General features: G+C 43.8%; 5 protein-coding genes and 1 long non-coding RNA gene across 6 annotated transcripts in view; 5 read left to right on the plus strand and 1 right to left on the minus strand.

The window, feature by feature from the left end:
• The window catches only part of LOC146578166 (uncharacterized), a 3,920-nt gene extending 1,684 nt beyond the window's left edge, over positions 1 to 2,236 (plus strand). Inside the window, exons 4-5 of the mRNA XM_085267760.1 lie at positions 1 to 35; positions 2,117 to 2,236. The exon at positions 1 to 35 is cut by the window's left edge and continues 198 nt beyond it. Of these exons, the coding sequence (XP_085123886.1) occupies positions 1 to 35; positions 2,117 to 2,236 (155 nt within the window). The remainder of the gene's footprint in view (positions 36 to 2,116) is intronic.
• A 5,896-nt stretch (positions 2,237 to 8,132) lies between these two features.
• On the plus strand, positions 8,133 to 9,927 carry LOC146578167 (E3 ubiquitin-protein ligase TRIM21-like). The gene has a single exon (XM_085268534.1). The coding sequence runs from the start codon at positions 8,172 to 8,174 to the stop codon at positions 9,873 to 9,875; it is 1,704 nt and encodes a 567-aa protein (XP_085124660.1). The 5' UTR covers positions 8,133 to 8,171; the 3' UTR covers positions 9,876 to 9,927.
• Positions 9,928 to 42,478: 32,551 nt separating this feature from the next.
• On the plus strand, positions 42,479 to 44,234 carry LOC146578168 (E3 ubiquitin-protein ligase TRIM21-like). The gene has a single exon (XM_085268552.1). It carries the CDS (start codon positions 42,518 to 42,520, stop codon positions 44,198 to 44,200), a length of 1,683 nt encoding a protein of 560 aa, XP_085124678.1. The 5' UTR covers positions 42,479 to 42,517; the 3' UTR covers positions 44,201 to 44,234.
• Positions 44,235 to 47,767: 3,533 nt separating this feature from the next.
• On the minus strand, positions 47,768 to 48,630 carry LOC146578169 (uncharacterized). The gene is made up of 3 exons (XR_014891465.1): positions 48,572 to 48,630; positions 48,336 to 48,498; positions 47,768 to 48,133 (listed from the first exon to the last, which is right to left on the minus strand). It is a non-coding gene; the product is annotated as an uncharacterized LOC146578169 (long non-coding RNA).
• A 2,459-nt stretch (positions 48,631 to 51,089) lies between these two features.
• Positions 51,090 to 53,707, plus strand: LOC146578170 (uncharacterized). Its single transcript, XM_085267761.1, has 5 exons — positions 51,090 to 51,156; positions 52,687 to 52,728; positions 52,808 to 53,077; positions 53,158 to 53,397; positions 53,487 to 53,707. The coding sequence occupies exons 1-5, from the start codon at positions 51,126 to 51,128 to the stop codon at positions 53,705 to 53,707; spliced, it is 804 nt and encodes a 267-aa protein (XP_085123887.1). The 5' UTR covers positions 51,090 to 51,125.
• Positions 53,544 to 60,427, plus strand: LOC146578171 (uncharacterized). The gene is made up of 4 exons (XM_085267762.1): positions 53,544 to 53,672; positions 54,462 to 55,881; positions 60,042 to 60,099; positions 60,334 to 60,427. The coding sequence occupies exons 2-4, from the start codon at positions 54,477 to 54,479 to the stop codon at positions 60,425 to 60,427; spliced, it is 1,557 nt and encodes a 518-aa protein (XP_085123888.1). The 5' UTR covers positions 53,544 to 53,672; positions 54,462 to 54,476.
• The last annotated feature ends 521 nt before the right edge of the window (positions 60,428 to 60,948 follow it).

Here is a 60,948-nt window from a genome sequence, read left to right on the forward strand (position 1 = left end):
ATGAGTTTGGATCATCTCCTCAGAGCGTTCTGAGGGTCAGAGGTCAGAACACTGACATCACTTCCTGTTTAAAGCCAATCTGCTGAGCTGATGATAAACTGACTGAACCAGCTTCCTCATCTCTCCCTTTTTTTTTTTTTTCTTTTTTTACCAAGTGGATCATCATGGCCTTGCCATATTGGTCCATTTGGTTGACCTTTATTATAATTATGAATTTATTTTATTATCAGTTGCAAACGGGACAGACATGGCTGTGGGATAGGACAGGGGGAAAGAATGAAAGAAAGAGAGGGAGAGAAAGAAAGAAATCCAAAGGGGAGAAGAGACGGTGAGAAGGGGGGGAAGAGAGAAAAAAAAACAAACAAACAACAAAAAAAACTCCTGGGTCACCTGTATGGAGAAAAAAAAACAGAGGAGACAGCAAACAACAAAGAGCAACATAATAATAGAAAAAAAAAAGCACCATCACAATAAACTAGCTAGTCATAGATATCAATAGTTACTAAATAATAGACGATATTGTTCAGCACGCAAGATAGACAGCGCACAGTGTGCTTTGAGGCAGCAGCCAAGAAAGCTGTAGTCCGCGTCTGTGAATACCCATGTGTACACCTGTGTGCATACCTGTGTGGATCAGCATGCTTGCATTCCAAAGGTTTCTCCATGTAATGATCTGCTAGGGAGTGTGCGGAGCCACAGCCCTGTCCTTTATGGTATCAAGCAGGTATGGAGGAGATCAAAACTCCAGACATCCAGAGGCCCCCAGAACACAAGAGACCAAGGAAGACCCACAGAGGGGCAGCTGCGCCACTGTCCCAGTAAGAGCTAAGGAGAGTCCCAGATGAGGGCTCATTCAGCAGCCGCGGAGCAGAAGCCAGGGGGAGTTGCAGTGACGCGCCTGTGAGCTCCGCCGGCAGCCAGCTGTGCCTGAGTGACCGAGCCCCAGGCCGAGAGGCCGGGGGCACCCCACCTCCGAAATGGCCCGAGCGAGCCCCAATAAGCGGCCGCCAAGGAGTGAGCCGGTGTGTACCCGGACGCCCACCCCCAGATACAAAGAACCACCAATGCACCGACACCTGAGGGAGTCCGCCACCGGCAGGGGAAGTGGTGGTGGGTGGAGATAGGCCTCCAAACCTTGGAAGGCCCGAGATGTCCCCAGAGAGGTGGCGTCTGATACCCAACCTGACATATAGACACAAACATACAGGCACACACAGACACAAACATCCATTCCCACCCTCATGCTCTCATGTGCACTTCACACTCAACCGACGTGGAGACAGACATAAAGAGACGCTGTATACACGATCACACTCCCCAAGCGTACTCTACGAACCGGGTCTAGGTACCCTTGCCCCTGGAGGGGGGAACTGCACCCAGACCCAGGTGGTGTTACCCTTTTCCCTGCGGTGGGGAGAGGCAGACCGCCCCGACTCCGCAGCAGCAGGGAGGCCCCACACCCCAGACCGCAGCCGGACGGCCAACTCCTCCTCGCCCCCCCGCTCCAGCAGGCCGCAGAGAACGGGGGTGAGAGAAGACTCCAAACCTCCCTCCACCCGCTCATTGTAATGTTGATGCATGTGTGTTCTAAGGTGCATTTAAAACCCAGGAGGGCATGGAGCTACCTGCCAAAGAGCAGCAGGTAAGCGCATAGTCCCTCCTGTTAGCCCTCAATGTCTACATGTATTTAAAATTGAGAGGTGGGCAACGATGCCAGGGGTGAGGTTGTACACCCTGATGGTACTTTGGACTCCGTGTAGCGTGCCCACCCCCAAGATCCTATATGTATGTGTAATGAGGGTGTGAGTAATGTGAATGTCTAAGTTGTGGGATAAAATTGAGGCAGAGGCAGCCAGAAGGGGACAGGGGGGGGGGGGGGGGGGGGGGTAGCCTCCTCTGCACCCTGGTGACATACCCCTACTCCAAGGCCCTGCATGTGTGGGTGGTTGTGGTGGAGCGGGAGGAGGGAGGCAGCTGGAGATGGGGAGGGAAGGAAGGGAGGGGCAGGTGACCCCTCCCTGGGGCCAGCTCCCCCGCTGACCCCCCAAATTATACATTTATTGCTTCCTCATCTCTCCTGCAGGTTCTGTGACACCAATCTCTGTTGCAACAACAGAAAGAGCAACAACAACAACAACCACCATCACCACTCATATCTCCCATCCTCCTCCTCCTTCCTCCTCCTTCCTCCTCCTCCTCGCGTTCAGCAGGAGGCGTGGATGATGAGCGGCGATAAACTTGCGAGAAGCAAGTTATGCTCAACTCCACCGGTGGAATCTGACAGCGTGGAAAAGTGTGAAAACATCCACGATCACCAACGGATTTCGAAGGGCTGGACTGCTGCATGATGGAGAGGAGGACACCGCCACGGCCCTTCAGAGGGTGTTCGACTCTGACACTGACAACGAGGATTTCTTTGGTTTTGAAAGTGACAACGAAGGAAAGAAGCGGAGAGTGGATGACGAAGCCATCCTGAGCCTGTTTGTATCCGACACTGGGGAAGAGGACTTTGGTGGTTTTAGTGCGCAGGAAGAAGAGAAAGATGGTGAATGACTGACTTTTCTTCTTGTTAAAGCCGTGTCACTGCACCTGAGCCTAAAAGGTAGTTGTTATATTTCCACTGTAGTGTCAATACACTATTAGAGCTTATGCCGAGTCAGACTGCACACACAATAGTTTGTTTACAAGTTGACTTCTTCTTTATTGGGATAACACAGAAGTAACACACACACATAACTGGGCGTGGTTCCCCCTACTGGCGATGGCTTGCATAGCACACAATAATTCTTGGTTCATACATAACAGTAGTCCGAAGCTATTTTTCTGGTGTGCTGTAGGTTATTGTTATGTACTACATTTGTTACCCATTTATGAAGCACAGTACATGTTTCGTACTTGTAATTACCGCTACTTGTACGTATACCTAAAAAGTTATGCAAATATGTACCCATAACTTGTTTTTCAAAATATTAATAAAAGGGGTGTGTCTCCAAACAGCCATCTCTTTCCTGACAATTCCCTTTGTGCATATTCTCTTACATATGATAAGTCAACATTGAAACACCTGCGGCTTTTAGTCACGTGCGGTAATGTATGTACAAAACAGGATTTTCCCCTGATTTTAGCTTGTGCGGCTAATATTCAGGTGCGCTTTGTAGTCCAGGAAATACGGTAATTTTCTTGAATTCTTAAACATTTTCACATGATATTAGTCGGCGGCTCCTTTACTAAACAGCTCCAACTGTTTGATTTGTTTGAATTTTACAGGACAGCTTTTTCCCGTGTTACTCATTCATTATGGAGCTACTGTAGTTAACATGTAATGCTTCTCTAAAACCCTGTGACACAATCCTCTTTAACATTAGTGCGCATTAACCCCACATCTTCCCTGTTTTATTGCTGATGTTGGCCTGACAGTATTGGGGTAACAATGTCTCCTCTGTTTAGGAGAGGGCAGCAGGGTCACATCCTCACTGACATCACCTGTATTTGCACTACAGTCATTCCCTTCACTGACCTTTGCTCTCCTTCTCTTTTCCATCAGGTTGTGTAAAACTGAAACAGGCATTAAATGTTTACTACAAATGATGCTTTACACAGAAATGCATTGTTAGCTGTTTTTACACACCAGCCTGTGTGAACCTTTAGTCTGAGCATGGGGTCAAAGGTCAGGACAGAAATGCAGCACTGTAACACATATACATATGTAGAACATCAGACATTTGACTGATTTGTGTTGTGACAGCTAGTTTTTTCTTTATACAAATAAATCATCATCACACACAGAAGAAATGTACAGACCGTACATTTATTAGCTAATATCAGTGGATACAAGAAAAATGGTACAAAGACAAAGATTAGCAGCCTTAGCGTTTCTGTTCTGAATCTCTAATCTCTCACAGACATTCATCAAACCCTGTCCTCTATCAGCTTTCAACATAAGAAAAGTATTAGGCCTCATTGAAAAACAGTCTGTTTGCAGATGAAGTACGTTAAAAACTATACTTAAAAACATTTCATACACAAATCTGTCATTTATCCAGATTTTCTTGACTGAGTTTACAATTTACTAGAACTGCCAAAAACACATGAATACAAACAAATGATGAAGGATCCACTTCAAGGAAAGTGGAAAAGCCTCTGTTAGCTGCTGTTTGCAGCTAGCAGAGGCTAACAGAGGCTAATACCAACGCTAACCAACAGTTTAGCATATCGTCGACAGCTCACCTCAGCATGGCTGTCCTCGGTCAGCAGTGAGCTTTATTAACTTGCACACAGTTTTACACCCTGTTTGAGAGTAAATAAAAGTGGACATTTCTCAGCTCCAGCATTGACAGCTGAGGTAAACGGTGGACCGACAGCTTATCCACAAAATGGGAAAAACTCCGGTCCAGAATCCGGTCCAGTCCTCGTGGCAGTAAAAACTGTAATCATACATACATGCTTTTGTCACACCTGACCATTTCGTACAATATAATTGAAGTTTTGGATTTAAAAATTTAGCAGAGGTGAACGGCAACATTCCTGATGAGGCTGGTCAACACTGTTCAACTAGAAGCTTAATATAAAATGACCTGATATAAGTGTTTTGTAAGCATGTATTGCAATCCTTCTATGTTCTAGTTTTCCCTCAGCATGTATCATCTGGACACTCTCACCAGTGAAGCTTAAGACCCTTATTGAACCTGAACATCAACTCAAAATAAGCACAGATATGCAATATGTATAAAATAGTTATAACTGCATCTGGAATACAAGGTTAATATAATAACTGTATGCATAAACATCTTAAGATAAGATAAGATAAGATAACCTTTATTAGTCCCACACGTGGGAAATTTGTTAAGGCCATCTTAAAGCCATCTGTTACATTGTTAAAGCAATGATCAATTTGAATAACCTAGTAATTCAAATAGCCTCGTCTAGCCAGCTGCTCAGAATAACTTAAGACTCTGCTTTCACTTCTGCAAACTCTCTGCAAGCCTGCAGTTTCCTGTCAGCCTGTGACTTTAATCTTTCTGAAAGACACACACTGTTAAACCTCTGAATGCAATATCAATGCTGCAGATTATATTCTTAATGCAATGGTAATGATAATAATTATTTAACAATAGCAGTAAAATAATTTCCCTGCTCCACAAAACACACGTGTTAGAAATGTTCTTCAATCAGCTCTTTTTACTCTCATTTCACAGCCAGTACTTTTTACTTTTACTTGAGTAAAGAAGTTGAAACAGTACTTGGAGTATTTTTAACAGTAGTACTTCTACTTCAGTACACACTGTGTGTACTTTTACCACCTGTGTCTGAGACCTCCTTCAGGGTCCACCTGAAGCTCTCAGTCTGCTGTGGAAAAAGGAAATCCAGGTGAGTTTCTCCTGATCACCTGAGGCCGTCATTACTGTGTGAACCCACACACCACTCCTCACTCCTCCCACCCGCTGCACACAGTCACTGAGTACAGACCGGCTGATTCCTGTAAAGGGAGAGGCAGGGAGAGGCGGAGCAACAGCTGAAAAACAAGAAGCTCAACGTCATTTTGCAGAAGTGACAGTGTGAGAGAGCAGCAGCAGAGCTGCAGTCGAGTCCTGTTTGTCTCTAAAAGAAGATTCACTGGAGTCCATCAGGTTCCTCTCAGCAACAGTGGTGAGTGCAGCTGATCACACTTCCTGCTTCTACACAAATCTTCACTCTGTTCACTTCATCAGGGTCTAGAGCGCCACCTCATTTCTCCATGGTGCCACTTAGGCTACGTCCACACTCGCCCGGATAGATTTGAAAACAGCGCTCCGCGTCCACACTAGTGTTTTCAGTCGTTTTCACAGAGTTGTGCGTCCACATTAAGACGGCTGAAAACGCTTACGTTCCAGTCCTGCGCATGCGTGAAACGCAAGATGATTCGACCGGTCTCATTTCTGTCTGCCGCTTATTCACTTTCCGGCTGTTTGAAACGTCGCGGCAAAAGGTGGAGGAAAAGCACCGAGTTTTAAAATGGACTAACAATGAGGTGGAGTTGTTGCTGCGAGTAACACAAAAGTACAAAGTTGCAAAAGCGAGAGAGAAATAAAGAATTTGAAGAAAAGCTCTGTGGAGCATGTGCAGACTGATATTCATCTTTAATAGGACTGTCAAAACTGCTGCTGTATGATGCTCTCCACTATCTTTGTTTAATTGGTCACATGCCTGCATCACATGACTAACATGCATCATCGTTTTAGAAAGTCTCTGTTTTCACTGTTCACTGTGACACAAACGCACCGTCTCCAAATTATTTACTTTCCGGCTGTTTGAATCGTCGCAGCAGAGGTGAGCAGCGTGATAGGAGTGGATGTAGCTGTGGGTAATGAGAAAAGATGAAAAGAACGATTGATAACTTTTTCGTTAAGGCCGGTGCTCTGACACGGAGCCATCAACCTCTCAGTGTCTAACACTGGTCTGCAGACGGCATCAGATAATGAGCCACATTAGATGGACTCTGAGCCCACTGACAGTAAAAGGGTGAAGTGTAGACATTTGGAAGAGAGCGGCCTGACCAGTTTCTCTGACTATGATACTGTAAAGCTGACAACATGATGCATTTACTGTGGTGAGTGTGCAAAGACCATGGCAGGTGTTGTGCCAAGGTAGGGATCCCCAACAGGATCTGTTTCCCTGCGTCAGGAACATCGGCTGGGCAGGGAAAGCGGACCCAACGCACTCCGCCTCCATCACGACCAACTAGACGTGGAAGGAGTGATGTTTTAGTGACAACATGAAAGATGAGTGTGACCGTTCAGTTTGTGGGTTACAACAGAAAATGATACATTTATTGTTCTCGTGTGTTATCGGACGGGATCATTTTAACAAACCGAGGACATTTTCCTGATAATTATCTGTATCCTCCTGTAACTTTACTGTTTAAAGAGCTAAAACCTCCAACATTTCAGGATCAATAAGTCCTTATAAGACGTGTTTGTGAGCTAAAAATCAAGAATGTGGGATACTGTTTGTCTGTGTCAGCCAAACAACTTCACATCTTTGTAACGACTGTTAAAAAGATGTTCATCCTGTTGATCCTGTTCATCTGGACGCTGCACTGTACAGCAGACACGACGTTGTTCAGTTTGTGTTTCAGATGAACCAGTTTGTGTCTGAGTGTGTTGCTGGGTCTCCACCAGTTACTCTGACAACTGAAGGTTCAAGATTTTTATTTTGACATTTGCACACAGGACCAACAGTCCATGCACAGTGGAATACTTGTGCAGAGCTTTCCAAGTCAAACCACACTTTAACAATATAAAGACAGAAAAAGCAGGAGGATAGAAATGAAGTCCGGAGTAGGGTAGTCGTACTATTTTCTATATACAAAGAAAAAGAAGAAAATGTACAGAGTGTGTAGTTCTCTACCTCTTATCGCACTCACAGTGTTGCAAATTTGTTCCACAGATCTGTTTCACAAGTCTGTTGTGAGTGTATTGCCCGATGGTCAGTGAACCGATGATACATTCAAAATGAGGTTAAGTAGTGCTGTGTTATTTTAAGTGTTCAGTGTGTTTTTGTTTGCCGTCAGTCTGACAGTTGTGGGGAAGAAGCTGTTGAAGAATCGTGTTCTGTGTGTGATGCTGCTGTCCGCTCTGTTGTGTCTGAGATTGTATGTGCAGCTTTGTATGTGCAGGTCCATGGATGCAAGTGTTGTTCCCATAATCCTCTCTGCAGACTTTATGACTCTTTGCAGAGCCTTCCTCTCTGTCTGTGTAGTGTTTCCATACCAGACAGTGATGCCTGCGGTGAGGATGCTGTCTATCAGTCCTCTGCAGGCCTGGGTGAGAGGGTGGTGGTTCATGCCAGCTTTCCTGAGCAGCCTAATGAAATAAAGCCTTTGCTGGGCTTTTTTCACAGTTGCTGTAGTGTTGAGAGTCCAACTCAGGTCTGATGTAACCTGCAGTCCCAGGAATCTGTGGCTGTTTGCCCTCTCCACCTCCATCCCTTTGACGATAAGAGGTTGCAGGGGAGGGAGTTCTTCCAAAAGTGCAGTATTCATTCCTTGGTCCGTGTTGAGGATGAGGTGAAGAAGCTTCTGTGATGAAAAGAAACTTAAAGAAGTCCAGACGCTTTTCTCTCCAAGCTCCTCAGACTACTGACGCTTGTTTCTCTCTTTGTAAAAATGAAATTTAAAGTGAATTTTGAATCAAATGTTTCTCTTCTTTCTCCCTCAGAGTGCAGACATGTCTGCTGCCAGCAATCTGCGATCTGAAGATCAGTTTCTGTGCTCCATCTGTCTGGATGTGTTCACTGATCCAGTCTCTACACCATGTGGACACAACTTCTGCAAAACCTGCATCAGTCAGCACTGGGACATGAATCAGAGCTGTCAGTGTCCCATGTGTAAAGAGACTTTCTACACTCGACCTCAGCTGAGGGTCAACACCTTCATCTCTGAGATGGTTGCTCAGTTCAGACGTGAAGCTCAGCAGAAAGCCAGCAGCAGCAGCTCAGAGCAACAAGCTGCCAAACCAGGAGAAGTTCCCTGTGACGTCTGCACTGGAACCAGACTGAAGGCCCTGAAGTCCTGCCTGGTGTGTCAGACCTCCTACTGTCAGACTCACCTGGAGCCTCATCTGACACTGAAAGGCCTGAAAAGACATCAGCTGGTTGATGCTGTGGAGAACCTGGAAGGCAGGATGTGCACGAAGCACGATAAACTCCTGGAGCTGTTCTGTAAGACCGACCAGACATGTGTCTGCATGCTCTGCTCTGTTTTAGACCACAAGAACCACGAGTTTGTTCCTCTGAGAGAAGAATATGAAGGAAAGAAGGCAGAGCTGGAGAAGACAGAGGCTGAGATTCAGCAGATGATCCAGAAGAGACGACTGAAGATTCAGGAGATCACAGAGTCGGTGAAGATGAGTAAAGATGCTGCAGACAGACAGAAAGCAGAAGGTGTTCAGGTCCTCACGGCTCTGATGGAGTCTGTTGAGAGACGCCTGAAGGAGCTCATGAAGGAGATCGAAGACAAACAGGAAGCTACAGAGAAACAGGCTGAAGGTCTCATCAAAGATCTGGAACAGGAAATCTCTGAGCTGATGGAGAGAAGCTCTGAGGTGGAGCAGCTCTCACGCTCTGAAGACCACCTCCACCTCCTCCAAAGCTTCTCCTCCCTGAAAGCTGCTCCACCCAGCAAGGACTGGACAGAGGTCAGAGTTCATCCACCATCATATGAGGGGACTGTGGGGAGAGCTGTGGCTCAGCTGGAGGAGACAATCAGGAAACTCATGAAGAAGAAGCTGTTTGAGGCTGAGCTGCAGAGGGTGCAGCAGCATGAGGTGGATGTGACTCTGGATCCTGATACAGCTCATCCTGACCTCATCCTGTCTGATGATGGAAAACAAGTTTATCATAGTGATGTGAGGAAGAAACTTCCAGACAACCCAGAGAGATTTTCTTACTATGTTGATGTTTTAGGAGAGCAGAGTTTCTCTTCAGGCAGATTTTACTTTGAGGTTCAGGTTAAAGGAAAGACTGAGTGGGATTTAGGAGTGGCCACAGAGTCGATCAACAGGAAGGGAAACATCACACTGAGACCTCAGGATGGTTTCTGGACTGTAGTGCTGAGAAATGGAAATGAGTACGAAGCTAATGCTGGTCCTCCAGTCCCCCTCTGTCTCCATCCTGGTCCTGAGAAGGTGGGGGTGTTTGTGGATTATGAGGAGGGTCTGGTCTCCTTTTATGATGTAGGTGCTGCAGCTCTGATCTACTCCTTTACTGGCTGCTCCTTCACTCACAGACTCCACCCATACTTCAGTCCCTGTATGAATGATGGAGGTAAAAACTCTGCACCTCTGATCATCTGTCCTGTCAATCAAACTGATCAACGACTGATTTTATTGGATGAATGATTGATTTTTCTTGAAGGGAACAAATGAACATATTGAGTGTAAATCCTCTACAGTCTCCATGTTTCTATAGAATCTGATCATCAGGACTCTGATTCACACTTTGATTCTCATGGAGTTTGATTTGAACAGAAGAAAAGTTGAATCAGGAAATGTTCCCACTGATGGAGACTCGAGCTGAAGAGCAAATATCAGAGAACAAATGTCCAAAAGCTTCATTTCCAATAAAGTTTGTTCAATGCTTTGAGTGAATCCAGACTCATGTGTGGCTGTTATACGGAGCATCAGAGTCCAGCTGAGTTATGTTGGATACAAACTGCTTATTTTGGCTCTGTGAGGAGTTTTGTTCACTGAAAACTGATGAGACGGATAATATTCAAAGAACTCTGTAGAGATTCATGCATCCATGTTCTCCACCTGCAGGTGTGGAGGAGAAAGGTGGAGCACAGACTGCTGCATCCTTCCAGTCACATCATTTTGATGATTATATTTGCATGTTGTGATGATTTGGGTTAAAGACAAACAGAGTTGAACGGCTGCAGTCACAGCATGAAGACGATGCTGAAGCTGAGCTGTCAGTGAACATGTTTCACTGTGATTTGATTTGAAGAATAGAAAGTGTGTGTGGCTGCTGACAGCTGCAGTCTCTGCTAGTCTGCATAACACACACACAACTTTCCCCCTGAGGCAACGATGCAGCAACAACACAACAGCTGCAGACACACACACACACTGTTAAAGAACACTTTACTGTTTAAGGCAGAATTCCTCAGTAACAATGATTTGAGTCTACTGTGTCTACTGTGGTTTCCAACATACAATCTACTGAAACATGTTTTTCTTTCTGCCGTACAAACTATTTGATCACAACATCTTTGCTTTTTTCCTCCAATCGTTTATTCTGATTATTTTATTTAGTTTAACTAAGAAAAGCTTAAAATTTAACTCTTAACCTGATTTAAACGTTTAATTTCTCATTAACTCAGACTTTTAATTTATTTCCTTGTTTAATGTATTATTTCTTTATCCTTGTTTAAGTTTTGCCGATCCTTTCTGTGTAACCTGTTTAATCTGACCTTTGACCCTTTAATTTTAACTTAACAGTACTCTTGTTTTGACCTTTGACCTCTTTATTCCTTATAACCAAAAAAAACACCTTTTATCTGATATTTTCACCTTATTGATTGATTATATATATCTATTATATTTTCTCACCTTACCTTTCATTTCATTTATTTGTTCATTTTCAGGCACAACAAATACCTATATTGAACATAAAATACACAAAACAAAAAACAAAAATTGCCTGAAAAAGGAGTGGGACAAAGAAAACTTATTAAATCCCACCCCTATACTCACTCATCAACAAAAAAAACAATAAACTTCCCGCAGCTACGCCCATCATTGCATACAGACCCATCAACAGCCCCGGGCACATACAAGCTTCTAAACGGCAGCTCGCAAACAACAATTAGAGCCTTCATAACTGAATACAGAATATATAAATTATAAATTGCATTACCACAGGTAACAGGCAGTAATAACTACAAGTAACAAACACACATACATATACATACATATATATCTACACACACAAGTACATATATGTACATACATATTTTGGAATTTTTTTGCATTGTTTCAATTGTAAACTCAGACTGTTCCAGATTTTCACACCACATACAGACACACAAAAGCCTTTACGGGTTGTTCGAGTTCTGGGTAATTTGAATTCTCCAAAGCCTCTCACATTATAAACCTTTTCTCGAATTTCAAATCTAGTTTGTAAATTTGCCGGTAAAAGTTTAGTAAAAGCCTTATACAAAATTATGGATGTATTGTAATTAACCAGATCCTGGAATTTAAGTAACTTTGCCTGAAGAAAGAATTTGTGAGTATGATCTAGATAACCAGCCTTGTGAATAATACGCAGTGCTCGTTTCTGTACTGTGACTAATGGATTAGTTGTATTTTTATATGTATTTCCCCACACTTCCACACAATATGTAAGATATGGAAGAACCAGGGTACAGTACAGAGTACGAAGTGCATCTTTATCAAGGAATTGTTTCACTTTGTTCAAAACTGCGAGGCTTCTAGAAATTTTGGTTTTTATGTGTCTGACGTGGGGTTTCCATGAAATTTTGTTATCAATCACGACTCCCAAAAATTTGTTTTCACTCACATTATCAATTGGTACACCTTCAATGATAATTGGTAATCCTATATTATATTTTAAATTACCAAAAAACATTGCTTTAGTTTTATTTATATTTAATGATAATTTATTTATGTCCATCCATTTTTTTTATTAATTTTAGCTCCCTGTTTACGGTCATTACAAGATCAGTATAATCATCGCTACTGAAAAATATGTTGGTGTCATCTGCGAACAGTATGAGTTTAAGTACTTGAGAAACATCAAAAATATCATTTATGTATACATTGAAAAGTTTTGGTCCCAACACTGACCCTTGGGGAACACCACATGTAATACCAAGTTTCTCTGAATGGTAATGCCCTATGCTAACATATTGTTCCCGACCCGTTAGGTAACTTTTTAACCAGTTACCAGCTTTCCCTCGAATACCATATCTTTCCAATTTATCCAGTAAAATTGAGTGATTGATTGTGTTGAAGGCCTTTTTGAGATCAACAAAAATACCAACTGCATATTTATTTTTATCCAGTGTATTAGTAATTTCTTCTACTGCCTCAATTATCGCCATTGAAGTGGTTCTTTGCGTTCTGAAACCATACTGACCAACATTTATTATTTGATGTTTTTCAAGGAATTTTTCTAATCTTGAATTAAAAAGTTTTTCTAGAATTTTTGAGAATTGAGGCAGTAGAGAAATAGGCCTATAATTGGTAAAACTGTGTTTGTCATTACTTTTATATAGTGGTATTACTTTCGCAATTTTCCTTTTTTTTGGAAAACAACCGGACTGAAATGATAAATTACAGATATATGTTAAGGGACTAGCAATATTCAGAATAACCTGTTTAACTACAGACATATTTATGTCATGATAATCCATTGAAGACTTACTTTTACATTTTAATGTGATATTTATTACTTCTTGCTCATTTGTAGCTGAGAGGAACAGTGAAAAGGGATTTGATTTTATATTACTGATATTTTCATTTTTATGACACGGGATGTCCGCTGCTAGTTCAGGGCCAACATTTATGAAGAATTTATTGAACCCATCGACAATATTACTCATGTTGTGATTTTCACCATTTGCATCAGTAAAATATTCAGGATATGATGTTCCAGAAGATCCTTGTTTAATTACGTTGTTTAACACATCCCAAGTTCCTTTTATATTGTTTTTATTTTCATATAATCTTCTTCTATAATAAAGTTGTTTGCTCGTTCTTATAATATCAGTCAATTTATTTCTATATGCTTTATATCTTTGTTCCACTTCTTTTGTTTTTACTTTGATAAACTGTTTATACAGATTGTTTTTCTTTTTGCAAGCATTAATAATTCCTTTTGTGAGCCAAGGACTTTTTATCTTTTTTTTCTTTGTCATGTGTTCGTTTACAGGACAATGTTTATTGTACCACATAGTAAAAATATCTAGAAAATTATCATAAGCCTTGTCCACATCTGACTCTTCATACACCGAACTCCAATCTTGTTGTGCTAAATCGAAATTGAAGGCATGAATTGCTTCTTCATTTATTGTTCGCTTTGCTATCATGATCTTGGTATCTATTTTTTTTAAATCACAGTCACACAAAGTAAAAACTGGTAAGTGGTCAGTTATATCACAGACAAGCAGACCACTATTAATTTGGAAATCCATGACATTAGTAAAAATGTTGTCAATAATAGTGGCGCTATGTGAAGTTATTCTGCTTGGCTTCGTTATTGTTGGATATAGTGATAAGCTGTACATTGTGTCAGTAAAGTCATCAATGGCTTTTAACCTTGTTGGATTTAGCAAATCAATGTTAAAATCACCACAGATAAATAGTAATTTTTGGTTCACCGAAGCAAACGTTTTTTCTATCAATTCATTAAAAGTGTCAATACTTGAACTGGGTGTCCGATATATACAACTTATTATAACATTTCTCTTTTTTTCATTCATAATCTCAATAGTCAAACATTCCAAAATTCCATCAATAGCCATAGACATAGTTGTTACAACATTATATTTTATAGAGTTATGAACATATATAGCAACCCCGCCGCCCGCCTTATTTAATCTATTCATGTATTTTAAATCATATCCATTCAAACAAAAATCTATTCCTTTATCGACATTGAACCAAGTTTCAGTGATGGCTATAACACTAAAGGGGCGAGAAAATTGTTGCAAACAGTCCTTAATGAAATCAAAATTAGAGTACATACTTCTGCTGTTAAAGTGAATTAATGAGAGCTTCCCGTCTAGGTTAATTTCTTTTTCATATTGTTCCTGAGTGAAATAATTACAATTTTTAACAAAAGAAGAGAGAAAGTTACTTTCAGAATCTATTTCTGGATCTATTATATTATGCTCCTTATATTCACAATCTAGATCAATTACTTTCTGTTGAAGAACTAATTTCAACGTGTCCATGTCATTTCCTGGTGTAATTGATACATTGGTGTCAGTTATACTTGTCCAGATCCTCCATGTTCCTCACTATCAGTACTTTTGCCTCTTCTGGTGTCCCGTTTAGCTTAATGAAAATCTTACAGTTTGTTACCCATGTATGTTGTATTTTACCGTTCTTCTTCAGTTGCCTTGCCTTCTTCACGATGTCTGCGTTTTTTCGTGTCAGATGCTCATTAATGAAAACGTCCGTGCCTTTCAGTTTGCGTCCTTGTTTCAGCAGTGCGACCTTGTTCTTCCGATTGACAAATCTCATAACGACGGCCGGCAGTCTGTCACTCCTCCTGGGCAGTGAGTGACATGCTTCTATGTGCTCCAGGTCCATCTCTATCCCCTTGCTTTGGAGGAAGGACGCCACCTGTTGCTCCACCGAGCGGGTCTCCTCGTCGCTGGGCTCCCCGACGTTCCCGGCCACCGCGCGCGCGTACGAGCGTGGCTTGATTTTAATACCGCTGATTACCACGTCGTTCGTACGGGTGTACTGCTCCAGCTCATCCACCCGCCGCTCGAGATCCATGATCCGTCTGTCCTTCTCGGCATTTTGGAGGCGTAGCTGTTTTACCTCCTCCAGAAGCCCCAGAAGCAGCTCCTGCTGTGCCTTGACTGTGGCCACGTCTCCGCACAGCGCTCCGAGGGAGGTTTTAATGTCTTCAACCTCCTCTGGTGTTGGGCCTTTCTTGGGTGGCATACTGAAGCGAGAGCACGAGGCGGCCACCACGAGGGACCCGGAAGCGGAATTTCTGATGATGGCGCCTGGCTAGGCCTGCTGGCTGATGGTGGAGCCTGGCTGTGGCCTGCTGGCTGATGATGGCGCCTGGCTGTGGCCTGCTGGCTGATGGAGGAGCGTGGCTGGGCCTGCTGGCTGATGGAGGAGCGTGGCTGGGCCTGCTGGTTGATGGTGGAGCCTGGCTGTGGCCTGCTGGCTGATGGAGGAGCGTGGCTGGGCCTGCTGGCTGATGGAGGAGCCTGGCTGTGGCCTGCTGGCTGATGGAGGAGCCTGGCTGTGGCCTGCTGGTTGATGGTGGAGCCTGGCTGTGGCCTGCTGGCTGATGGAGGAGCGTGGCTGGGCCTGCTGGCTGATGGAGGAGCGTGGCTGGGCCTGCTGGTTGATGGTGGAGCCTGGCTGTGGCCTGCTGGCTGATGGAGGAGCGTGGCTGGGCCTGCTGGTTGATGGTGGAGCCTGGCTGTGGCCTGCTGGTTGATGGTGGAGCCTGGCTGTGGCCTGCTGGTTGATGGTGGAGCCTGGCTGTGGCCTGCTGGCTGAGATTTCAGGTGAGCAGGTTTTGAAAATCGGATGCTGCGCTGCTGAGGAGCCCATCTTTCCTGTGACTCCTAACCCTCCCGTTATTTTCCTTTAATTGGACTTTGGTTAAGTTAAATCCGATGTATTAACCGACCTTTGAGGTGAAGTGCAGCTGCGAAGAACGCTACGGCAGGCAATGAGGTGCGTTTAATGTCGCTCTGTTAATTTGAGCGTCCATAAATTGAATGTCTTATTTTTTCTTACTTTATTATTGCTAATTTATTGGAGAATTTGGCCATTTAATTAAGATAGATTTTATGTTGTTGGTGGTAAAGATCTGGATGGATGTTTTATTTTATTCTGTGTTTCTATTTTTCAGTTTTACTTTTCAAGACTTGGTGAATTGCCTTTTTCTACTTTTTGTTTAGTTTTGTTAAAATTAGCAGCAGTGAGAAGTGTTGTTGTCGGTCTTGAATATATTTGATGTAGCCCATACTGTTAAGGTAAGTGTCATGTTTTTAGTTGTTAGTCTGATGAAGAATCTTTTATTTTTCTCCAAAAGTTGATTGTCTTTATCTGGACATAGTGTTTTTCAGGTCCAGCTGAATGCAGGTTTCCCCAGTCTTATACGTGTCAGGAGCATCAGCACAGCTGAAATGCATTTTTCCTAAGCACCGCGTCTCTGTGGCTTTTAAACCCCAAAACATGCTAAAACAACAATGGGTCCACCCCAAGGATGGGGTCCCCCGGTGTAGTTTCCACTGTGACAGACTGTAGGCTTCCTCAGAGTGAGGCTGAGAGCGGCAGGCCCAGCTGGAGTCTGACCCGTGTCACACAGTGGAGGTCAAACCTTCTGTGCCACAAACACCAGATTAACCAGTTTCACTCATCATCCTTCTACTGTCAGATTTTACTGGTGCAGGTTTGATGAATCACCATCTGAGAACGTCTCTGATGTGGGCGCCACTCACAGGGATCACTTCCTGTAGAAGGGTCACATGACCTGTTATAGGCCCCTTTGTGATGATGACAGCGACGCCCCTTTCGTGTGAGGTTAAACCCAGAGAGCTTCGTGTGACCTCTGACCCTGATCACCAGCGTTAGGGTCAGTGAAGGTGAGATACCATGTGACAGGAGGAACAATAAAGTTTTATTTGTACGAACACGTAGAACAGATGAAGTCAGAACGAAGCAGGTGGAGCTCAGTCAGGGTGGAGGTGCAGACAGGTGAGCTGAAGGGGAGGAGCCAGTCTGGTCAGGAACTCTGTCTCCTCGAGTGAACCTCCTCACCTCTGAAACACACACACACGACTCTGAAGGTTGCAGTCAGGGTTGGTCAGGGTGGTGAGGGTGGGGTTATCTTCTGGTCTCTGGTTGGTGTGTTTCCTGCAGGTGAGGCTGAGCAGCCGAATCATGACATCGCTGCTGCACAGACACAACAGGAAGTGGAGGAGGAAGTCGTCAGCGTCCCCGTCACACACCTGAGACAGACACAGAGGTTATGTCTCTGCAGACTCACGGCTCGGCCCTGTGGAAACATCCTGCAGGACGCCTGTTTCTCTCTGTGGTGGCCCCCCCACAGCGTCCCCACCGTGCTTCACTGTGTGGACGCTGTTCTTTGGGTTGTAGCTGCATCTTCTTCTCGTTTCACATCCTCTGACCACAGGACGTTTCAGTCTGCAGGTCTTCGTCCTCAGCAGTGTGGCTGAAGGTGTCTGCAGACGTGGAGCTCTGTGAGCTCACAGTGCGTCCCTGTGCAGCCTGTAGAGTCTTTGAAGTCTTTGCTCTGACAGGCTTGTTCTGTGCTGGGCGGCTCTTTGACTTTCTTCAGGTTTCCCTTCCTGACACTCTGATAACCTCAGATATCCACAACGTGAATCCTCACAAACATCTGTTTCTCTCTTTTCACTCAAACCTTCTGACGTTTTCACACCGACTGTAAATATGAAGAAAACCCTCAGTTTGACGCCACGCCCCCAAACCAGTTCGGCAGTAAAGTGTGAGCAGACGGAGCTGTTACCAGGATGTAAACAGGATGTGCCCTTTCACAGTTAAAGCCTCAGGAATAAAAACATGACCCGATCTTAAATTTTTAAAGATAAAATAAAGTTTAAAGACGACGATGAGCACGTGACTCACTGCTCAGAGCCCACTCACCCAGGTGCATGATGGGAGCAGGAGGAGGAGGCTGGGCCGAGCGTATAGAAACCAAACAAACAAATAAACAACAGCACGACAAACACGTGAACCAGACTTTACCTGTAAACTTACCTGGTGTCTCCCAGGGAGACCACAGTTATGGAGCTGACAGGTAAGTACGTGCAGTACACACTTCCTGTCCTGAAACACACACACAGGTAAACCGCACAGGTACGTAACCATCGGCGTGACTTTGTATTGAACATTGGGGGGTCAAGATCTCTGTCTAAATAAATAAATCTGGGTACATTCCAGATGATTAAACAACTATTTTGCTGGTAACACCTGAAACCAGTAAAAAAAACCAGCAGCCTATTAATGCAAGATAATCCATAACTTTATTGGGGCTGACATTGTTGGAAATGAGTCCAAATAAAGAGTCCAAACTTTTATAAGCCTGTCTATGTGTGTCTCACCTGGACAGCCTCCTCTGGAAACCAGACAACAGCAGAGTGTTACCCGGCAACAGGCCAGGTGGGTAGGGGGTAAGTAAGTTAGCTGGATTTGATTGTTGACGATTTCGCGTGATCTTGGATCGTTCGGTTCTCCGAAGCTCATCCGGGACTTGCTGTCATAGCAACAGATCCGTAAGCGTAAACCTGCTCGGGAGCAGGCTTACTTTATGTAAACAGGATTAGATCACAGCCACTCAGGTATGTCCGCTTCATGTATACGAAAGCAACGGTGAAATATACTCACTCAAATGAGCAATCCTATTTATCCATATTGTATATTCTGTATCTATATATGTGTATATGTGGTGTATTTATGCTTATATCCTTACTCTTATTCCCCTTAATGTATCTGTAACATGCAACTTCTTTCGGTGCTTTGCTACTGGAAACTGAATTTCCTGGAGGAACCCACCCGAGGGATTAATAAAGTTTCATCTAATCTAATCTAATCTAATCTAATCTACTTGGGTTTTCTTCCTGCAGCCCTCATGTTTACTCAAGGTTTAGTTCTGTCTTCATGCTGATTTTCTTGTTCAGTCGTGTCTCATGTTGCAGTTTGTCAATCCTGTCCCTGTGCTCTGTGTTCCCTCTGTTCAGTATCAAGTCTGTGCCTCATGTGTTTCCTGTTTTATTTTGATAGTCCCTGTCCTGTGTGCAGTGTGCTTGGTTTTGCTTCCCTTCTGTCATTAGGCCTGATTTGTCCCAGATGTGTTACCACCTATTCCCCATCTTCTCGTAGTCCTGCTTGTGTATTTAAGCCCTGTGTTTCTCTGTTAGTTGTTGTGTTGTACCCTCACTGTTGATAGGTTTGTAGCTTGAATCTATCCGCTGGAACGTTGAAGACAATATAATTACACTGCAAAGCAAGACACAAGTAGGCAAGCTTCTTCATGTTTCTCGTGCACGGGAGGCACCGTTCCTTCGCTTGACCCCAGTTGCTCTCGTCTGTTCTCCCGTACCACTGTTCTTTTATTGAGGTTACATGAATATGCATAAGTTCATTAACATATGACGTCTACATACACACAAAGAGTACCTTGCCTGTGTGTGTGTGTGTGTGTGTGTGGACTGCTGATCAAAGGTTCAAACATCCTTGGTCAGGAAGAGGGTAGCCTCCCCCTCACCCTAGATGGTTCATCCTAGATAACACGGTGAGGAAGTCCTGCAGTTCATCTAAACAAAGAGCACTTAGACTAGAACAGACGCAACTACGTTAATCCTACCATAAAACAATAAGACACGGTATGACCTCTCATGCTCCCAAAGTGCTGTCTAATACACACAAAGTTTGCAGACTATCAAGGATCAAAACCTCTACCAATCTACAACTAATTACAAAACTCTAAGCATATATAAGTAAATATTTCTAAGCATAAATGACAACCAACAATAGAAATCTAACAACTGTACTGTGTTTTGTTTTCTATGTGCTTCTGGTAATGTTCTGGTTTGCTCTTTCCTGGTTTGATTTTCTAGTTTCCCGGGTTTCTAGTTTGGGCTTAAGTTTTGAGTTTCTAGTTTTGTTTTCTTCTATTTCTATTTGAATGTTCTCCAGCAATAAAGCTGCCACTTTAGTTAATCATTCTGTCTCTGGGTCCTGCGTTTGGGTCCTACATCCTGCCTGCCACCTCAACACCTTTAATTTTACAGCTTCTTAGTTATTATAAAGTGCTGCAACTCATAATGTTTTCTAAGATAGTAAAACCAGATTTAAACCGACTACTTCTACAAAGATGGAGCTAAAGTGATGATATACATTTAATGTTTGGACTTGGACACATACAGTCTGTTTTTCCTTATAACTACATGTGAGTTCAATTAACATTTTGTGGGAAAAGGGAATTTGTTTTTTAAAAGGATTATAGATTCGGAGCTGAATTACCCAACGGAACATCTCATTCACTGACGTTTGCTGGAGAAGCTGCTCTGCCTCTTTGTGATGCAGCAGCGTGACGTACTGAAGACTGTTAACGGGGAAGTGCTGAAGCTGAAAGCGTCTCTCTGCTGCTCAGACTGACGTTCAGTCGTCATCCAGACAACATGAAGACTGCACCGGTCTCTCTGCTCCTCGGTGAGTCAAACACTAAAATCATCGATTTATTTATCACAGCTCCAACAAACAATATGGCAGGAAAACAACCTTTCAGCAGTTACAAGCTCGCAGCTACTGACTTTAAAGTTCATGTAAAAATTCTGAAAAGTTTCGTCAAGGCAGGAGGAACAGTTCATTCTCCTTCTTATGTCTTTCTGGTTTCATTTGATTGGTGGCTGTGAAGTTGGGCAGGAACCAAGAAGTGATGTTAATGTTGAATAATGGAGCTCACAGTTTTAACTGAAATGTATGAAGAGTGATAGAAAATGGTTTCAAACATGCATGATGAAATCGATCTCATCATCACTGCAAACCTCTCAGAGGTTCAGACTCTCAGCAGTTTAACCTGGAATCCTGCAGGAAAGTCACCATATAGTCTGGACTAAGTCAGCGATTAAACTTTCTGCCCAGCTAAGTGTCAGTAACATGAAGACCAAAAGAACAAAAGAGACTTGACCTCTTTTCATCAAACATCTCTTCAGTCAGGAAACCACAGCCTCTGACTGCATGAAGCACAGGGTCCTCTGACTGCGTCCCCTCTTTTATCTAGTCTTCACTTCCTCTATTCACAGCCAATTTTCCATTAAGAGGACTGAGTGTATTCAAACAACCACAGACAGTTTTGACTGTTAAAGTTCCCATTCCCATTGACATGATGACCTTTAAACAGCAGCAGTGTGGGACTGAAACAGGCCGCAAATCTGAAAATAAAAACTGTGCTTTTGAAGGGTGGCTTCTTAGTCCCACACTTTCTTCTCTGCACATGAATGAAAGCTCATCCATGCACAGTTCTCCATTGTTTACAATGCTGTGCACTGTGATGTTTACCGTTGATTGCCATCTGATTAAAAAATGTATAGAAAACAGGAAAAGACAGGCTAACCTGCGTTGCTGTCTCGGTGGTATTTTATAACTTCCTGTTCCTGTTACAGTGCACGGTGGTGTTTGTGTAGTTTAATCTGCGTGGCTCACAGATCTGGCAAAAATACAGACCTTCCATAATTAAGTAGAAGTACAAATACTACTGTTCAAAAATACTCCAGTAAAAGATGAAGTACTGATTCAACTTATTAACTCAAGTTAAAGTAAAAAAAAGTACAGACTAGGAAGTACTCAAAGTAAGAACGTACAAAGTAGTAGCAGTAAAACCCTGGCTGATTGTGACCCACACCCATTACCACACCTTGGCTCATGTGATTAGGTAGAGGATCATCAGGGGGTCCATTGTCCCTCTCAGTGGGAAACTCCCACAGAGCTTAAATGTGGGTCTCTTCACCGTTTGATCCTAGAACTGAAGAAGCTTCTCAGATGAGAGGTGAAACGTCTTCAAGCAACTTAAAGAAGTCCAGACGCTTTTCTTTCCAAGCTCCTTAGATTGTGGCAGATACTTCAGGAGATTAAAAAGTTTCCTGAGAGAAAATAAACAACAACAAAAAAAAACTGTGCAGCCTCAGTCTTTCTTTAAATGACCTCTGACCTCCTGTTGCAGGTGTGTGTGTGCTGCTGCTGTCTGCACTGACTGTTTGTGCAGGTGAGTAGATGAAGTGCACCATGGTCCAGGACAAACACTGAGTGTAAACACTGATAGAAACTGTCCGTCTGTCCTCCAGTCTCTCTGAGCGTCAGTCCAAACCTTCAGCAGTTCTTCACAGCAGCCTCAGTGTCTCTGACATGTGACGGTCAGCTGGGCTCTGATGGATGGACGGTGAAGAGGGACACAGGAAGTGGGACTGAGTCATGTGGAGCAGGTGGGCGGGGCTTCGGGAGGTTAAATGGTTCATCCTGTTTGCTTGATAAGCAAAGCGGGCCAATCAGTGGAGTTTACTGGTGTGAAGGTGAAGCTGGAGAGAAGAGTGAAGAAGTCAACATCACTGTATCAGGTAATGAAGTCATTCATTTCATCAGACTAACAGCAGACTGTTATACCACCTCTACATCACTCTGTGGGTCTTTTCCTCAGATAAAGAAGTGATTTTGGAGATCCCTGCACTTCCTGTGAGGACAGGAAGTGATGTCACACTACGCTGTAAAAAGAAAATTGGTGGCACAGCTGCAGCTTATTTCTACTTTAATGGACGTCCTGTTGGACCTAAATCAGAGCACATAATCACCATTAACGTGCAGCAGTCTGATGAAGGTCTGTATTGGTGTTCTACTGATGAGTTTGGATCATCTCCTCAGAGCTTTCTGAGGGTCAGAGGTCAGAACACTGACATCACTTCCTGTTTAAAGCAAACCTGCTGAGCTTATAATAAATTCAATGACCCAGTTTTATCATCTCTCCTGCAGATGTCTATGACACCACCACCATTTCACCAAGTGCCACCAAACCACCACCAACAACAACTACCAATCTCAATTCCCCTCCTTCTACATCGTCCTCCTCCATCATCTCACCTGTAGCTGCTCTGGGTTCTCTGGGTCTTCTAGATCTTATTCTGGTTGCAGCGTTGCTGTTTTGGAACAAAAAACAAGGTATAAAGTGTGTCAAACCCCCCAGAGCTCATTAGATTAAACATTTTACATGGAAAAATACATTTTCCTTAATAATTATGTAATTATATACTATAATTCAATTATAAACTGTCCCCATTCACATTGTTTAGCAGAGAACTTATCTTACATGAAAAATATAGAGACACTTTTATTGATAAAGTATAAGACCCGATCCTTGGGGTGGAACAATTTTTGGCGCAGCGTGTTTTGGGGTTTAAATTCCACAGAGACCCAGTGTTTAGAAAAAATGCATCTCAACTGCTCCGATACTCCTGTCACAACAGTATCACTACAGGTTTTGACAAAAGTCCAGCTGGAATTAGTGATGGGATTTCCGGCTCTTTTTAGAGAACCGGCTCTTCCGGCTCCCAAGCGGCTCTTCAGGTTGTTTTGTTGCTTTAATTAAAAACGGTCCAGGGGGAAGCAGGGATTAATCCCATACATGCTCTCAGTGGGTTCCAAACACACACACACTCTCTCGGGTCCAGGGCAGATCTATATACACACAGAGAGAGACGTCCAGGTTAGGGATCGTCTCAAACTCACAGATACAGGTTCAGGTCCGCCGTCATAAATAGTGCTCCAAATCAGCTGGGATCGGCTGCAGGTGTGACGGTGAGCACAGGTGCGTGGGCCAGGGGCGGGGCCCGTAATGAGCACCGCCCCAGCAGAGGAGAGAGAGCGCAAAGGAAACAAAACAAACAAAACATGTTGCCAAACACAGAGTGAGCCAGCGAGGCACGAGGACCACGACACAAAGCACGTGCAAACTCCAAAACACATTTCTAGCTTTAACTGAACTTCCAAACAGAGCAGATCACTTAAATTACACAATTGAAAGCATGAAAGCATGTGTGTATTGTTTGTGTATTTATACACAAGCACTCATATATATTCAAATAATTTAAACAAATGTTCATTTACCTGTTACCAGAGATGGGCAGTAATGCGTTACTGATTACTTTTTTCAAGTAACGAGTAAAGTAAGGGATTACTATTGCAAAAACGGTGATTAGATTACCGTTACTTTCCCGCAGGAACGCTGCGTTACTGACCGTGATTTTTTGCCAGAATGTCTCACGACAGTGACGTAAGCGAGTGTGCCGTTCGTGACAACAGCTGTGTGCAGAACAACAGTGGATCACATATCGAGTGCGGGAGAGAGTATGAGCGTGCAGCGTTTAAAGCGTGGAAGTACTGACCTTACTTTGAGTTTGATTCCATAAAAAGTGACAAAAACATTAGTGTCCATCGTGCGTGGGAAGAAAACTTCTTTTTACAGCGAAAAAAACCCCCTAAACTTCCAAGCAAGCTCCGAGTGCGCAACGACGTAATGGGAAACTCACAGAGAAACTCGCGGATTCTTCCACTGACCGCTGCGGCACACCTGCACCAGGGTAAACCTCCGCCTACCCCACTCCTGCTTTACAGGTGAAAATAGAGCAACAGGACCGCTGAGTCTTTAACTTTATTTATTTTCTGCTGTGTTTTACTTGCATCTATTTGAAAGACTGAGTGTAAACACAAAAAATATTTTATTTTATGAGCTGGAATGTGCAGAAAATAGGTTTAAATGTTAAACTAATTTATTCAAGTCAGAGAATGTTGCATATAATTAAATTTTTGCTTGATGCATAAAGTTAAAAGATTAAAACTGATAAAACAAGTTAAAAAAAAGAGACTTTTCCATTTGATTACATTTTGTATGATGGACTATGCAGAAAAAGTAGAATTGGGCTGAAAGATCTATCGCTTTATCACCTGTTCAGGTTGTAAATCATGTTTTTAAAAAGTAACTAAGTAACTAAGTAATTAATTACTTTTCAAAATAAGTAATCAGTAAAGTAACGGGATTACTCTTTTGGGGAAGTAATCAGTAATTAGTTACTGATTACTTTTTTCAAGTAACTTGACCAACACTGCCTGTTACTACCACACACCAAATCCGGTCGTTGGTACTTGCTGGCTTGTGTAGCCTCTAGGTAACAAAAGCTCAACACTGCCCCCTAGCATCCTGGAGCACTTCTGTTGTCTTCTGTATGTGCTTCGGAGTTTGTACGTGCTTTGTCTGTAGGGGCCACCGTAAATATACTTTTATTTATTCACTCCACATAAAATGTAATAAATAAATCATATAATACAAAAACCAACTAAATACATTTCAACTTTTAACTATTTAAATTTTCAGCTTTTTCCTTTTACAAATTTAAAGTGAAACAACACAAAACACTGCAAACCACAACACAATTAAATATAAATTATAATATGAAAACAAAAAGAAGATGCACATTCTCTGTCATATGGACCTGCATGAATAAACTTTCTGAATCCTTTATCATCTGCAACTGAAAATAGTTGTGGATGATTACTATACCTTTCTAATGTGACGTTGTTGTCCCTGCTCTCTTTCTCTCTCCCTCCCGCTCTGTTCCTGTGCTACTGAGTGTAACTACCGCCCCTCCCCCCTCTGCTCAGTGAAGCGAAAAAAAGTGCGAGAGAGAGGGTGAGAGAAAAAAAACCCCACGGCTCGCGATAAGGAGCCGGCTCGTGTCGTTCACGTCAAAGAGTCGGCTCTGAGAGTTTCCTTCGCGACCCACACATCACTAGCTGGGATAACCACATTTACTCAGGGCCTTCTTGATGTGATGTTCCTCCTGGCCGCTGTGTCTGTGGGGATGGTGTTCGCTCTGTGTTGTAGCGTCCTGATGACTCCCAGTTTGTGCTCCATGCTGGCAGACGTCTTCGGTTTAGAATCTTTTATTATTTGTCTCGTGTTTAAATCCTCGTCTTTCTCATTCCTGCAGAAAGGACGCTGTCATCAAGTCTGAGTCAAGTCACCTATCAGGATATGAACTTCAGACAATCAGCCAATAAAATTACAGATACACACTCACATGTTGTTTTCTCCAGTCCGAGGACACTGCAGGTACACATTCAGCTGTTATCCAACAAGTTATTGCTTCACAAAATATGATTATGACCCTTTGTCCACTGTGGGTCCTTGTGATAATTTCTTTGCTCCTCTATTCTTTTTGTCTTTCCATCTCCTGGATTCTCTTTTAACCATCTACTCGTTCTCGTTCTCTTGTGCATCAGGGATGAGTTATTGATGGAGTTTCCCAGATCAAATTTAAAGGAGGATGGGAAGAAGAGGATTTTCTCTCTGCCAGTCCCGTCAGCTCCCTGCTAAGATTTAGAGCTTGTCCTGTTTTTCAGTATGAAGGCCCTGCTCATCTGTTTTTCTTGCCATTGCTTAAAAAGTGTACATTCTGCATCCAAATGTCCAGCTGCCTTCAACTTTGATGTTTGTCTTGGCCAAAAATAAGCCTTCAGTTTATTCCTTTGTTTAAATAAAAATCTCTTGCTGATAAACTGAACCCTGGCTGTGGCGTCAGAGTAGCGCTATATAAGTGCTACATAAGAACCAGTCCTTCTACCATTTACTAAAAGCAGGCTTTTGCCAGGGCTGCAAAGGGATTTGTAAAGAATGAATTTTTAGTGTACTATGCTTCAGGCAGTTGTTGCATGGAAGTGGCTGTTACTGAAAGTCCAGCACAGACCTGTAGTGACAGCCAGTGACTGGCATTTTGAAATGATAATAATAGCATAATGATTTAAAATTCCAGGTTCCTAATGAAGGTCTTGCAGATAAACAGTAACACATTCTATAATTTATTATTAATAAATAATAAACAGGTGGAGCCGGTAGCTCAGCATGTTTGATTTGGCAGTTTTGCACTAGATGAGCTTCCTGAGGCAACTCAAACGGGATCTGTGTTTCCAGGTGGAACTGAACAACAACCTCTCCATTGGAGCCAATAATAAAAACATGAATAACAATAAGCTTTATTTGGGGCTCTGATTTTTTTCTCCTCTTCATGCTGCCATGTGTATTTGACCTCTGTCTCTAAATTAATCTGAAAGTTTCTTGTTCTGGACAAATTTAAATGTAAACCCATTTTCTAAACATTTTAAATTTAAAAACTGTGTAAATAAACAAAGAATAAAAAGATTTGTAAATCTTATATTTTATTAACAACACAATACCAAATACAGGTTAAAAGAAGAGAAAACCAAGTGGTACCAAAGACCAACAGCTGGAGGAGGAACACTTCCAGAAATGACTGTCAATGAACACAGTTCACCACACCACCTATTCCAGGAGCGCAGCTTCATAGTAGGAGAGTCAGGTGCTGAACTGGCCTGCCTGCAGTCCTGATCTTTCATCAATGAAAACATCTGGAGCATCATTGTGACGGAGTTACACCGTCCCGAGCCGCCGACAGCTGATCTGGGTGCATACACGCACCACCACCATTAGTTTTTACAATTACCGTGGCTGCGCGGCTTTTCGGCGACCGGGCAGATAAACAAAAAAGGGTGAGAGGTATATTTTGAGCAGCGCAGAGGGTGGCCAACATATTTTCCCACTTACCTTCAATAAAGCCGGTCGCGGAGACTCGCTGTGATCGCCGATTATACGGGGGTTATGCAAGCCGATGGTATGGTGTTCCGGGGTTTAAATAGTGGGTTCGCGTGCGCTTGAAGGGTCACGTGAACTGCATTATTCTTTTGGTTTGTTTGGTGTTATTATGAAACACTGTAGGCTGCCTGGAAGTGACCATAAATGTCTGTATATACATATATGTATTGTAGGACTACAGCAGGAAATAAGCTGAGGGGGAAAGACGGTTTGATAAAAGAAATAATAAAGAGATGACTATTACGCCTAGTGGGAGGGGCTATGGGGTATAAGAGAAGGCGGTCAGGGCCCACCTGTTGTTTTTTTTCCAGTGAGCTGTTACAGAGAGGGTAACATGCAGACTGTGTTTTGTATATAGATGTTTGTTTGAGCTGACTTAAGTCAGTTCTATTTTCTTTGTAAATAACTTTTTGTGCACCTGGGAGGCCGGCAAAATAAATAAATTATCCACACTGAATGCTTTCCGACTACGCCTGTATTTGTTCGGGAGAAGTTTAGGAGAGGACCCCGCGACAATCATGAAACCAGAAGCAGGACAAAGAAGAGCCAGGACTGCTGGGCGGCTAAAACCCTCCATCAGACACGGATGGAGCAACATCCCACTCCCAAAAAGTCCAAAAGCTGCTGTCCTCAGTTCACAGACATTTCCAGAATGATGTTAAAAGGCGAGGCTGTACAGGAGCAATGCAAAATTACACTTCTGACATGTGTTTGGTGGTCATGGAAAAAATATTTTTACCTCAAATATATCAAAAGTTTTGAAAGTGGGACAGGAACGCAGGATCCACAGCAGGTCTGCAGCTCTCTCGCTAGTTTCCTGTTTTACAGTTAACGTTGTCACTGGTTTCCACTAAACCTTTACTGTGGTCTCTGTGGTCGAGTCACGGTTTGAAAAATGGGACAGTGACAGTGTCAGACAGCCGTGGCACTGATCCTGCAGCTTCAACAGATCGCTGCACTGGAAGAATGTGATTGGTACATAGTGTGAGTCAGTTCAGGTTAGTATGAACGTCTGCCCTTTTCCAAAATAAATGTGGGAAATTTTCTTTATCCATGTGTGTTTGGTGAAAAATAAAGTTGACAAGTCGCTCAGAGAGAGATCAAAGACGAGGTTAGGCCACCTTTTGGATTCCACACGAAGCACGAGGAGCTGATGAAGATGCAGAGTCACCAAAGTGACGGGAGAAAGTTCTCCTGTGTGAGACGCAGCAGTCACATCAAAAGCAGATAAATGGTGAAGTCACCTGAGTCAGTAGCTGTTTTTCCCCAGAGTCGAGTGTTCATTCACCCACATCAAAACAGGTGCTGCTGGTGTGGTTAACTGATGAGAGAAGCTGAAGTCTCTGCGTGACAGGGCTTCCTTGTTGACACCAGTGGGAAATGATCAAAGGTAAAACAACCGGTGTGATAAACCACGAAGTGTTTTATGTGTTTAAGTTCAGTTTAACTGCTGTTCGAACGTTGTGGACTGTTTCCCGCCATGAAGAAAGAAAAGACAAACAGTGTCTGACAGAACATGAGAGTGTGCTGAACTGGATCAAATTATTACTGAGAATGAAATACCATGACCTCATGAACTACAGTAAACTAAGAATGATGATGATGAGTAGAAGGAAGAAGACGACCCACAAACTCCCTCCTCAAATGCCTGTCTCCTCAAGGTCAGCTTTGTTTCACTCAGCAGTTCCACCTCAACAACGCCGTGTGGTTCAGTCGAATTTTCCCGTATCAGTTATAGTTTCCCTGCTTTCTTTCTTTCTGGTTGTTTCTGCCCTCCCGTGACCATCCTAGAGCCTGTCTCTCTGCCTGTTCCTGCTCACAGAGAGGCTTGTACCCTGCCTTCCCCTGCACCCTTTCCAGTTCCCTGAATGGTGGTCGCTGTGGTCCAGTCAGTCCCAGTTGCCTAGAGCAGCTAGGGCTCCGCTTGTCCCTGCAACCATATCAGTTCCTCAGGTAGCAACAGCTAGTGTCCAGCTGTCACCTGCTCCCATGCCTGCTCCCAGCGTGAGGACATCCAAGGCCCAGTCCACCTTTGCACCCTGGCTGGTGTCCAACTACTTCCCATGCCTGTCCCTACTCGTAGGGTGACAGTGGCCAAGACACAACCTATCCTTGCACTCGCACCCATTCCTTGGATTGGGACAGCTGTTCAGCCAATCCCTTCAGCAGTACCTGTTCTAAGCGCTCAACGAATCTTAGTACACCATGGAAGCACAAGCAACAGGGGTGGGGGTAAGCCGGTGTAGACAGCACATCTGGTCCTGTAGCATGCGCTGGGCCCAGATCTGCCCCCTGACCTCGGCCTTGGAGATAAGCATGCAGAGGTGTTTGGGGTGCAAAGGATGGGAACGAAGATTCTAAACACAGTCTGTTATCATGGAGAAAGGTCTTGTTGTCCAGCTCCAGCCTTGAGGCCACAGCTGGCGCCAATGTGGTAGGCGCATGAGATGGTAGTGATTTTCCTTTAGTGCAAAAACTGCATGCCAATTTTACAGTTGCTCTAGATGTCCGTCACTGGTCTCTCAATCTCCAAGATGTTATTACTATTATTATTATCTCGTTATTACTATTACTAAGCTCTTTTTAGCGGCTATTTGACCACAAACAGCTGGTGCAGTTTTGCTAGATTAACCCAATGATTTAAAATCATGGTTGACATTAAATATTTTCCATGTAAATGATCAAAGAACGTAGATTTTACGATTTGAGCCCCGTCATTATCTTTAGGGTGACCTTAGCCCTTTGGAAAACTCCAGAACTTCCTGATTAAAAAATTTGCAAGTGATTTCTTTCATGGCAGTTTTTCATTTGTGAAACAAATCAATTCCGTTGTAAAAGCCAACTTCTTCCAGCTCAGGGCAAAAAATAAGAACATTTTGTAATCGGCTGACTTTAGAAAGTTATTCATGCATTTATTTAATCCAGGCTTGATTACTGTGATAGTCTTTATTTTGGTATCAGCCAGGCTCTGCTCTCTCATCTTCAGCTTGTTCAGAATGCTGAATCCCAGTGGGATAAGGTAGAGATTTCCTGTCCTCTGTTGATTTCCCCTCCACGATATTCATTTGATCTTAATGCTCCTTGCTGCTGCATTTATGGTGGCCCATGAAGGACAAACACTGAGTGTAAACACTGAAGTGCTTCACTCATCTGTCACAGATGGACACACTAACAGAGTGTGAGCTCTCACTGACTGACTCTGAAATCAAATCTGTTCAGGTCTGTCCACAGTTTCATGTGTTGTTTAGGCGACAGGAAGAGTTCACTCATCTTCTTTTGTGTTTTGGTTTTATTTGATATTTGTTTGTCATGTTGTGAAGAGGAAATCAAGTAGAGATGTTTTCAGTTTCTGTAACATGATGGTTTGTATAGATATCAGCCAACAATCATCAGATATCAGCTTTCACTCAGGAAACCACAGCTGCTAGCTGCATGTACTAAATGTTTGTCTGACCGGCCTTTGTTGTATAGTCTTCACTTCCTCTTCTGTTTACAAATTTTCCATCATGTCAACTGAGTCAAATTTAATTTCTCTCAGAGTTTGTATGCTTTGTTACTTTCTGATGATGAGCTTCAAATATGAGCAAAGTGAGACTCAAACAGGACGTAAACCTGCAAATAGAATCCATGAAACAGCTTTTTCACACTGTTCATCCCACAGCTGAGGTGGAATAAACATCTAACCTTCAAGAATGTGCTTTTTTATTTTGCAAGACCTGCCTGCAGTACCTTTACTGTCCACTTACCCAAAGCTGCTGAGAGCCTGAGTGGGGAGCATCAACTCAAACAAACAACAAATCAGTGGAGTTTACTGGTGTGTCATTCCGTTACAATCGAGGTGAGTGGCTGCAAATTTCCACCAGGTTCTTGAACCTCTTTCATATCCGCCCCAAGCAGGCCCATAATCTCTTCATCTGCTCCACTCACCTGGAGCTGATTTTTGGCAATCAGGCTGGAGATATTTAAGCCTCACACTGACGTTCCTTCTCCACCAGTTAGTCAGCTACTCCATGTTGGAGCTGGCTTTTATGTCCCTTGTTCTCGTGTGCCTTAGTTTTCCACGTCTCTTACTCTACCTTAAGCTCATCCCTTGGACCTCGAACAACTTACCTTCACTCTGGAAATCTCTCCGTGCCTAACCGGCCTGCCATCCCGCTCCATCCAAACCTGTGGAACGTAGATCAGCCAGCTCACACCATCCAACTCACCTGGACTCACACTGCCCCTCCCTCAAAGCGTTTTTCACTCCAACTCCCAGTGAGCTATAAATACAGCTAAACTTACCCTCTCCAGTGTTTCCCCTTCTTCTAACTCCGTTCTCCTGACAGCTAGACCTAAGCTGTCACGCTCCAGTTACCCTTCCAGCCCAATTTCCGCTTTTGGTCCACAACCACGTTACCAGGTTTCTCACGCCAAGTCACTGTTACATTCTGTGTGGCTGTTTTCTGCTACTGCCAAGTGTTAACCTGTGCTAGACCAATAAATGTTGTTAAACCCTGCTTCTCCTCCAGGGTTCTGCTCAGTTCTGGCCCTCATGACACGTTCATTTAATCATCAGAATAACAGCACGCTGTTTTAATTTTTATATAAAGAAAGGATCCTGGACATCCTGACACTTCCTGAAAAGACAGGAAGTGATGTCACTCTACGCTGCAAAGACAAAACTGGTGGCATAGTCACTGCTTATTTCTACTTTAATGGACAACTAACCAAAACAGCATCATGATTAATGTGCAGCAGTCTGATGAAGGTCTCTACAGATGAATTTGGATCATCTCCTCAGAGCTTTCTGAGGGTCAAAGGTCATAACACTGACATCACTTCCTGTATAAAGACAATCTGCTGAACTGATCATAAACTGACTGAACCAGCTTTATCATGTCTCCTGCAGGTCCTCCAACCACAGCCTCCGTTACAACAACAAACGCTCACACCACCTACTCTCCTCCTCCAGCTCTTTCTTCTTCCTCCTGCTTCATCATCACAGTCATGGCTGCTGTGGTTTTTCTGGTCGTTCTGGTTCTGGTTCAACTTCTATGAAAGAAACACAGAAGGATGAAGTCTATCAGACACTACATCAGTTCTTCTGGGTGAAGCAGCTGATTTAGCTGATTACACCTGAGACTAGAAGCTGTTTCACAAGTACACGTTTACCTGTTTTCTGACAGGTGATGTAAATGTGAGATAAAAACAGAACCAGAGGAAGAGAACTAAATATTTATATCTGCAAAGAGGTCATTAAGAGTAACTGTGTCTGTTTCTACATTGAAACTGTGACACTAACCTCTGTCCTGAAGGTCATTGACTGAATATTGATCATGTGAGTTATCACACGAGCAGAGGTGTGAATACAGGCGTAGGTCATTACAGGTGAACAGGTGAAGCCTCCATGAGACATTGATCTCAAGACTACTGAAAAACGTGATCTTCTTCACAGTGCTGCTTCAGCTCACTGACGTTTATGTACGTTATGCACAGCTCTCTGAAATCCCACCAACACATTTCATTCAATGTTAGGGTCTCGGCTTTGGACTATCGCAGCACCTCAATTTCAAAAATGGACAAATGAACAAAAGCATTTTGTTCTCAGACATTCAGACTGTCTCTAAACATTCTCAGTAAAAAAAATTACAAATAATCTGAGTTCAGTTCAACAGACAGAAACTCAAACTCAGTCCTTCACTCACTCATACACAACAACACTGACGTCGCCACACAGGTGAGAACGAAGGTAGGCTGGGCGTACCTGTATGTGGACTAACCACAGAGGTCCAGAGAATCATGAACAAATGAATTCATCTTTAGAAAGTGAACAAATCCTGACTGTGGTTTGTATTTATGCACCAAACAACAGTTGAGAGCAGCCAGTCTGTTGGGGGTAACTGGGTGGGGTACTCAAGGGTTCTTCGTCCAGTGAATCTTTGGAGACTTTAGAGCTCATGTGGACAATGACAGTGAGACCTGGGTGGCGTGACTGGGCACATCATGCGAAGGCCCAGGTCTTTGGGGCCTACAGACACCACAAAAGAAGAAGATCAAATGGAAAATGAATGATGGAAACTGAGGTCAGAGCTGCAGACTTGCTGGTGAGGAGAGGTAATGATCTTCAGGCAAGGCAAGCGCTGTTCAGTCCTCTCCTCATCTTCCTCGTGCTCCTTTGTATATTCCATGTAGCATTAAAGGCACGAATGAGTTTAAACAGGTAAAGTCAGGTAAATGGATCCTGGTTATTGATTCAAAGTGACTAAAGTCAGTAAAGAATAAATGTTTAGGCTTTATTGTGTCAGTCAGACAAACATTAACAGTAACCTGTCTCTTCTATCAGACACAGAGATGAGTGATGACATCAGAAATAAACCTGAGTGCAAACAAAGGGAAATGCTTCTTCTGTGAGCTGTGTGACGTTAGCACTGACCAGCAGAGGGCGCCGGAGTCACATGATTGAAAATAAAGGCATAAATTGTCCAAAATTAACTTTCTTTATTTCTGTTCCCTTTATGTGTCTCCTTTCATCTTGCATCCTTGTCTCCTCCCTCCTTCCACCATGTCTTCCCCACTCTCACATTCTTACTTCTCCAGTCTCATTGTTCCTTCCTCCTCTATGTATGTCTCCTTCATCGCTTCTTTACTCTTTTTACCCTTCTCTTCTTTCACTTTATCTCCTGCCTCCTCCTATGTTGCCTCTATCTTCTTGTCTCAAAGTTTCCTTCATCCTTCACTCCTCCTTCGTTGCCTACTCTCTCCTTGTCTCATTTATTTCACTCTTCTTTATTTTCTTCTTTTCAGTTTCCTCCTTGTCTCTCATTGGTTCATGCCTCCCTGTCTCCTCCTCCCTTGACTGTGAGGATTCGTGAAGGTGAAACATGTTCAACACAAACTGATTCTCCACACACATCTATGGGCTCAAATTGTGGTCATAAATATTTTGTAGTTGTAAATCTGACCGACTAGTTGTGAACTGAGTTTTGTAACCTTGTAAACCAAAATATCTAAAACATTTATGTTTGTGCATCTATAGATGCAAATTGGTGTGTGTGCAAAAAAGATTTGGGTTTTTTTGTTTGTTTTTTTAAAAGAAAGAAAAGAAAAATAATAATAACAATAATTATTATTGTTACCAGCCTAATAATAATTAGGCTGAAGAACCAACAATTTTAGCCCATAAGAACCATAAGAATGAACTACCTCCAGGACCTGAAGCTCAGTAAAGCACCCCTCCAACAGCCAAACCTATCTGTTCTCTCATTGGATTGTTAAATTTGTGATTGACATGACGTTAACCAATCAGCTGAAAGGAAGAAAAATTCGGTCAAAATTTGTACTTTGAGGTTTTGTGATCCCCTTACAGTCTGAGCACACCCTTCACTCCCCAATATTTAAATATGGGGACCACTACCCGAGTCAGAGAGTCAAGGGCCCCAGATATGCAACGTTGCAAAGGCCTGTCAACCAAGTGAGCCCTACAACATTGAGAGCCTTCAGGAACTCAAAGTGAATCCCATCCACACTACAGGCTCTGCCACCAACCAGGTGTTTAATTGTGTGGATGCTTTAAGCATCCACACTATTGAGTTCCTGTTTCTCTTTAATCTTTATACTTTATTATTCTAGTTGCTTCTGTACACTTTTTGGCACTTAACTACTTCCACAATTTTCAGCCGATTTTCACCGTTCAAATTTTAAACTATTCTGCTATTTTTTGCTAATGCCGGATATATCTTTTGGTGCTCATAACTTCTATACTTTTTGAGATATTGAAATTTTTTTGCAATATTTTTGCCCATTGAAATGAATGGAACACATTATCAATGTGGTCACTTATTTCTGCTCGCCGGGCTGAGCTGTGTTTTAGCTCAGTGAGATGAGCATCCGTTCTCAGACTGGGAGGCCCGGGTTCAAATCCCGATTGTGGCAACATTTCGTTCAGTTAACAGTTAAACTTTTTTAACTCTTTTCAACACAAATTTCAGCTTTTTCATCCCTTTTCAGCTGAATTTTCAGTTTTTTCACAACTTTTCAGCACAAATCCCAGCTTTTACAGCTGTTTTCAGCAAAAACCTCTTCAGCAGAATTCTGCTCATTCACCTCTTTTCAGCAGAAATTCTGCTGATTGAACTCTTTTCAGCAAAATTTTCAGAATTTTCACCTCTTTTCTGCTCAAATTCTGCTTATTCACCTCTTCTGCAAATTTTTCAGCGTTTTCAGAAAAAAACTCTTTTGAGCACAAATTCTGCTGATTCATTTCTTTTCTGCAAAGTTTTAGCCTTTTCACCTCTTTTCACCTCAATTCTCTGCAGCTTCTGCTCATTTCAACAGAATTGTCAGTCTCTCCACCTCTTCTTTGTGAGAAAGAGTTTGGGGCAGTGAGATGAGTAGCTTCCTTGAGACTAGAACGGCCAGGTTCGAATCCTGCTCAGGGCAGCATTATTTTTTTTCAACTTTTTTCAGCAGACAGCTTCAGCTTTAAAGCATCCACACTGCATTTTCGCAGGAAATGCAAATTTTTCTAGTTGGTTCATTGATTCCAGACTCACTTCCCTTACAGAAGATCATCTGTGGGATTAGGACAGCTTGAAAAAATCTTCATACCCCTTGAAAATTTACACATTTTTTCACCTTAAAACCACAAACTTAAATGTTTTTATTTATGTTTTTAGTAATAGGCAGAGGCTAGCCTGTTTGGCGCCCTGGGCGAACACTCCATTAAAAAAAGATGATCTGATGTCTTCTCTGCTTAATAAGGTAATTAAAGAAGCACTGACACATTTTTCTGTATGTTTTTACATAATTCCACCATTTCTGGTTATAGATGCAGAAACTTCATGAAATGAAAAATCTTCCTGATCACAACCTCAGTCTTTTTCTAAATGACTTCTGCATACTATTGTGAATAAAAAATGAAATCTGAGATTTGCGAAACAGTTCTTTCTGTTGTTATTTATAATTTACGAAACCCCCAGATCTTGTGTAACTGGGTTTGTAAAGGCAGTTGTTCAAGCTCAGCAGCCTTGCAGTGACAGTCGGTCACGGGACTTTCATAGCGATCTGAAACTGCAGCTTCCCAGTGAGAAGCTTATAGGCAAAGTCACAGGGGTCATAATTTAATAAAAAGATTTACTCAATCTAGCCTTCCCTAGTTATTGTCTGTATCCTGTAAATGTTCTTTTATGTAGTTTTAATTATTTTATTTTATTGTTAAATAATCTCCTAGTCGAGTTGTGTTTGTATTTTCTTTTACATATTTTCACGGCACTGCAGCTAATTAGTGCGCTCCACCTGTTGGTGTATTTATTGGCTTTTAATGTTTCCCTCCTATAAATGATCGTATTACTGTAAAACACTTTGGGGTACTGCTGGTTTTAAATGTGCTATATAAATAAAGTTGTATTCTCTTTGTTATTTCCTGTTCTCAGAAGGAGCATTGAGCTGTTCATAGACTGCATAAACTGCAGTATTAGCAAACTGCACATATAATTTATGTCCACTCAGGACTGTATGCTTGTCTTTTCACGTTCATATGTATATTTATATTTAGTCCCATGTCTCTGTATTCATCTGTTTATCTTAATAGTTTTGTTATCATATCTCTGTTTCTACACTGATTTTATGTGTTGTTTCTTGTATATTTGCTGCTATGATAACTCAGTTTCCCTCTAAGATCAATAAAGTTTCTCTGATTCTGATGAAGACGAGTGTATTAGAAACAGCTCGTCCTTGTGGAGAAGCAGCAGCGTGACGAGCTGATGATGTTAACAGGGAAGTGGTGAAGCTGAAGGTATCACTCTGCTGTCGGTCTCCAACATGACAACATGCGGACTTCATCTGTCGCTCTGCTCCTCGGTGAGTCAAACCCTCCCTTCTTCAATTCTTTATCACAGCTCCAACACACACTAAAGGTCAAAGGTAAAGAGCCTATTTTCAGCAGCTGGAAGCTCTCGCTGATAGTTTCTCTCACATGAAATCTGTTCAGATCTGTTGGTTTTGTTTTCCTTAGTGAGAAGAAGTGATCACTACTTCTTTTGTTTATCTAAGGCTGGTTGTGTCTGATATTTGTTTGTGTGTTTCGACACAAATCAAGTGGTGTATTTCCTGTAAGCACCTCATATTTAACTCGAGTGCATGAAGATACAGCAAATGACAGAAAACTGTTTCAATTGCATAAACTCTTTAAAATTTAGAAGTTTAACTCTGCGTTTCTCTGTCCTGTAATCTGGACTGACTCACAGAGCTGAAGCTTCATGTCGTGTCTGTAAGAGAGGAAAGTGACCTGTTTTCATCAAACATTAACCTTTACTCAGGAAACCACGGCTCCTAGCTGCATGTACCACATGTTCTCCTTATCTGCCTGTTGTAATCATCACTTCCTCTGTTCAGACCAGATTGACTGAGTCTAACTAAATGACTGAAGATAGTTGGTTTTTCAGAATTAACGTCGGATTTTCCTCATTTTCTGTACGCTTTGTTAATTTTCTGATGGCGATTTAGACGAGCGGGACTCAAACGACTGTAATGTTTACTAAACAGATTTTTCAGGTCGCTCACTCAGCAGCTGATATTGCCAAAGTCGCCTAACTTTAATCCAGTGATCTCGGTGGTTTGATGGTTCATTAACTCTGATTGCTTTTTAAATGTCTCTGTTTTACTTAGCCAGTAAGAGCTGATTGGGCCTAACCTACCTTCGCCAGCACTGGCTATGGGAACCTGCTAATGTTGGGTTTAATGTTGTGATTAGTAAAATCTGTAGTTTTTTACTTACTGAACAACTACTTAGAAACCTGCAGACGTATCGATATAAAAGAATTAGGGCCTGCAAAACAAGCAGGTCAACCCCAGCAGTTTTAACTGGTCCTGATATAAAACTGCTAGGACAGGTTACTCTCTCCTGGGAAGTTGGCTGCAGCCATGTGGATTTCTGAATGGAAGAGATCCATATACACGCCGATTTTTTAATCATCCAATGCATTAAAAAACAATAGTCATAAATAAAGTGTTTTGGCTTGTGATTCCTAAATAAACACACTAACACTAGCTACACATTTTTAAAGGGTGCAAATCCAAGTCTCCTATTCAGTGACTCTGGTCTCCAGAGCTGAAAATAGGTTTGAGGTTCTTTTGAGAATTCTGAAGTTGGTTTAGTCTAAAATGCCTGAGTTGAGAGCAGGTTCGTGTAATTTCAGAATTTCTACCTAAAAAGAAATGAAAAGGAAAAATAGACCATTTTCCATCCCCAATATTTGAATCCATAACAATGGGAATATAACAGTTAATACTAAATATTAAACATTATTGTGCAGCACATAAAATCAACAGAACACAGTGTGCTTTGAGGTAGGAGCCAAAAAGGGTGTAGTTTGTGTGTGTGAGCTCCCGTGTGTACACCTGTGAGCATGGACGCGCTTGTTTTTAAAAGGTTCCTTCATGTAATGATCTGCTAGAGGGTGTGGGGGGGCCACAGCCCCGTCCTCCAGGGCATGAAGCAGGTATGGAGGAGATCAAAACTCCAAACATCCAGAGGCCCCCAGAACACAAGAGACCAAGGAAGACCAACAGAGGGGCAGCCGCGCCACTGTCCCAGAAAGAGCTGAGGAGAGTCCCAGATGAGGGCTCACCCAGCAGCCGCGGAGCAGAAGCCAGGGGGAGTTGCAGTGACGCGCCCGTGAGCTCCGCCGGCAGCCAGCTGTGCCTGAGTGACCGAGCCCCAGGCCGAGAGGCCGAGGGCACCCCACCCCCGAAGTGGCCCGAGCGAGCCCCAGGCCCCGATAAGCAGCCACCAAGGAGTGAGCCGGTGTGTACCTGGACGCCCATCCCCGGACACAAAGAACCACCAACGCACCGATGTCTGAGGGAGTCCGCCACAGTGAATCTTGAAACCAGAGAAAAAATAGAGAGTTTTAACTTGTTCCATTGGCAGATTTTTTCACTTATTTCAAGCTAAAATATTTATTAGAATTCAAATTTAGACAGAAACAAAGTGAATAATATTATTTTATTATCACGTTGATGCAGCACATGGTTCAGTTAGCTTTGTATAAACACGTGTTAGAAATGTTCTTCAATCAGCTCTTTTTACTCTCATTTCACAGCCAGTACTTTTTACTTTTACTTGAGTAAAGAGGTTGAATTAGTACTTGGAGTATTTTTAACAGTAGTACTTCTACTTCAGTACACACTGTGTGTACTTTTACCACCTGTGTCTGAGACCTCCTTCAGGGTCCACCTGAAGCTCTCAGTCTGCTGTGGAAAAAGGAAATCCAGGTGAGTTTCTCCTGATCACCTGAGGCCGTCATTACTGTGTGAACCCACACACCACTCCTCACTCCTCCCACCCGCTGCACACAGTCACTGAGTACAGACCGGCTGATTCCTGTAAAGGGAGAGGCAGGAAGAGGCGGAGCAACAGCTGAAAAACAAGAAGCTCAACGTCATTTTGCAGAAGTGAAAGTGTGAGAGAGCAGCAGCAGAGCTGCAGTCGAGTCCTGTTTGTCTCTAAAAGAAGATTCACTGGAGTCCATCAGGTTCCTCTCAGCAACAGTGGTGAGTGCAGCTGATCACACTTCCTGCTTCTACACAAATCTTCACTCTGTTCACTTCATCAGGGTCTAGAGCGCCACCTCATTTCTCCATGGTGCCACTTAGGCTACGTCCACACTCGCCCGGATAGATTTGAAAACAGCACTCCGCGTCCACACTAGTGTTTTCAGTCGTTTTCACAGAGTTGTGCGTCCACATTAAGACGGCTGAAAACGCTTACGTTCCAGTCCTGCGCATGCGTGAAACGCAAGACGATTCGACCGGTCTCATTTCTGTCTGCCGCTTATTCACTTTCCGGCTGTTTGAAACGTCGCAGCAGAGGTGGAGGAAAAGCACCGAGTTTTAAAATGGACTAACAATGAGGTGGAGTTGTTGCTGCGAGTAACACAAAAGTACAAAGTTGCAAAAGCGAGAGAGAATTAAAGAATTTGAAGAAAAGCTCTGTGGAGCATGTGCAGACTGATATTCATCTTTAATAGGACTGTCAAAACTGCTGCTGTATAATGCTCTCCACTATCTTTGTTTAATTGGTCACATGCCTGCATCACATGACTAACATGCATCATCGTTTTAGAAAGTCTCTGTTTTCACTGTTCACTGTGACACAAACGCACCGTCTCCAAATTATTTACTTTCCGGCTGTTTGAATCGTCGCAGCAGAGGTGAGCAGCGTGATAGGAGTGGATGTAGCTGTGGGTAATGAGAAAAGATGAAAAGAACGATTGATAACTTTTTCGTTAAGGCCGGTGCTCTGACACGGAGCCATCAACCTCTCAGTGTCTAACACTGGTCTGCAGACGGCATCAGATAATGAGCCACATTAGATGGACTCTGAGCCCACTGACAGTAAAAGGGTGAAGTGTAGACATTTGGAAGAGAGCGGCCTGACCAGTTTCTCTGACTATGATACTGTAAAGCTGACAACATGATGCATTTACTGTGGTGAGTGTGCAAAGTCCATGGCAGGTGTTGTGCCGAGGTAGGGATCCCCAACAGGATCTGTTTCCCTGCGTCAGGAACATCGGCTGGGCAGGGAAAGCGGACCCAACGCACTCCGCCTCCATCACGACCAACTAGACGTGGAAGGAGTGATGTTTTAGTGACAACATGAAAGATGAGTGTGACCGTTCAGTTTGTGGGTTACAACAGAAAATTATACATTTATTGTCCTCGTGTGTTATCGGACGGGATCATTTTAACAAACCGAGGACATTTTCCTGATAATTATCTGTATCCTCCTGTAACTTTACTGTTTAAAGAGCTAAAACCTCCAACATTTCAGGATCAATAAGTCCTTATAAGACGTGTTTGTGAGCTAAAAATCAAGAATGTGGGATACTGTTTGTCTGTGTCAGCCAAACAACTTCACATCTTTGTAACGACTGTTAAAAAGATGTTCATCCTGTTGATCCTGTTCATCTGGACGCTGCACTGTACAGCAGACACGACGTTGTTCAGTTTGTGTTTCAGATGAACCAGTTTGTGTCTGAGTGTGTTGCTGGGTCTCCACCAGTTACTCTGACAACTGAAGGTTCAAGATTTTTATTTTGACATTTGCACACAGGACCAACAGTCCATGCACAGTGGAATACTTGTGCAGAGCTTTCCAAGTCAAATCACACTTTAACAATATAAAGACAGAAAAAGCAGGAGGATAGAAATGAAGTCCGGAGTAGGGTAGTCGTACTATTTTCTATATACAAAGAAAAAGAAGAAAATGTACAGAGAGTGTGTAGTTCTCTACCTCTTATCGCACTCACAGTGTTGCACATTTGTTCCACAGATCTGTTTCACAAGTCTGTTGTGAGTGTATTGCCCGATGGTCAGTGAACCGATGATACATTCAAAGTGAGGTTAAGTAGTGCTGTGTTATTTTAAGTGTTCAGTGTGTTTTTGTTTGCCGTCAGTCTGACAGTTGTGGGGAAGAAGCTGTTGAAGAATCGTGTTCTGTGTGTGATGCTGCTGTCCGCTCTGTTGTGTCTGGGATTGCATGTGCAGCTTTGTATGTGCAGGTCCATGGATGCAAGTGTTGTTCCCATAATCCTCTCTGCAGACTTTCTGACTCTGCAGAGCCTTCCTCTCTGTCTGTGTAGTGTTTCCATACCAGACAGTGATGCCTGCGGTGAGGATGCTGTCTATCAGTCCTCTGCAGGCCTGGATGAGAGGGTGGTGGTTCATGCCAGCTTTCCTGAGCAGCTGAATGAAATAAAGCCTTTGCTGGGCTTTTTTCACAGTTGCTGTGGTGTTGAGAGTCCAGCTCAGGTCTGATGTAACCTGCAGTCCCAGGAATCTGTGGCTGTTTGCCCTCTCCACCTCCGTCCCTTTGACGATAAGAGGCTGCAGGGGAGGGAGTTCTTCCAAAAGTGCAGTATTCATTCCTTGGTCCGTGTTGAGGATGAGGTGAAGAAGCTTCTGTGATGAGTAGAAACTTAAAGAAGTCCAGACGCTTTTCTCTCCAAGCTCCTCAGACTACTGACGCTTGTTTCTCTCTTTGTAAAAATGAAATTTAAAGTGAATTTTGAATCAAATGTTTCTCTTCTTTCTCCCTCAGAGTGCAGACATGTCTGCTGCCAGCAATCTGCGATCTGAAGATCAGTTTCTGTGCTCCATCTGTCTGGATGTGTTCACTGATCCAGTCACTACATCATGTGGACACAACTTCTGCAAAACCTGCATCAGTCAGCACTGGGACATGAGTCAGAGCTGTCAGTGTCCCATGTGTAAAGAGACTTTCTACACTCGACCTCAGCTGAAGATCAACACTTTGTTCTCTGAGATGGTTGCTCAGTTCAGACGTGAAGCTCAGCAGAAAGCCAGCAGCAGCAGCTCAGAGCAACAAGCTCCCAAACCAGGAGAAGTTCCCTGTGACATCTGCACTGGAACCAGACTGAAGGCCCTGAAGTCCTGCCTGGTGTGTCAGACCTCCTACTGTCAGACTCACCTGGAGCCTCATCTGACAGTGAAACATCTGAAAAGACATCAGCTGGTTGATGCTGTGGAGAACCTGGAAGGCAGGATGTGCACGAAGCACGATAAACTCTTGGAGCTGTTCTGTAAGACCGACCAGACATGTGTCTGCATGCTCTGCTCTGTTTTAGACCACAAGAACCACGAGTTTGTTCCTCTGAGAGAAGAATATGAAGGAAAGAAGGCAGAGCTGGAGAAGACAGAGGCTGAGATTCAGCAGATGATCCAGAAGAGACGACTGAAGATTCAGGAGATCACAGAGTCGGTGAAGATGAGTAAAGATGCTGCAGACAGACAGAAAGCAGAAGGTGTTCAGGTCCTCACGGCTCTGATGGAGTCTGTTGAGAGACGCCTGAAGGAGCTCATGAAGGAGATCGAAGACAAACAGGAAGCTACAGAGAAACAGGCTGAAGGTCTCATCAAAGATCTGGAACAGGAAATCTCTGAGCTGATGGAGAGAAGCTCTGAGGTGGAGCAGCTCTCACGCTCTGAAGACCACCTCCACCTCCTCCAAAGCTTCTCCTCCCTGAAAGCTGCTCCACCCGGCAAGGACTGGACAGAGGTCAGAGTTCATCCACCATCATATGAGGGGACTGTGGGGAGAGCTGTGGCTCAGCTGGAGGAGACAATCAGGAAACTCATGAAGAAGAAGCTGTTTGAGGCTGAGCTGCAGAGGGTGCAGCAGCATGAGGTGGATGTGACTCTGGATCCTGATACAGCTCATCGTAAACTCATCCTGTCTGATGATGGAAAACAAGTGTACTGTGGTGATGTGAGGAAGAAACTTCCAGACAACCCAGAGAGATTTTCTCAGTGTGGTAATGTTTTAGGAGAGCAGAGTTTCTCTTCAGGCAGATTTTACTTTGAGGTTCAGGTTAAAGGAAAGACTGCCTGGGATTTAGGAGTGTCCACAGAGTCGATCAACAGGAAGGGAAAAATCCCACTGAGACCTCAGGATGGTTTCTGGACTGTAGTGCTGAGAAATGGAAATGAGTACAAAGCTGCTGCTGGTCCTCCAGTCCCCCTCTGTCTTCATCCTGGTCCTGAGAAGGTGGGGGTGTTTGTGGATTATGAGGAGGGTCTGGTCTCCTTTTATGATGTAGGTGCTGCAGCTCTGATCTACTCCTTTACTGGCTGCTCCTTCACTCACAGACTCCACCCATTCTTCAGCCCCTGTAACAATGATGGAGGTAAAAACTCTGCACCTCTGATCATCTGTCCTGTCAATCAAACTGATCAATGACTGATTTAATTGGATGAATGATTGATTTTTCTTGAAGGGAACAAATGAACATATTGAGTGTAAATCCTCTACAGTCTCCATGTTTCTATAGAATCTGATCATCAGGACTCTGATTCACACTTTGATTCTCATGGAGTTTGATTTGAACAGAAGAAAAGTTGAATCAGGAAATGTTCCCACTGATGGAGACTCGAGCTGAAGAGCAAATATCAGAGAACAAATGTCCAAAAGCTTCATTTCCAATAAAGTTTGTTCAATGCTTTGAGTGAATCCAGACTCATGTGTGGCTGTTATACGGAGCATCAGAGTCCAGCTGAGTTATGTTGGATACAAACTGCTTATTTTGGCTCTGTGAGGAGTTTTGTTCACTGAAAACTGATGAGACGGATAATATTCAAAGAACTCTGTAGAGATTCATGCATCCATGTTCTCCACCTGCAGGTGTGGAGGAGAAAGGTGGAGCACAGACTGCTGCATCCTTCCAGTCACATCATTTTGATGATTATATTTGCATGTTGTGATGATTTGGGTTAAAGACAAACAGAGTTGAACGGCTGCAGTCACAGCATGAAGACGATGCTGAAGCTGAGCTGTCAGTGAACATGTTTCACTGTGATTTGATTTGAAGAATAGAAAGTGTGTGTGGCTGCTGACAGCTGCAGTCTCTGCTAGTCTGCATAACACACACACAACTTTCCCCCTGAGGCAACGATGCAGCAACAACACAACAGCTGCAGACACACACACACACTGTTAAAGAACACTTTACTGTTTAAGGCAGAATTCCTCAGTAACAATGATTTGAGTCTACTGTGTCTACTGTGGTTTCCAACATACAATCTACTGAAACATGTTTTTCTTTCTGCCGTACAAACTATTTGATCACAACATCTTTGCTTTTTTCCTCCAATCGTTTATTCTGATTATTTTATTTAGTTTAACTAAGAAAAGCTTAAAATTTAACTCTTAACCTGATTTAAACGTTTAATTTCTCATTAACTCAGACTTTTAATTTATTTCCTTGTTTAATGTATTATTTCTTTATCCTTGTTTAAGTTTTGCCGATCCTTTCTGTGTAACCTGTTTAATCTGACCTTTGACCCTTTAATTTTAATTTAACAGTACTCTTGTTTTGACCTTTGACCTCTTTATTCCTTATAACCAAAAAAACCCTTTTATCTGATATTTTCACCTTATTGATTGATTATATATATCTATTATATTTTCTCACCTTACCTTATTTTGACCTTTGACCTATGTCCTTGTTAGCCTTGATAACCTTGATCTTCCTTCATCAAAGGTGAAATTTCTTTCACCTTTGAACTTAAAGCTTAAATCAAACCTTTGTTAAAAAGCTTCTTACCAACTTGTAATTCCAACTCTCTGCATTAAACACGTATCTTATCATATAAACACTGGATCACTGAGAGAACTTTAGGCAGAACCAAATGAAGCAGCTGACCTCGTCAAACTCACAGCGACAGTAACTGACAGTGAATTATTTTAATCTTCTTCATTGTATTTGTTAGAAACATTTATTTTCCTTTAATTGGACTTTGGTTAAGTTCAATCCGATGTATTAACCGACCTTTGAGGTGAAGTGCAGCTGCGAAGAACGCTACGGCAGGCAATGAGGTGCGTTTAATGTCGCTCTGTTAATTTGAGCGTCCATAAATTGAATGTCTTATTTTTTCTTACTTTATTATTGCTAATTTATTGGAGAATTAGGCCATTTAATCAAGATAGATTTTATGTTGTTGGTGGTAAAGATCTGGATGGATGTTTTATTTTATTCTGTGTTTCTATTTTTCAGTTTTACTTTTCAAGACTTGGTGAATTGCCTTTTTCTACTTTTTGTTTAGTTTTGTTAAAATTAGCAGCAGTGAGAAGTGTTGTTGTCGGTCTTGAATATATTTGATGTAGCCCATACTGTTAAGGTAAGTGTCATGTTTTTAGTTGTTAGTCTGATGAAGAATCTTTTATTTTTCTCCAAAAGTTGATTGTGTTTATCTGGACATAGTGTTTTTCAGGTCCAGCTGAATGCAGGTTTCCCCAGTCTTATACGTGTCAGGAGCATCAGCACAGCTGAAATGCATTTTTCCTAAGCACCGCGTCTCTGTGGCTTTTAAACTCCAAAACACGCTAAAACAAAAATGGGTCCACCCCAAGGATGGGGTCCCCCGGTGTAGTTTCCACTGTGACAGACTGTGGGCTTCCTCAGAGTGAGGCTGAGAGCGGCAGGCCCAGCTGGAGTCTGACCCGTGTCACACAGTGGAGGTCAAACCTTCTGTGCCACAAACACCAGATTAACCAGTTTCACTCATCATCCTTCTACTGTCAGATTTTACTGGTGCAGGTTTGATGAATCACCATCTGAGAACATCTCTGATGTGGGCGCCACCCACAGGGATCACTTCCTGTAGAAGGGTCACATGACCTGTTATAGGCCCCTTTGTGATGATGACAGCGACGCCCCTTTCGTGTGAGGTTAAACCCAGAGAGCTTCGTGTGACCTCTGACCCTGATCACCAGCGTTAGGGTCAGTGAAGGTGAGATACCATGTGACAGGAGGAACAATAAAGTTTTATTTGTACGAACACGTAGAACAGATGAAGTCAGAACGAAGCAGGTGGAGCTCAGTCACGGTGGAGATGCAGACAGGTGAGCTGAAGGGGAGGAGCCAGTCTGGTCAGGAACTCTGTCTCCTCGAGTGAACCTCCTCACCTCTGAAACACACACACACGACTCTGAAGGTTGCAGTCAGGGTTGGTCAGGGTGGTGAGGGTGGGGTTATCTTCTGGTCTCTGGTTGGTGTGTTTCCTGCAGGTGAGGCTGAGCGGCCGAATCATGACATCACTGCTGCACAGACACAACAGGAAGTGGAGGAGGAAGTCGTCAGCGTCCCCGTCACACACCTGAGACAGACACAGAGGTTATGTCTCTGCAGAGTCACGGCTCGGCCCTGTGGAAACGTCCTGCAGGATGCCTGTTTCTCTCTGTGGTGGCCCCCCCACAGCGTCCCCACCGTGCTTCACGGTGTGGACGCTGTTCTTTGGGTTGTAGCTGCATCTTCTTCTCGTTTCACATCCTCTGACCACAGGACGTTTCAGTCTGCAGGTCTTCGTCCTCAGCAGTGTGGCTGAAGGTGTCTGCAGACGTGGAGCTCTGTGAGCTCACAGTGCGTCCCTGTGCAGCCTGTAGAGTCTTTGAAGTCTTTGCTCTGACAGGCTTGTTCTGTGCTGGGCGGCTCTTTGACTTTCTTCAGGTTTCCCTTCCTGACACTCTGATAACCTCAGATATCCACAACGTGAATCCTCACAAACATCTGTTTCTCTCTTTTCACTCAAACCTTCTGACGTTTTCACACCGACTGTAAATATGAAGAAAACCCTCAGTTTGACGCCACGCCCCCAAACCAGTTCAGCAGTAAAGTGTGAGCAGACGGAGCTGTTACCAGGATGTAAACAGGATGTGCCCTTTCACAGTTAAAGCCTCAGGAATAAAAACATGACCCGATCTTAAATTTTTAAAGATAAAATAAAGTTTAAAGACGACGATGAGCACGTGACTCACCTGTGACAGGTAAACATACACACCTGACAGGTGCTACTGACCTGGCTCTGCCCACGAGGGAAGACTCTGATGTGACCTCTGACCCTGAGTGCTCTCTGAAGCCCCTCCCACTGAGCATCAGCCAATCCCAGCAGAGCAGGAACCAGAGCAGCTGAGAAGCAGACGTGAGCCTCACCTGTCCCGTCATCGATCACCAGCCTGATCGAAGAGCAGAGCCACATGGTTTGATCATGTGACTGTCACCTGACTCATCCAGGTGATTAACACGTATCAGCAGGTGAGCTCAACAGGAAGCTGCTCTTACTTTGCTTTGGACTGAAACACTGACGAGGTCGAGTGACACTGAGAGCTGCTGCAGCCCTGAGAGAGAGAGAGCAACAGGTAAACACACACACCTGAAATCGTGAGCAGTTTCCTCCAAAACGACACTTTACTTACTGCACCAACACTAACACGCCACCAACACGCTAACAACACATGAAGCACTCTGAGTACTTTCACTGCACCCGAGAAACTGACACTAAACACATCCTGTACACACTGTGTGTATTTTATGCAGTACCTGTGTGTACACGCTGCCACACAGCGAGCAGCTCCACTGCAGTTGCAGGAACAGGAAACACACCACGTGACCTTTGACCTGTCCCACAGCGCACCTCTGCTTGCTGCTCAGAGCCCACTCACCCAGGTGCATGATGGGAGCAGGAGGAGGAGGCTGGGCCGAGCTGATAGAAATCAAACAAACAAATAAACAACAGCACGACAAACACGTGAACCAGACTTTACCTGTAAACTTACCTGGTGTCTCCCAGGGAGACCACAGTTATGGAGCTGACAGGTAAGTACGTGCAGTACACACTTCCTGTCCTGAAACACACACACAGGTAAACCGCACAGGTACGTAACCATCGGCGTGACTTTGTATTGAACATTGGGGGGTCAAGATCTCTGTCTAAATAAATAAATCTGGGTACATTTCCAGATGATTAAACAACTATTTTGCTGGTAACACCTGAAACGAGTAAAGAAAACCAACAGCCTATTAATGCAAGATGATCCATAACTTTATTGGGGCTGACATTGTTGGAAATGAGTCCAAATAAAGAGTCCAAACTTTTATAAGCCTGTCTATGTGTGTCTCACCTGGACAGCCTCCTCTGGACACCAGACAACAGCAGAGTGTTACCCGGCAACAGGCCAGGTGGGTAGGGGGTGTGGCTTAAGTCCAGGTACACCTGCAGACTCCTCCCAGCTTGGTCACAAAGAGTGAGACGCACACCTGCACACACACATTCAGCTAACAGTCAGACCAGGGGTCCGTTCTTTGTACCTCGCTACGTAAATTAGCTGGATTAGATTGTTGACGATTTCACGTGATCCTGGATCGTTCGGTTCTCCGAAGCTCATCCGGGACTTGCTGTCATAGCAACAGATCCGTAAGCGTAAACCTGCTCGGGAGCAGGCTTACTTTATGTAAACAGGATTAGATCACAGCCACTCAGGTATGTCCGCTTCATGTATACGAAAGCAACGGTGAAATATACTCACTCAAATGAGCAATCCTATTTATCCATATTGTATATTCTGTATCTATATATGTGTATATGTGGTGTATTTATGCTTATATCCTTACTCTTATTCCCCTTAATGTATCTGTAACATGCAACTTCTTTCGGTGCTTTGCTACTGGAAACTGAATTTCCTGGAGGAACCCACCCGAGGGATTAATAAAGTTTCATCTAATCTAATCTAATCTAATCTAATCTAATCTACTTGGGTTTTCTTCCTGCAGCCCTCATGTTTACTCAAGGTTTAGTTCTGTCTTCATGCTGATTTTCTTGTTCAGTCGTGTCTCATGTTGCAGTTTGTCAATCCTGTCCCTGTGCTCTGTGTTCCCTCTGTTCAGTATCAAGTCTGTGCCTCATGTGTTTCCTGTTTTATTTTGATAGTCCCTGTCCTGTGTGCAGTGTGCTTGGTTTTGCTTCCCTTCTGTCATTAGGCCTGATTTGTCCCAGATGTGTTACCACCTATTCCCCATCTTCTCGTAGTCCTGCTTGTGTATTTAAGCCCTGTGTTTCTCTGTTAGTTGTTGTGTTGTACCCTCACTGTTGATAGGTTTGTAGCTTGAATCTATCCGCTGGAACGTTGAAGACAATATAATTACACTGCAAAGCAAGACACAAGTAGGCAAGCTTCTTCATGTTTCTCGTGCACGGGAGGCACCGTTCCTTCGCTTGACCCCAGTTGCTCTCGTCTGTTCTCCCGTACCACTGTCCTTTTATTGAGGTTACATGAATATGCATAAGTTCATTAACATATGACGTCTACATACACACAAAGAGTACCTTGCCTGTGTGTGTGTGTGTGTGTGTGTGGACTGCTGATCAAAGGTTCAAACATCCTTGGTCAGGAAGAGGGTAGCCTCCCCCTCACCCTAGATGGTTCATCCTAGATAACACGGTGAGGAAGTCCTGCAGTTCATCTAAACAAAGAGCACTTAGACTAGAACAGACGCAACTACGTTAATCCTACCATAAAACAATAAGACACGGTATGACCTCTCATGCTCCCAAAGTGCTGTCTAATACTCACAAAGTTTGCAGACTATCAAGGATCAAAACCTCTACCAATCTACAACTAATTACAAAACTCTAAGCATATATAAGTAAATATTTCTAAGCATAAATGACAACCAACAATAGAAATCTAACAACTGTACTGTGTTTTGTTTTCTATGTGCTTCTGGTAATGTTCTGGTTTGCTCTTTCCTGGTTTGATTTTCTAGTTTCCCGGGTTTCTAGTTTGGGCTTAAGTTTTGAGTTTCTAGTTTTGTTTTCTTCTATTTCTATTTGAATGTTCTCCAGCAATAAAGCTGCCACTTTAGTTAATCATTCTGTCTCTGGGTCCTGCGTTTGGGTCCTACATCCTGCCTGCCACCTCAACACCTTTAATTTTACAGCTTCTTAGTTATTATAAAGTGCTGCAACTCATAATGTTTTCTAAGATAGTAAAACCAGATTTAAACCGACTACTTCTACAAAGATGGAGCTAAAGTGATGATATACATTTATAGTTTGGACTTGGACACATACAGTCTGTTTTTCCTTATAACTACATGTGAGTTCAATTAACATTTTGTAGGAAAAGGGAATTTGTTTTTTAAAAGGATTATAGATTCGGACCTGAATTACCCAACGGAACATCTCATTCACTGACGTTTGCTGGAGAAGCTGCTCTGCCTCTTTGTGATGGAGCAGCAGCGTGACGTACTGAAGACTGTTAACGGGGAAGTGCTGAAGCTGAAGGCGTCTCTCTGCTGCTCAGACTGACGTTCAGTCGTCATCCAGACAACATGAAGACTGCACCGGTCTCTCTGCTCCTCGGTGAGTCAAACACTAAAATCATCGATTTATTTATCACAGCTCCAACAAACAATATGGCAGGAAAACAACCTTTCAGCAGTTACAAGCTTGCAGCTACTGACTTTAAAGTTCATGTAAAAATTCTGAAAAGTTTCGTCAAGGCGAGAGGAACAGTTCATTCTCCTTCTTATGTCTTTCTGGTTTCATTTGATTGGTGGCTGTGAAGTTGGGCAGGAACCAAGAAGTGATGTTAATGTTGAATAATGGAGCTCACACTTTTAACTGAAATGTATGAAGAGTGATAGAAAATGGTTTCAAATATGCATGATGAAAGTTTTTCGGTTTAAATCGATCTCATCATCACTGCAAACCTCTCAGAGGTTCAGACTCAGCAGTTTAACCTGGAGTCCTGCAGGAAAGTCACCATATAGTCTGGACTAAGTCAGCGATTAAACTTTCTGCCCAGCTAAGTGTCAGCAACATGAAGACCAAAAGAACAAAAGAGACTTGACCTCTTTTCATCAAACATCTCTTCAGTCAGGAAACCACAGCCTCTGACTGCATGAAGCACAGGGTCCTCTGACTGCGTCCCCTCTTTTATCTAGTCTTCACTTCCTCTATTCACAGCCAATTTTCCATTAAGAGGACTGAGTGTATTCAAACAACCACAGACGGTTTTGACTGTTAAAGTTCCCATTCCCATTGACATGATGACCTTTAAACAGCAGCAGTGTGGGAGTGAAACAGGCCGCAAATCTGAAAATAAAAACTGTGCTTTTGAAGGGTGGCTTCTTAGTCCCACACTTTCTTCTCTGCACATGAATGAAAGCTCATCCATGCACAGTTCCTTCTCCATTGTTTACAATGCTGTGCACTGTGATGTTTACCGTTGATTGCCATCTGATCAAAAAATGTATAGAAAACAGGAAAAGACAGGCTAACCTGCGTTGCTGTCTCGGTGGTATTTTATAACTTCCTGTTCCTGTTACAGTGCACGGTGGTGTTTGTGTAGTTTAATCTGCGTGGCTCACAGATCTGGCAAAAATACAGACCTTCCATAATTAAGTAGAAGTACAAATACTACTGTTCAAAAATACTCCAGTAAAAGATGAAGTACTGATTCAACTTATTAACTCAAGTTAAAGTAAAAAAAAGTACAGACTAGGAAGTACTCAAAGTAAGAACGTACAAAGTAGTAGCAGTAAAACCCTGGCTGATTGTGACCCACACCCATTACCACACCTTGGCTCATGTGATTAGGTAGAGGATCATCAGGGGGTCCATTGTCCCTCTCAGTGGGAAACTCCCACAGAGCTTAAATGTGGGTCTCTTCACCGTTTGATCCTAGAACTGAAGAAGCTTCTCAGATGAGAGGTGAAACGTCTTCAAGCAACTCAAAGAAGTCCAGACGCTTTTCTTTCCAAGCTCCTTAGATTGTGGCAGATACTTCAGGAGATTAAAAAGTTTCCTGAGAGAAAAAAAAACAACAACAAAAAAAAAAACTGTGCAGCCTCAGTCTTTCTTTAAATGACCTCTGACCTCCTGTTGCAGGTGTGTGTGTGCTGCTGCTGTCTGCACTGACTGCTTGTGCAGGTGAGTAGATGAAGTGCACCATGGTCCAGGACAAACACTGAGTGTAAACACTGATAGAAACTGTCCGTCTGTCCTCCAGTCTCTCTGAGCGTCAGTCCAAACCTTCAGCAGTTCTTCACAGCAGCCTCAGTGTCTCTGACATGTGACGGTCAGCTGGGCTCTGATGGATGGACAGTGAAGAGGGACACAGGAAGTGCGACTGAGTCATGTGGAGCAGGTGGGCGGGGCTTCGGGAGGTTAACTGGTTCATCCTGTTTGCTTGATAAGCAAAGCGAGCCAATCAGTGGAGTTTACTGGTGTGAAGGTGAAGCTGGAGAGAAGAGTGAAGAAGTCAACATCACTGTATCAGGTAATGAAGTCGTTCATTTCATCAGACTAACAGCAGACTGTTATACCACCTCTACATCACTCTGTGGGTCTTTTCCTCAGATAAAGAAGTGATCTTGGAGATCCCTGCACTTCCTGTGAGGACAGGAAGTGATGTCACGCTACGCTGTAAAAAGAAAATTGGTGGCACAGCTGCAGCTTATTTCTACTTTAATGGACGTCCTGTTGGACCTAAATCAGAGAAAAACATCACCATTAACGTGCAGCAGTCTGATGAAGGTCTGTATTGGTGTGCTACTGATGAGTTTGGATCATCTCCTCAGAGCTTTCTGAGGGTCAGAGGTCAGATCACTGACATCACTTCCTGTTTAAAGCAAACCTGCTGAGCTTATAATAAATTCAATGACCCAGTTTTATCATCTCTCCTGCAGATGTCTATGACACCACCACCATTTCACCAAGTGCCACCAAACCACCACCAACAACAACTATCAATCTCAATTCCCCTCCTTCTACATCGTCCTCCTCCATCATCTCACCTGTAGCTGCTCTGGGTTCTCTGGGTCTTCTAGATCTTATTCTGGTTGCAGCTTTGCTGTTTTGGAACAAAAAAATAGGTATAAAGTGTGTCAAACCCCCCAGAGCTCATTAGATTAAACATTTTACATGGAAAAATAAATTTTCCTTAATAATTATGTAATTATATACTATAATTCAATTATAAACTGTCCCCATTCACATTGTTTAGCAGAGAACTTATCTTACATGAAAAATATAGATATATATTACACACAGAGAAAGACGTCCAGGTTAGGGATAGTCTCAAACTCACAGATACAGGTTCAGGTCCGCCGTCATAAATAGTGCTCCAAATCAGCTGGGATCGGCTGCAGGTGTGACGGTGAGCACAGGTGCGTGGGCCAGGGGCGGGGCCCGTAATGAGCACCGCCCCAGCAGAGGAGAGAGAGCGCAAAGGAAACAAAACACACAAAACATGTTGCCAAACACAGAGTGAGCCAGCGAGGCACGAGGACCACGACACAAAGCACGTGCAAACTCCAAAACACATTTCTAGCTTTAACTGAACTTCCAAACAGAGCTACTAGATCACTTAAATTACACAATTGAAAGCATGAAAGCATGTGTGTATTGTTTGTGTATTTATAGTCAAATAATTGAAAAAATATGTTCATTTACCTGTTACTACCACACACCAAAGAGTCAAAGAGTCGGCTCTGAGCGTTTCCTTCGCGACCGACACATCACTAGCAAAATCAAAGATGGCGCTGGAGTGACGGCAGCCTTTCCAAGTAGCTCTGCAACACCGCACCTTTTTTGTTAACTTTAACTTTTTTAGACTAGGCTTTTCAAACTTTTTTTCACCTTCCTCTACTTATACCTCTTAGATATAGCGATACAAGATGGATAATGCACTTTTCAAAACTTCTGGAACCAGTTCCTTCATCTATTCGAGAGCGGAGCTGCTGGCACTAAAAACAAAGGGACAGACCGGCATGCGACACAACATCCCGGCCGAGCTAAAGAGGAGCTACAGAGGCTGCAAAGCTGGAGCGAGGAGAGCGGATCACCGGAGGCGATTCAAACCATCAATCCCGACAGTGATCATGGGCAACGTGAACTCGTTACAGAATAAGATTGACGAACTGTGCGCTCTGAACAACCACAGACTATACCGTGAGTGCAGCTTGTTTATCTTCACGGAGACGTGGCTAACCGAGTTAACGCCGCAGGCTAACGTAGACCTATGCGGTTTCACATCCGTGAGAGCCGATAGGGACACGCAGCCCAGCGGAAAAAGCAGAGGTGGGGGACTCATTGTCTACGTTAACAACAGATACTGTAACCCTGGACACGTCTCCGTTAAAGTTTCAGTATGCCGTCCGGACCTGGAGCTGCTAGCTGTTAGCTTGCGGCCATATTATCTACCTCGGGAGTTCAGTCATGTGATCTGTGTGTGTGTTTACATCCCTCCGAGGGCCGACGCAACAGCTGCCTGTGAGAAAATACACACAGTTACAGCAAGACTTCAGACACAAAACCCCGAGGCTTTCATTATTATATCTGGAGACTTTAACCATGCCACACTGGACTCTACTCTGGCTGCTTTTCACCAGTTTGTGAATTGTCCCACAAGGAGCAACAGGACAATTGACCTACTGTATGCTAATGTGAGAGATGCATACAGAGCCACCCCCCTCCCCCCACTAGGGAAGTCAGACCACAACCTGGTTTACCTACAGCCACAATACACACCCCTCGTCCAAAGGCAGCCTGTCACAACGCGCTCCATCCGGAGATGGACCCCAGAAAAGGAGGATGCTCTGAGGGACTGTTATGACACCACAGACTGGGATGTGCTCCTGAGCCCACATGGTGAGGACATAGAGGGGGCGACACACTGTCTTACAGACTACCTCAACTTTTGTGTGGACACAGTCGCCCCTGCTAAGACGGTACGGTGTTATCCTAATAACAAACCGTGGGTAACACAGGAAGTCAAAGCTGTCCTCAACATGAAGAAGAAGGCTTTCAGGAGCAAAGTGAAGGAGGAGATGAAAGCAGCACAGCAGGAGGTGAAACGCTGCCTGAGGGAAGCAAAGGACACCTACAGGAGGAAGGTGGAGCAGAAGTTGGAGAGGAACAATATGAGGGAGGTCTGGAATGGTGTGAAAACCATCACAGGCCACAACACCAAGAAAAGCACAGTGGGGGGGACTGTGGAGAAGGCAAACGAACTCAACAACTTCTTCAACAGGTTTGACCAGCCCACAACCCCCCCACCCTCACCCTCACCTTCACTACAGAGTCCAATCCCCACTCTCCTACCTCCCTCGCTTCCCCCCCTTCCTGACACTATGACACCCCCCTCCTCCAATCCCTCTCTCAGCAGCAAGACATCTCCCCCCCTTCCCTCCTCCCAAACATCTCCCAGTGTCACAGTGGATCAGGTCAGGAGACAACTGAGGAAGCTTCGCCCCAGAAAGGCAGCAGGCCCAGACAAGGTGTGTCCCAGGATGCTAAAGGCGTGTGCTGCTGAACTTGGGGAGCCGCTACAACAAGTCTTCAATCTCAGTCTGCGACTGGGGAGAGTGCCCACCCTATGGAAGACATCCTGCATCGTCCCGGTCCCCAAAAGGAACCGGCCCAATGAGCTGAATGACTTCCGACCGGTGGCACTGACGTCACATCTTATGAAGACTCTAGAGCGGCTCTTCCTCAACCTCCTCCGACCACAGGTACAACATGCCCAGGACCCACTACAGTTTGCATACAAGGCGGGTGTCGGAGTGGAGGATGCCATCCTGTACCTCCTACACAGAGCCCACTCACACCTGGATGGGGGAAAAGGCACGGTCAGGATCCTGTTTCTTGACTTTTCCAGTGCCTTTAATACCATCCGGCCCTGTATGCTTCAGGAAAAACTGAACAGGATGGAGGTGGACCCCTGCCTGGTGGCTTGGATCTCCGACTACCTCACCGACAGACCACAGTACGTCAGGCTGAAGGACATCACGTCTGACACAGTGGTCAGCAGCACAGGAGCACCACAGGGAACTGTGCTGTCCCCTCTTCTCTTCACCCTGTACACCTCTGACTTCTGCTACAACTCTGAATTATGCCACATTCAGAAGTTTGCAGATGACACGGCCATCATGGGGTGTATCTGGGATGATCAGGAAGAGGAGTACAGAAGTCTGGTGAGGAACTTTGTCGCATGGAGTCACACAAACCACCTGCAACTCAACACCTCAAAGACTAAGGAACTGGTTGTGGACTTCGGGAGGTCTAGAGCAGGTCCACTGCCGGTTCAGATAGAGGGGGAGGAGGTGGAGGTGGTCAACAAGTACAAGTACCTCGGGCTGTGGGTGGACAATAAACTGGACTGGTCATGCAACACAGAGCACCTGTATAAAAAAGCCCAAAGCCGACTGTACTTCCTCAGGTGGCTGAGGTCTTTTAACATCTGCAGGAAGCTCCTGAGGATGTTTTACCAGTCGGTGGTTGCTGGAGTACTTTTCTATGCTGTGGTGTGCTGGGGGAGCAGCACAGCAAAGAAGGACTCATCCAGGCTGGAGAAACTGATCAGGAGGGCTGGCTCTGTGGTCGGCATGAAGCTGGACACTCTGGTGACAGTGGCAGAGAAAAGGACATTAAAGAAACTGATGGACATTATGGACAATGCTGGGCATCCTCTGCACACGGCCATAAACAATCAGAAGAGTCTGTTCAGTGACAGGTTGCTTCTCCCCAAGACAAGAACCAACAGACTTAAAAACTCCTTTGTCCCACACGCCATCAGACTGTTTAACTCCTCTCTGGAGGGGAGAGGGAGGGGAAACAGGAGGACAAAGGAGGGGGGAACAACTAAGCTGTAGTGCCTCTTCACCTCACTGTGCAATACCTTTGTGCAATACTTTTGTAAATAGTCAACAGTGCAATAGACCTCAATACTTGAAATGTGCAATTCACTTGTATTTTTATTTTTTATTCCTATTTATTCTACTTATCCCCTTTGTATATTTTATTTATATTGTCTCTGTATTTATATATGTGTGTGTGTGTGTGTGTGAATATTAAAAAAAAAAAAAAACACCCAGCACGCCCCTGCGGGCGGTTTATCCTTCAAGCTCGGGTCCTCTACCAGAGGCCTGGGAGCTTGAGGGTCCTGCGCAGTATCTTAGCTGTTCCCAGGACTGCGCTCTTCTGGACAGAGATCTCCGATGTTGTTCCCGGGATCTGCTGGAGCCACTCGCCTAGCTTGGGAGTCACCGCACCTAGTGCTCCGATTACCACGGGGACCACCGTTACCTTCACCCTCCACATCCTCTCGAGCTCTTCTCTGAGCCCTTGGTATTTCTCCAGCTTCTCGTGTTCCTTCTTCCTGATATTGCTGTCATTCGGAACCGCTACATCGATCACTATGGCCGTCTTCTTCTGTTTGTCTACCACCACTATGTCCGGTTGGTTAGCCACCACCATTTTGTCCGTCTGTATCTGGAAGTCCCACAGGATCTTAGCTCGGTCATTCTCCACCACCCTTGGGGGCACCTCCCATTTTGACCTCGGGACTTCCAGGTTATACTCGGCACAGATGTTCCTGTACACTATGCCGGCCACTTGGTTATGGCGTTCCATGTATGCCTTGCCTGCTAGCATCTTGCACCCTGCTGTTATGTGCTGGATTGTCTCTGGGGCATCTTTACACAGCCTGCACCTGGGGTCTTGCCTGGTGTGATAGACCCCAGCCTCTATGGATCTTGTGCTCAGAGCTTGTTCTTGTGCTGCCATGATTAGTGCCTCTGTGCTGTCTTTCAGTCCAGCTTTGTCCAGCCACTGGTAGGATTTCTGGATATCAGCCACCTCCTCTATCTGCCGGTGGTACATACCGTGCAGGGGCCTGTCCTTCCATGATGGTTCCTCGTCTCCCTCCTCTTTCTTGGGTTTCTGCTGCCTGAGGTATTCACTGAGCACTCGGTCAGTTGGGGCCATCTTCCTAATGTATTCTTGGATGTTCGTTGTCTCATCCTGGACTGTGGTGCTGACACTCACCAGTCCCCGGCCCCCTTCCTTCCGCTTAGCGTACAGCCTCAGGGTGCTGGATTTGGGGTGAAACCCTCCATGCATGGTAAGGAGCTTTCTTGTCTTTATGTCAGTGGCTTCTATCTCCTCCTTTGGCCAGCCTATTACCCCAGCAGGGTACCTGATCACGGGCAGGGCGTACGTGTTGATGGCCCGGATCTTGTTCTTACCATTCAGCTGACTCCTCAGGACTTGCCTGACCCTCTGCAGGTACTTGGTGGTTGCAGCTTTTCTAGCGGCCTCTTCATGGTTCCCATTCGCCTGCGGGATCCCCAGGTACTTGTAACTGTCCTCTATGTCTGCAATGTTGCCTTCTGGTAGTTCAATCCCCTCAGTTCTGACTACCTTCCCTCTCTTTGTTACCATCCGACTACACTTCTCCAGTCCGAACGACATTCCAATGTCATTGCTGTATAGCCTGGTAGTGTGGATCAGTGAATCGATGTCTCGTTCACTCTTGGCATACAGCTTGATGTCATCCATGTACAGGACGTGGCTGACAACTGCTCCGTTCTGTAGTCGGTATCCGTAGCCAGTCTTGTTAATGATCTCACTGAGGGGGTTCAGGCCTATGCAGAACAGCAGTGGGGACAGAGCATCTCCTTGGTAGATCCCGCACTTGATGGTGACTTGTGCTATGGGCTTGGAGTTGGCCTCTAGTGTTGTACGCCACATCCCCATTGAGTTCCTGATGAAGGCTCTTAGGGTCCCATTGATCTTGTACAATTCTAGGCATTCCAGTATCCAGCTGTGGGGCATTGAGTCATAGGCCTTCTTGTAATCAATCCAGGCAGTGCACAGGTTGGTCAGTCTGGTCTTGCCGTCTCGGCTGATTGTTCTGTCTACCAGTAGCTGGTGTTTTGCGCCTCTGGTATTCTTGCCAATTCCTTTCTGTGTCCCGCTCATGTATTGACCCATGTGCCTGTTCATCTTAGCCGATATGATGCCTGACAGGAGCTTCCATATATATATATATATATATATATATATATATATATATATATATATATACATATATATATATATATATATATATATATATATATATATACATATAATATTCTGTAACTCTGTAACTTCTGTCGGTGCTGTGCTTTTTTGGAAATCGAATTTCCCAGAGTAACCCACCCGAAGCCTGGGGATGCTAGTGTTAATAAAGTTCTATCTAATCTAATCTAATCTAACTAGCTGGGATAACCACATTTACTCAGGGCCTTCTTGATGTGATGTTCCTCCTGGCTGCTGTGTCTGTGGGGATGGTGTTCGCTCTGTGTTGTAGCGTCCTGATGACACCCAGTTTGTGCTCCATGCTGGCAGACGTCTTCGGTTTAGAATCTTTTATTACTTGTCTCGTGTTTAAATCCTCATCTTTCTCATTCCTGCAGAAAGGACGCTGTCATCAAGTCTGAGTCAAGTCACCTATCAGGATATGAACTTCAGACAGTCAGCCAATAAAATTACAGATACACACTCACATGTTGTTTTCTCCAGTCCGAGGACACTGCAGGTACACATTCAGCTGTTATCCAACAAGTTATTGCTTCACAAAATATGATTATGACCCTTTGTCCACTGTGGGTCCTTGTGATAATTTCTTTGCTCCTCTATTCTTCTTGTCTTTCCATCTCCTGGATTCTCTTTTAACCATCTACTCGTTCTCGTTCTCTTGTGCATCAGGGCTGAGTTATTGATGGAGTTTCCCAGATCAAATTTAAAGGAGGATGGGAAGAAGAGGATTTTCTCTCTGCCAGTCCCGTCAGCTCCCTGCTAAGATTTAGAGCTTGTCCTGTTTTTCAGTATGAAGGCCCTGCTCATCTGTTTTTCTTGCCATTGCTTAAAAAGTGTACATTCTGCATCCAAATGTCCAGCTGCCTTCAACTTTGATGTTTGTCTTGGCCAAAAATAAGTCTTCAGTTTATTACTTTGTTTAAATAAAAATCTCTTGCTGATAAACTGAACCCTGGCTGTGGCGTCAGAGTAGCGCTATATAAGTGCTACATAAGAACCAGTCCTTCTACCATTTACTAAAAGCAGGCTTTTGCCAGGGCTGCAAAGGGATTTGTAAAGAATGAATTTTTAGTGTACTATGCTTCAGGCAGTTGTTGCATGGAAGTGGCTGTTACTGAAAGTCCAGCACAGACCTGTAGTGACAGCCAGTGACTGGCATTTTGAAATGATAATAATAGCATAATGATTAAAAATTCCAGGTTCCTAATGAAGGTCTTGCAGATAGTGCGCCCCAGGGCAGCTGTGGCTACAATGTAGCTTGCCATCGCCAGTGTGTGAATGTGT

This window comes from Mchenga conophoros, linkage group LG3, assembly GCF_057382185.1.
Source record: "Mchenga conophoros isolate Kocher_MC1m ecotype Shallow Benthic linkage group LG3, M_conophoros_male_GT1.1, whole genome shotgun sequence".
Classification (NCBI taxonomy): domain Eukaryota; kingdom Metazoa; phylum Chordata; class Actinopteri; order Cichliformes; family Cichlidae; genus Mchenga; species Mchenga conophoros.

Bases quoted from the DNA above. Each gene is read 5' to 3' on its own strand.
- LOC146578167 (XM_085268534.1), top strand. From the start codon at position 8,172: ATGTTTCTCTTCTTTCTCCCTCAGAGTGCAGACATGTCTGCTGCCAGC.
- LOC146578171 (XM_085267762.1), top strand. From the start codon at position 54,477: ATGGATAATGCACTTTTCAAAACTTCTGGAACCAGTTCCTTCATCTAT. The intron at 55,882-60,041 runs GTCCAATCCCCA...TCATTCCTGCAG, and splicing joins ACCCTCACCTTCACTACAGA to AAAGGACGCTGTCATCAAGT. The intron at 60,100-60,333 runs GTCAGCCAATAA...CTTGTGCATCAG, and splicing joins CAGGATATGAACTTCAGACA to GGCTGAGTTATTGATGGAGT.
- LOC146578170 (XM_085267761.1), top strand. From the start codon at position 51,126: ATGAAGACTGCACCGGTCTCTCTGCTCCTCG. The intron at 51,157-52,686 runs GTGAGTCAAACA...CTCCTGTTGCAG, and splicing joins ACCGGTCTCTCTGCTCCTCG to GTGTGTGTGTGCTGCTGCTG. The intron at 53,398-53,486 runs GTCAGATCACTG...TCTCTCCTGCAG, and splicing joins GAGCTTTCTGAGGGTCAGAG to ATGTCTATGACACCACCACC.
- LOC146578168 (XM_085268552.1), top strand. From the start codon at position 42,518: ATGTTTCTCTTCTTTCTCCCTCAGAGTGCAGACATGTCTGCTGCCAGC.